This window comes from Mastigoproctus giganteus, chromosome 1, assembly GCF_048544385.1.
Source record: "Mastigoproctus giganteus isolate SK-2022 chromosome 1, ASM4854438v1, whole genome shotgun sequence".
Taxonomy (NCBI): domain Eukaryota; kingdom Metazoa; phylum Arthropoda; class Arachnida; order Uropygi; family Thelyphonidae; genus Mastigoproctus; species Mastigoproctus giganteus.
In genome coordinates, this window is record NC_143575.1 from 260,684,661 (window position 1) to 260,756,749 (window position 72,089).

The 72,089-nt window shown below is 39.6% G+C and overlaps 1 protein-coding gene across 1 annotated transcript; it reads left to right on the plus strand.

The window, feature by feature from the left end:
- The first annotated feature begins 9,608 nt into the window (after nucleotides 1-9,608).
- LOC150091842 (procathepsin L-like) lies at nucleotides 9,609-28,697 on the plus strand. The gene is made up of 7 exons (XM_090369960.1): nucleotides 9,609-9,833; nucleotides 10,035-10,181; nucleotides 10,336-10,459; nucleotides 10,642-10,739; nucleotides 14,008-14,177; nucleotides 17,026-17,136; nucleotides 28,571-28,697. Exons 1-7 carry the CDS (start codon nucleotides 9,609-9,611, stop codon nucleotides 28,695-28,697), a joined length of 1,002 nt encoding a protein of 333 aa, XP_090226086.1.
- The last annotated feature ends 43,392 nt before the right edge of the window (nucleotides 28,698-72,089 follow it).

Sequence of the window (72,089 nt, forward strand, 5' to 3'; positions counted from 1 at the left end):
AGTGCAATACCACTGGATGCCAGCGATATCTCGTACTGGAAGCCTAACCCAGGGTACCAGCATGAAATTCCACTCCTAGAAAAACTAAAGGCCATCAACGTCTTGATAATTAAAAAAATATATGATTCTGGTGATGGTAACAATAATTATAATATGTACTTTTATATATTTAGCCTTCCAAGGGTGTCTCCAAACTGCATGGATATCTAATGAAGGCAAATGGACAAAAAGGAAAAGGAGCATCGAAAATAAAGGTAAGCTCTGAGACGGTTTCTTCTGTTATGAATCCACCAAAATTAATTTATTATTTTGATGGTCTTACATTATACATAATAAAATGTATAAATACTTTAAAGTGAATCTTTTTTTTTCTTTTATAATTCTTTCTCAAGGGACTCTGTAAATCGTGTCCAGTATATGCTCAAGCTAGACATACGGAAGTTCGAAAGAATGAAATGAAAAATACCAGTTCTGGAGGTAAAAGCGTACCATTCCTTTTTGAAGTTTGGTTTCACTCTAAGATTCAACCTTATTAAAATTTAAATACCGATTTTCCTCTTCATTCTTTGAGAGCAATACAAAAGATTTGCAGAGTAGATTTAATTGGAGAGAAGCATGGCATGGTGCATCAACGACTTGGATTAGACTGCATTGTATAGGATGTCTGTAAATTGCTTGTGTCCTGTGGTTTATTTGCTTTTTTTAGAAGGAAAACACGCGTTTCCGGGATAAAAGACCACACTACTCTGATCTGAGACCAAACTGAGCCGCGTTGTGTAAAAGACCCATAAAAATTCCTTGCATCATTACTGGATTCGAACTCAGGTCTTTTACATTCGGTGTGGGGGTAAGAAGGTAAGCATACCAACTGTGTTATCCAATAAGGTCAAAAAATGATGGAAGATGGTTAAACATGGTTTTTCTACTGATGCAAGGTATATTTCTGAAATGGGATCGTGAATTTAAAATGCCATGGGATGATGTAAATCTGTTCTATTGCCCTCAAATCTTAAATAAAAATTTCTAGAAATGTGAATATTACCAACTACATAAGTTTGTTACAATTTGATTTTTACAAATATATGCAAATTTGTTTTGGAATAATCTTAATTTGAAAACGAAGTACACTTTGGAAGAAAGAAATCTTATTTTATTTGTTTATTTTTTCTTGTTCTTTTTTATATTTGTCGTGCAGCATTTAACGGAAACAAAATACATAAGATTTTTTCTGATGAAGAAGAGTTAAGAAGAGAAACCAAAAGTAGATACCCATCCACTTTAGAGGTAAGTTTAATGATCAAGAACATATTTTTATCAAACTTATATCTCTTTCATCGCTTGAACTAATCTATCCAGGACTGGATGAATCAATTTTATTTGCATGTATCATTTGAGTATTTATATACCCGTAAAAGACTATCTTTCCGACATAAGTTTCCCAATAGTACTTCAACGATTCCCACAGTCCAGTGAACATTTTTGAAGCTCAGGTCAAGGAAACTGGCGAGCTGTATGAAATAGCAAGGTAAATCATCCAGGCAAACAAGTTTTACAGATGGCTGTTCGTTCTAACTACCGGCTGGTTTGTTCCACCGAATCCTTAACAAAACTCAATGACTCCTAGGAAGGTACAATGTCTAGGAAATTATGATGGAGGAGCTTAGGCAAGGAAAAGTAGCAGGCACTAAAAAGAGGAATTTGATCGACTATTTTAAGAGTAATGGACAGAGGTAGTTCAGAGGAAATGGAATGGCAGCCTGGCTCCTGAGAGGGTGAGTACATTAACACAAATTCGTGCGTCTAATGATGCAATGAGGAAGGGCAGAAGGTTGAGTGCCTCGGTAGCCTGGTGGAGTGCAGAATTAGCACGCATTCAGAACAGTGTCCTGAAGATCAGGCGCCGATTTCAAAGGGCAAGGAGGAATAATTTAAGTGAGCAGATAGATGAATATAAAAGAGAATATATGGAGATGAAGAGAAAATATGTGAATAAGATAAAGAATGGTAAAGAATTAAATGGTAAAAAAATTACTATGGAAAAATTAAAGGTAGAAAATGCATTAAGTACTATATGGTACAATGATCAGGCGACGCTTGGCTGGAAGGACACCATGCAAAAGATTTTAAGAGCATGTTCCGAGATGAAAATATTGATGAGGAAATCGAGGCACAAGCTGATATTAAAAGGAGGAATGAGGAATACATTAATGATGTAAATATGAGTGTTTTCATGGTGCAGGAACTAGTGACTGCTGTTGAGAATTATAAGAATAAGAAGGCAACCGGCAAGGATAAGATTGTCGTGGAAGTTGTGAAACATATGATGAAGAAAAGACCAGAACTCTTTCTTGAAATGTACAATGGGTGCTGATGTGAGTATCTTTTTAAATGGTGTTGGAAAGAGGCTGAAATCAGGTTGTTATTAAAGAATGTGGATAAAGATCCAGGGGATCCGCTTTCGTATAGACCATTGGCGTTCGCTCTTGTCTGTTCTGGGCAAGGCTGGGCAAGGTGTATGAACAGTTACTAGTTTTTAGACTAAATAGCGTATACATAGAAGTGGTTTTCCGTCTGGAAGTTTGAGTTCAAAAAGGGCAAATCGGCCAAAGACGCGATTTATGAAGTCGTGGTGAAAACCAGGCTTTCTTTAGAGGTGTTTCTGGATTTCCAGGGAGTTTTCGATGGTCTTTGGTGGATAAAGATCAAAGGGATCTTTATCCACCAAAGACCATCGAAATGGCTTAGACAAACAAAATGTCCTAACAACTTGTATCGCATAATTAGAGATTATCTACGATATCGCGAGGTCATAGTGAGAAAAAAATTCTACAGAAAAAAGCAGTGTTACTAGTGGAGCTCCACAGGCTCTATAATGGGGCCTTATAGAGCCTGCAGAGAGGCCTTTATAGACGTGGGACAGTATTAGATACCCCAGCTGAGGTTGCAGATGAACTCAGCGGTTGCTTTGCATCGATATTTACAGAAGAAAAGCCCTTTGTGTCAATGAGAAATTATGGGAGTGAAGTTGAAAAAAATGTAATTAATGATGTTGAAATTTCACACGTTTATTTAATGAAAAAACTTTCGAGCCTACAGGCCACTAAGGCTACTGGGGTTGATGGCATATACCCCATAATCTTAAGGGAGGCGGCACTTGGGTGCATTGAACCATTGAAGCTAATAATAATTATTATTATCCTTTATTAACCAAAAGAACCTGTGGGTCACCCCGGGACGGCACGGTGCCAGGAGGGTGTGAGATTTACATTCTGAGGTGTGAGGAACCACATGTACAAGAGTACATGCGTGCGCGACCCGAGATGTTTACAGAATTGAGCTTACATAGGTGATCGTCACAGGTTCAATAGTTGGTAACAGTTCTTGAGGCATTCCTTTCTGTAGAACCTGTCCTCACAGAACTTATCAGGGTTGATTCCCAGTTTATTGTAGATTTGGAGGCAGTTGGCCGGAAACATGCCCCCTAAGGGAATCAATGTTTCAAGTGTAAACCACAGAGGGTGGCAGGAGTCGGGGCGTTCACCTCTTGTCTTTTTTGGGCCAGAGATTAACGGGGATACAGATGGATCATCTATTCGGCCTGTGATAAGCCAAGCTAGCATGAGTGCATTTCTTTTCGGGATGAGAAGTCTCCAGGGGGTAGTCCCTAGATTAGCTTGGAGGATGGATCTGGAGATAGTAAAAGGGTGGCCCACCACCCTGTTCATCCATCTGAGCAACCAATATTCCAGATTGAGATACTTTTTTAGGTGGGAGGTAGAAGCAGATGACCAAATTTCAGGTGCCAAGAGAGAGAGGGACAAAGGTAATTCACCTCAGGACGTATCGACAAAGCAGCGCTGGCTGATGCACACTGCCCAAAGTGCTGCGTTCGTCTTCTGTCTCATCCTGACACAGTGAGACTGGAAGGTGAGTCCAACATTCCAGGTGGGGGCCTAGGTTTGTGTGGAAAGTTACCCTTTGCGCCATTTTCCTGCCAACGAAGATTTGAACATAATTTTTAACTTTTTTTTTTTTGGTTATCGGTGGTTGAGCAGATTTGAAAGGGTTCAGATGCAACCCAATTATGGCTAGATAGTTTCCAATTTCATTATCTGTGTAGAGGCCTGTTGATTAATATCATGGATCTGATCAGGATGGTTTGAACTCATGTAGAACTTCAGATCATCGGCATAAGAGACAAAGTTAGAATTTCATGCTAGGAAAGGTTCCAAAACTTCTGCGAAGAGGATTGTTGAAAGCACACTCCCTTGCGGGATGCCTTTTGTGACGTCGAAAGTTACCTGGAAGTCGTTGACAATGACAGACAGAAGTCTGAGAAGTAGGATGGACTTCAAGATTTGTTGCAAGGTATCTGCCAGACCGAAGTAGTGCTTCAGAATAGTAAAGAGAGCTGGAAGGTATATTCTATCGTATGCCAATTTAATGTCCAGGAAGAGGATGTCAATCTGGGATTTTTTATTGATGGCCTGTTGGATTCTGAAGAGGGTATCTAGAAGATTGGTAGTTGTTGATCTCTTGTGCAGAACGGTATGAAGGCACTCGGGCCTGTGACCAAAGCAGTGCTGGGCAATTGCTGGCTGAATCGCTTTTTCAAAGATTTTAAGTAAATAGCAACTGATGGAAATTGGTAGCAGATCTTTCGGAGATTTAGGTTTCCTAATCTTTGGAATAAGCTTCACATGGTAAGATCTCCAAATTGATAGAACGATTCCAGATTGTAAGATTCGTCTGAAAATGTGGAGTAGAAGGTCAAAAATGTATGTGCTGCATATTTTCACTATGAATAATGGGAAACCGTCTGGTTCTACAATAGTTTTGTTAGGTAATTTGTTGATGACATCAATCAGGGTCTTTAAATATTTCTATGTCGTTCATCTGTGCTCTTGATAACCAGTCTTCCTGTGAGGGAGAGGAATCTGGATCTGGAAAATCTGCCTGCAGGAGGTTGCACTGTACCCATTGCTGGACAAACTTTTGATCAATAATATAATGGTTTGTCTGGTGTGATAGAATCCTTCTGCCCCTCTTCAACCTATCAAGAACAGCTTGGTTGAGGACTTGTCTTTTCTTTTTTAGGAAGTAAGATCTTTCTTTCTTAAATATAGCGAGGTCTGAGGAAGGTTGAGATTTCTGCCATTTCCGGTAGGCCTTCTGCTCCCTGATGAAGGCCAATTTGGTTTCCTTATTAAAACATCGATTCGACTTGCTACAAATTCTAACTTTCTGGGATGCAACACAGAGTGCAATTAACTTCAATTGTTTGGACAAGGCCATAGTGGCATCCTCTATCGACTCAGAATAGAGGCATCCCCCAGTCAAATCCGCTCAAGCACTGTAAAATGATATCCATCTTGAGACATTTAGTAGAGAAGGCAACCCTAGGCAGTTCAGCAGCATATTCATCAGGTAACCCAGGGGAATTGCCATGCATGAATAACTGGCATGCAATTTGGCAGATGATCCGATTGAGATTGGAAATTGCTAGGCAGGAGCTTGATGTCTGGTAGGTTATGAAATATTTGGTCAAGAGCTTGGCCTCCTCTAGTAGCCGGCGCTAAGAACCATGTAAGGTCAAAGGTCCAAAGAGTGACCTCAAGGCCCACAAGAGCATCTTGTGGCTTACTTAGGGATCGGCAAGTTGAAATCACCCACAACTACAGTTGAAATTCTAGGTACTAAATTTGTTGCCAACCAGGTGAGCAGCTTAGATCTAGAGTCTTCATTGTGATCTGGGGGGGGGGGATGTAAACTAGGCAGCTCTGAATTTGAATAAGACGACTCCTTAGCGTTGTACAGATTACATCAAAGTTGTTCGACTGGCTTACTCTTGTCCTTATTGGCTGAAAACGACCGTTAAAAAAGAATTGTACCCCACCACCCCATCTGGTGTTTCTTGAATTCCCAATGTGTTTGTAGGGAGTATTAAGAGACACAAGATTAAGCTGCCTATCCGCCAATGGCCATGTTTCAGTAAAGTCACTTAGTCTTCTCGACTAAGTGACCTCTCCAACCGGTTTTGGTCACTTAGTCTTCTCGACTAAATGACCAAAACCGGTTGGAGAGGGGCAGAAACTTTTGTCTCTGTATTGGTAACCTGTTCCCTTGGGGTTCCACTGCCAAAATGACTTTGGTGGAAATAGCTATTTGGGGGTTACGGATGTAAGATTGTGCTTGAGAGTTCGATTGATGAAGATGACTTGAGGCAACCACATGAGCCAAGGTCTGTGCATCCCTGTTTTGGCGTGGGGGTCTCTCATCTCCATCGTATTACCCTGGTTGGGATGATTCGAAACCAGGCAACCATGCTTCTTTTGTTGTAATCTGTAAGGTTGATACGAGTTAGGTTCACCCAGATTCCAACATTGATCCTGGATACGTTGACCATCAGCAACCATGGGCAGGTCAAGCTCAAAGGGGTGAGAATGCGAGGAATGCATATCCATTGGGTTCAGCTCAACGGCAGGAGTGACGATCTGTTGAGTCAACCTGTCTGCAGCTAGAGGTGAACTCTGTGAATTTTTTGGATCAGTTGTCCCTTGCTGGGATCGAACAGTTTGGGCTGAGGATCGCGGAAGGGCCTCATCCACTTCACGTAAACGATCCTGAGGTTCCCGATCGTCCATTACTGACGTCTGACTAGAAGGAAGACAGCATTCACTCACAAAGATTTTCAGATCTTTGAGTTGATCGTTCAGCAAGAGAACTTGATCCAGGATTTCTGTATTTTGGGCTCTGAACTTTCGATTCTCAGCATTAAGGCAAGCAAGAGAATCCATTATTGGAGACAGGACCTCCCCTAAGCTGATCTTGAAACCCTCAGGGAGGTCATTGAGTGTAGCAGTGTTGTCACTTAAAATGTTTCTTAATTTCCAAAATTTCTAAGGGGATGTTCACTGGAGAGTCCATCGCGGAGACGGCAAGAGCGAAATCGTATTCCCTTTCCAAAAAGACATCATCTGTCCCAACGCGTAAGCTTGCATCACGAGACGTTCTCGATGCAGGCGATGATGTAGAGCTTTCGACATTCGAACAGAGCACCTGAAACAGCCCCGAGGACGCGGAAGGAGTTAACATCCGGGCCTTGAGACAAGCAAAGGCGACAAATATGAATACAGTACAGGCAAGAAACAAATCACATAAAAACAATAATTGCCTAACGTTTCGTGGTATTCATCTTCACCAAGGATGCAGAGGATAACTCAGGAAGTCACCATATGAAAATATTACTGAAACTCGCTAAAAAAAACACTGAAAACTTGAGGAGCTCAAGATTAAGCAGCCGTCACAACCAACGCGCACGCGCATTCCTGATTACGAGAGCATCACTGGACTCGGGAGTGATTCCGTTGGATTGGAAAAGTGTCAATGTATCTCCAATACATAAGTGCGGTTCTAAGAGTGAAGTGGGAAATTATTGGCCGGTTAGTCTAACTTCAGTAGTGGGGAAAATCATGGAGACAATGATCAAAGTTGGAATTCAGGTTCATTTAGATAGAAATGGAATTCTGAAGGATTCTCAGCATGGTTTTGTAAAGGGAAAATCTTGTTTAACTAATCTGGTTAGCTATTTTGACAGGGTCACTCAAGGGAATAATTTCGATATTGTTCATTTGGATTTCAGCAAAGCATTTGACTCAGTTCCACACGAGCGGTTACTTTATAAGCTGACCAGGTTGGAGTCTCAGGGAAAATCCTTAGATGGATGGCTTCAGGGCAGGAGGCAGAGGGTTGTGATAAATGGTTATTCTTCAGATTGGGTTATATGTAAGAAGTGAGGTGCCCCATGGATCAGTAATGGAACTGTTGTTTTTGATTTTCATAAATGACATCGATGAAGGGATAGAAGGCGTGATGTCTAAATTTGCAGATGTTGTAAAGATTGGTAGAGTAGTTAAGGATCACCGCCAAGCATGACCTTCTTCAGAATGACCTAGATAGACTTCAGAGATGATCAGAAAAATGGCAGATATACTTTAATCCAGCAAAGTGTAAGGTATTACACCTGGAACACAGTAACCTCAAAATAACTTATATATTTGGGGGAGTTCAACTAAAGCAGTAGTGGAGGAAAGGGACTTGGATATTACGATACGGTCAGACATGAAATCCTCGGAGCATTGTAGACTGGTTGCAAGTAGGCCCATGGTGTCCTATCGATGATTTATCGAACAATCGCTAGTAGAGATAAGGACATCATAATCCCATTATGTAAGGCTATTGTTAGACCACACTTGGAATACTGTGTTCAAGTATGGAGAACGCAACCAAAGAAAGACATTGTTCTTCTTGAAAGGGTTCAAAGACGAGTAACTCGCCTGGTGAGATCGGCAAAAGGGCGTCCATATGAGGAAAGACTTCAAATATGTGGGTTGCAGAGCTTGGAAACTAGGCTCCTTATAGGAGACTTTATTGAGGTGTTTAAGACTCTGAGAGGCATCAGTAAAATGAATGAGGACGAAGTTTTCAAGATTATAAATGATGCTAGAACTAGGGGACATAAATTCAAGTTACGGGGGGGAGATGTTTAGATTGGACTGCAGGAAGTTTTATTTTAGCCAGCGAGTTATAAATTATTGGAGTAAGTTGCCTACATGGGTGGTAGAGGCTGACAGTTTGGGGAAATTCAAAGGTCAGCAGGACAATTACCTTAGGGAGGAGGGAAACGCTTAGGTTGTCCCTTTCCTTTTCTTTTATTTATTAATTATTATTATATATTTTTTTAATTTTCTTCTTATTATTATTATTATTTTATTCTTATCATTTTATTTTATTTATTTTTTGTTATTTATTATTATTTAAAAAAAAATTTTTTTTTTGGCCTATAAGCCATAGGATCCTTGCCCCATGAGGCCATTGCTAATGCTAATACTAATATGTTGGAATTATGTATTGGATGGATTGCTCCAGGAGAACTGGGAAAACTGTGACCTCGAGGTATATGCTGATGATGTAGTTGTTCTTGCGTATGCGAACTCAAGACTTGTTTTAGAACAAAAGGCCAGATGAGTACTGAATAACGAAATTGAATGGACGAATATCCATAAACCGATAATCTCTCCTACAAAGACAAAGCCCTGATGATGAAGGTTATATCTGATGGAAGCAGATGCCCTGTGATCAAGTTGGAAGAGAAGTGGTTTGGCTTCATTTCAGAGATGAGATATCTCGGCGTCGTATTTGGTGAAAGGAAGTTTTGTTCCACACGTTGAGTTTTAACGAAATAATGTAAAAGTACTGTATGATAAGATGAAGCGAATAGTAAGAGTAAAATGGAGACTTCCAGGAAGAACGCTGGACGTCCTCTGTAAATATGTTTTCATCCCCATTACACCTGATGTGATCATGTGGCTCAGCGGTACAGAACTCACGTGTAAATGAAAGCTGATATTGGCCAAGAGATTTCCTCTACTAGCCCTGTCAAGGGCTAGTAGAACTGTATCCAATGATGCATTGCAGGTGATTACGGGTCGAGAACCTGTAGATTTGGTTATAGCTATGAGAAGTCTACAATATACCCAGGAAGGGACCATTCAAGGATGATCCTGAGAATAAAGTCATGTCCTCTAATTTCGAAGGAATATACAAAGATGGACATTAATGAAGAAAGGAAGAGGTTTTATAAAGGGATTACCAAGATCTGGCAAGATCGTTGGGATGGATCAGACCTTGGTACAATTACTCATAGATTTATTCCAAAGGTGGATACCATGAAAGGTATAAAAAAATGGCCAGATTTGGGTCTAGAGCAGTCGAAGATCGTCACTGGGCATGGTATGAGATTGCGTCTGATTGAACAAGTTTTAGAAGAGGAGGCGAGGCAGGGGCGAATTTCCAAATCGGCAGAAGTGGACCAATTGCTTAGCCCTCATCCGATTTATTCCTATAGGCTTTTTCTTCTATGGGATACTCTTCAACACCTCGCTGTTTAAACGATCTTAAAATTAAATATTATATTAATTGTATTAATTGTAAAGGATTTTAAAGCAATATCAGTATATTTTTATAAATTGCAGAAACAAAGTGAATTCTCTAAAAGCAGTGGACTTTCATCTGTTAAAAGAAACACTGAAGACAATTCAAATGCTAAAAAAAGAACTGATGGCTGTCCAAATCAGATTGATTGGAGAACTCAAGGAATGGTCACTCCTGTAAAAGATCAGGTAAGTTATCAGATAGTTTCTTTTGTTATAGACTAATCAAATCATTTCATTGGATAATAATTCCACTGAACTTTGATTAACAAATAAAAATAAGTAAAATATATTGTTTAGTAACGTCTTAACTGCTTTCTTTCTTTTGTAATTAATGATAAAGGGTGAATGTGGGTCGTGTTGGGCATTTGCTGCCATTGGTGCTCTGGAAGGGCAATTTATGAAGAAGGCTGGCTATCTGGAATCCTTTAGCATACAGAAGTTGGTGGACTGTTCAAGATGTCAAGGTAATAGCGAATATTTCATTTTGAACGTGATTGTAGGGATTGGTAGATTAAATTTTGATTTTCCGAAATAGAATTATGTAAATTCCTTTGGAAGATACTTAAATTAATAACCAAGGATACTTTGGGAGGAAAAAAAGTCCCCGTGTTTTAATATTTTTATATTCTTTTTTACTGTTCTCCAGGTAACATGGGATGTGATGGAGGTAGAGTAGATTGGGCCTTTATTTATTCAGAGAAGTCAGGTCTAATTAGAGAAGAGGATTATCATTATACAGGACAGGTGAGGTTTGCGCTACGAACATGGTTCATCGGTCTTATATTTTTTACATTTGAGCAAAGGAAGTGGGTGAATATGTTCAGCATACATTAGTCTTTTTAACCTATAAACACAGGGTCATCGGAAAAGGTGTTCGTGATTTCATGATAAAATAACAACGCCAATACTTACATCAATCAATTGATTTATTTGTTAATATCTACAGGAGTATCTCAAGTTTTACTTCATTCCTTAATATGTTTCAATATGAGCACCATAAGTTGATCGGCAAACATCCAAGCGGTAGTCGATCTCTGTCCATGTGAGCTCAATCATTAACGGTTGCAGCTGTGATCTCGCTCTTAAATGATGCAGATCACCAATGCTTTCTGCTTAGACGATGTTCTTTAGGTAGCCCCACAAGAAGGAGTGTAATGGTGTCAGGTTAGAACTTCTTGGTGGCCAAGGCTGACACTGACCGAGTGACTTCTTGGTGGCCATGTTACTGACACTGTCTTTGGTGGTCAGCGTAGGAGTCATTCTGCGCACACTGGGGCGCAGCCAAGGTCATTGTTGAGGTGTCAAATAAAACTTAGTGAGTTACCACACTGTTTGCTGCTACGATCACAGCAATCGATCAAATATTTCCGAAGATAATTAAAAGGGAAATCACCGATACCTTTTTCGATGACCATGTATGATAGAACTTATTTGTAGTAACCCACCTCAACGCAAGTGCAAGCACTGGCGTTAAGGTGGGGACCCGAGAGCTTCATAGGCATCCTTCTAGGGCATCGGGCCTTTTCTTCAAGCTCTCATAAAGGCACATAACAGCCCTGAGTTGACCTAATATCCTTACACTATTTACATCGAAAACATACAAAGACATCCCCTTTAGCAACAGCATGTCCCGTTACAGAGGCCCCACGTACAACAAACAAGCAAAACATTTCATAAGGCCAAGTTTCAAAGAAAAAAGACCAACCTCAGTTCTCCCCCGAATAACAGAACTCCTAATTCTTTAGCACTATCATTAACACTAGTAACGGAAAATGATGCAAGATAGCAAGCTAAAGGAAACACATCTCCCATTTCACCAACTGACAAAATCCAGTGAGCTATCCTGGTAATCTGTCTGCATTGTTACCCCAGGTCTTTTTCATTTTCCATTATCCTGAGTGCAGTATCACAATTGGCACTTTACTCTGAGATTACTAATACAAATGCAGTAATTTCCATTTGTCATTAACACTAGCAGAACCCACTCGCGCTTAAGTAGATGTACCTAATAAGACGATCACTCAGCGTATAGCTGTGCCAAAAAAGTGACTGATCGGTAGAGGGACAGTTAGTTGGTTAGAGTGTGAAAAGGGCTCCTGCTCTTGAGATAATTTTATGTGTTTCTAAGCCATACCCTGTCATAAAAATGTGAGTTTCTTGAACATGAAGTGTTGGTGAGTTGTTGGGTAAACTTTCTGGTGTTGGGACTGTTTTTTTGCTGAAATCATTGAGTGATCAGTTTTTCAGTTGCATTATTTGAATACAATGGTATTATCTATCCATTTCTCAGCCCATCTACCTAACTATTCTAGATCCTGTTGCAGTAGCAGCCGTCATTCCTGTCATTCACTACCCTGCCAACCTTTGAATCATCTGCAAACTTAAGTCTGATATGCTTTCATTAATATAATTGATGAAATCAGTGATCATAAATATGATTGGTATTAGTGGAGTTCCCCACCAAACCCTCCGACACTCCACTAATAACATTAGTCCACGATGAGCAGTGTCCATTGATTACCACTTTGTCTTCTCCCCTTCAACCACCCCTTTATCCATAGCAGCAATTTGCCTCCAATGCCACACTGCTCCAATTTGTGCAACAGTCTTCCATGTGCAACAGTATCAAAAGTCTTTCTAAGATCCAAGTATATAATATCAAAGTTATTCCCTGCATCCAGTTCTTTTGTGACCACATCGTATATCCAATCAAATTGGTTAGACAAGGCTTCCGCTTAACAAACCCATGCTGTCCGAACTATAACTGAAGTCTTGTCCAGAAGATCCTGCAGTGTTTCTTTAACTAGTGCCTCCAGTAAGTTCCCTGGAGCTGAAGTTAAACTAACAAGTCTGTAATTACTTGTGTAACTCTTTGATCCTCCTTAGTGGATTGGGGTCACATTTGCACTTCTCCAGTCTATGGGGACCTCCCCTGAGTCCAAGAAACCCTCTAGGTGCCCTTCTTATGTTTAACTTCAACAATTTCTGCTCCACTTTGCTCTCAGTTATAAAAAAATCAATTAGCTCTCTGCCAGAGTTTGATAAACTTCATTAGTTTTTTCTTTGAAAAAAGTGGCTTCCGAATAGGCAGACTGCCAATGCCCAATTTCTTCAATGGTACGGTTGAAATGTCAGTTCAGATGTTATTTAGTATACTCTGGATGCCCTTCTTTTCATAGAAGCCTTCTTAGAGTACTGCAGCTGCGCTCTTCAAGTGTTCTTTTTCTGCCACAATGATTTTGAGATGTTGAAGAACCGCATGCTTTCCGGTCATTAAAAACCTTCTAGATGGATGCTTTTCAGAAACCAGATGTGTTTTTAGTTTCTTGAATTGTTGCTTCTGCTAAACGTGCACCCACGATAAGACTTTTTTCAAGGTCTGATAGATCAGGCGTTTTCTCCATTCCTGCAGTCGAACAGCTTGTGCAATGTTTATTCTCAACGAGGCAACACGTCATCACCGCACGTCTAAATTTTATTTAATCTCTTTGCATTTATTTTCAATGTACGTATAGCCTAGGAGAAGGAGTGGATGGATGGAATGTGTGCTCCCAATTACTAAGTGGCCAGATGAACAACAAAGAACATGCCAACACGCAACTCGCGGTACCCAACACAACTCACACTCTCTGGCTTTGCAGTCTTGCATCCTCACAGTGCTACTAAGTGCGGTTTTGTGGGATGTGGAAGAACCACGGGAACCGCGTTACAAACACATTATTTCCGATATGTCCACTATGTCTTAACTTGAAATCTGGATATTTAAATCTTTATTAATGCCCTTTGATGAAAAAGAACTTTCTGGCCCTTTTCTGGGCCTAAAAACCCTCTTGAGTTTTCTCGCTTACCAAAACAGGCAAACCGACCAGAAACAAACCCAATTTATTGACATTATACACGTGGATAGATGAGATCGTTATCGGGTGGCCTTAATATCACAGGATTTTTTTAGCTCACTCTAAATTGTTTCTTAAATTTTTAGCAGTATAATTTGTTTTCTTTTCTCATGAAGGATGGAATTTGCTCAGTGTCGGGAAAGGATATATTAGCCATATGCACGGGTCATAGACACATCGGAATTGGCGAAGCTGGAGACGAAGAAGATCTGAAGGAAGCAGTAACAACTGTGGGGCCCATTGCAGTGGGAATAAACTCCACACACCCAAAGTTTCTCCAATACTGGTGAGCAAAATATTTTTGTTATACGTTACCCAATAAGAAGATTGTCTATTGATTACCAATAAGAAGATTGTCTATTGACAATGTAGGTTTAGGATCGATTACATTTATATGGTAATATTAGAAGAAATTTTATTTAAAGTAGAACAATACATATAATTGAAAACTTTACGTACGCTAATATCAAACCTACACCCACCCAAAAATTTAGAAGCTGTTTGCAATTGATGTCAACAGATAATTAAACGTAAAATGTGAAAATACGCTTTTCTTGGCTTGTCAATCGATGTGGTCATGGGGACGACAAGCAATCTTTGAATTGTCAGAAAGGTGTAGTTGAAGAACTTTTAGGTGGAATCACAATTGAGAAAACAGGACCATAAGAAGTTTCAAAGGAAGTCTTCTCATTCTCAGTCCTCTTAACCACGTCGAATTCAGGCCGTTCCAAGAGATAAAGTAGAACCCACTCGCGCTTAGGTAGGTGTACCTAATAAGACGACCACTCAGTGTATACCGGTGCCAAAAAGTGACTGATCGGTAGAGGGACAGTTAGTTGGTTAGAGTGTGGAAAGTGCTCCTGCTCTTGAGATAATTTTATGTGTTTGTAAGCCATCCCCTGTCATAAAAATGTGTGGTTCTTGAAGATGAAGTGTTGGATAAAGTCTTGGGTGTTGGGACTGTGTTTTTGTGCTGAAATCATTGAGTGAACAATGACGTCAGCATTAATTGAATACAATGGTATTACCTATGTATACTGCATCGAATTCTGTACGATGTGGTTCAGAATTCGTCCTTTACTGAGGATTTGGACCTTGTAGGGTCCCTTAAGTCTTCTGCTGAGTACGCACCAGTCGCCAAAATTAGAAAGGCTTTGAGAGAGTTTATGTCAACTGATTCGAACTAAGTTACAAAGTTGGCCTCAAATTGCATCCATAGTTTGTGGGGCAGATTTGGAAGCAGTCACAATTCATTGATAATGAGCGATTAAAAATTTGATCAGCGGTACTTGAAAATCGAGCAAACCATTTTGATGAACTAATGAAGAAGCAGACAGCACCTCACAGTTCATTTGCTAATGCAGTTAAACAGAATTACGTTTCTGAGGATTCTGTTGTGATACTGTTGTTCGGGAGGCTGCTGTGCGATGGGCCCAGAGAGTTTTAGCTACAGATACGGTTTGCCTGTGTCCTCGGGTGCTTCTCGGGGTATTCGGATCCTAAAAACATTGTTATACTTAGACCAATAGAGGATTCTGCTTTAGGTTCGAGTTAAGACGTCAGTACAGATGCAATTAAGAAGGATTATAAGAATATGAAGGTTAAAAATATTCGTCTCCTGAGAAATAAAGGGGTTTTTTTTATTAGAAACCACAAACTCAGAAGATGTAACTAGGATAGAGAATGCTTCAGATTTAAAGGAGGTTGGTCTAACAATCGAGAAGCCTAAGACGTCAGATCCAACAGTGCTTGTATATGAAGTGCCCAAGGAGTTAATTAAGGACGAAATCCTGGATGGTTTGTACTATAAAAATTTTAAAGATTATGAATTTACCTAGGAAGAGGTAAAACATGAAGTAACATTCAAATTTAATTCTGGATCAGGAAATAAAGTGACTAATTGGGTTATTGGTTTCGGTCGTCGATTATGTAAATATTTGTTTCACAATGAACGAATTTCGCGTTGGTTTTGGTTCTCATTAGGTTGAGGAAATTCACGGTAGTGAACAAGTGTTTTAGATGTCTAGGTTTTGGACATTCTGCGCAGTCATGTGCTCACAAGACTGTTTCCTGTGGTCACTGCGCTAATGGAGGTCATGTTTTTGCTGAGTGCGCTCATAAGGAGGACCCTCCACAATGTGTTAAGTGTAAGAGAAGAAACAGACATTGTAATCACTCTGTAAGGGACAGTAAGTGTCCTGAGTACATGAGAGCAGTGGAATTAACAAACATGTGTATCAATCAGAGATAATAGATCCTTCTTTGATTTTACCTGTGGAGTATTGCAAACACATAGGGACTTAAAAATTTTGCGAATAAATGGTCAGCGCTGTCGGGCAGTTGCTGATGAAATAAGGGTGATTGCTGTGGAACAAATTGATATTGTTTGTATCCAGGAGCCATTTTATTCCTCACAGGGCAGCCCGTAAGTTTATGGGTTTGCCATCTTCTACTAGAATAGTAGCAGGTGCGAATGTTCCTCCCAAGTCTGCTATAGTAATTTTTTAATCAAGACCTTGTGGCCACTTCAATCTCGAGTTTGTGCTCGTGGTGTATGACCAGCATTCTTGTGTCTTCTCAAGTTTCTTAATTTTACCTAGTATCACTGCTTTGCCCACCAACTGAAGATATTCAGCTTTAGGTTCGAGTTAAGACGTCAGTACAGATGCAATTAAGAAGGATTATAAGAATATGAAGGTCATAAATTGGAAAATATTTGTTTGAGACATGCATCCCATAACCTAATTGAGACTGCTGATTTTAACGCAAAATAACATTTTTGGCCTCGTGCTTTCACTGATGCAAGAGGAAGACAGTTTGAAGAGCTCCTATTGTCTCAATCTTGTTGTTCAAAACCTTCCAAATAAACCATTCACTATTTTTCCATTCGCTTTTGTCCTGTGAATGGAGAGCCTAATATTGATGTTACTGGGACATCTTTTCGTATGTGCGTTTCTATTTTGAATTGGGAAGTCAATGCTGGCTTACTAAATAGGGGTCACTGTGCAATTTCTTTTGTTCTATGTTTGGACCAAAAGAAATTGTACGATGATCGCTAATGTACTCTATTAGCTGTAATTTATGGTTTCCCTGAAGAAAATCTTAATGAAAACCATTTCTGTTTCTACCTGCAGCAGTGGTATTTTCGATGAACCAGACTGTGACAATGAAAATATCGATCATGCGGTCCTGGTAGTGGGGTATGGCAGGGAAAATGGGAAAGAATACTGGCTCATAAAAAACAGGCAAGTATCTTAAATAAAAATTGAATTTTAATTTAAAAGTGTCGTATATTTTTAAGGTAGGGTGAAAGTCAGTGTGGTTAATAAATGAAAAATGAAATGAAAGTGAATTAAGACCTTTGACAATATTCAATGAGCAGCAGTATCGATGTTTCTCCATCAGGGGTTGGGTCCTCCATGAGTGGGAGGAAAATGTCTTGCAGGAAAGTACAGTACGAACCAAATGGACTGTAACGGTTAAAACAAACGTAAAAATTATATAGAGAGGATAGTGTATTAATTACTATACACTAGTTGGCTTTGCATTAACAACATCCACCTATACCTCATGGGACCAATTTTGGCGCGTAATACAGCTCTCACAAGTCTCGACATGGACTCCACAAGGGATTTCAGCATGTCCCGTGGTAATGCCACCCATGCATCGTACAATGTGTCCAGTAATGTCCGCACATTGTGTGGTGGAGCTCGTACTATCGAATAAGCTTGTCCAGTAGGTCTTAAACATGCTCAATTGGGTTTAGATCGACATTAGAACGACAGGTCGTTCATTGTCATGTTCATGAAACCAGTTAGCAACCTACTGGATCTTCTGGCATGGAGCGTCTTCTTGTTTTTATAGAAGCTGGAGATGTCTCGATGCACTGTCATAATGAAGGGGTACTTTCAAAAGAAAGTACAACAGAAAGGTAGGCTTCTACCATCGAGCCGTTGATTAACGGTGATCAGAATAGCCAGAGCAGGTCAAAAGCTCCCAAATCATGGAGCCTCCCCCAATCATAGCGGCAGTTGGTTGTCCCTAACATTGGTGAAGTAGATCGCACCAGTGAAACGTGATCCATACGCACCAGGGATCCTAATTCTTTCCAGCAAAACGTGACCCATTTTAAGCCATGGACTCGTATTGCTAGTGCCACACACGTAGGCCGTCGGCGTGTTGCACCAGATATTTGGACTCGTCCAACCAGCGCACTCTTTCCAGTCCTGCAATATCCAACCAGTGTGTTGTTGACACCACAGTGCCCTCCACTACTTTGATAATTGAAAACGAAAAGCTTAAGGTCAGAGTGGAAGAACTCGACAAGAGAGTTAAGTATCATGAAAGCACATCTAAGGATCTTTCTCATACTTCCAAGCTGACATATGCTCATGCTTTAAGAAAAGGCAAGAAAATGTGCAACTTCCATCCTGCCTCTGACCCATCGGACAAACTCACTTGGACATGAATGTCATTCTAACTCTCTCCAGAATCCATAACATCAACAGTTCCTTAGACAGCTCCAAAGCAAAACCTATTAATCCTGCGTGCAACTGAGGGGTGTGAGCTTGAATCCAGTCAGGAGCTTAAAGTCTCAGTTTTCAACACATCAAAACAGGAATTTAAAAGGTGAAAATCAAATCAATCCCTACAATTAAAAACAAAGGCATTGTACTGGACACAGCCAATTTTATTTATCTATACAAAATTGCCTCTTCTGACATCTTCTCCAAGCAGGGTCTTCATACCAGGAAACCCCAAATGAATGACCCAAACATCTTAATACAAGGGGAAACAGCCCTTGTAAAACTAATAAAGAAGCCGAACAAACCACCATCAGATCCAAAAGCTTTTCGACCCTTCTATATAACCTGAGAAAACATTCTGAAAGATTGCTAAAATTCAGAATTACAGATCTCTTTCCTTCAACATGAATCGTTGAGGAGGCTTCCATCCGCAGTGGGTTGATAATGGCTGCAGATTTTTTCCAAAATCAGAGTTTAGTTTAGTTTCAGTTAAGCAAGGGTAAGTCATGTTAGGATGCTATTTGAACTCTCAGAAAACATGCCCAAGCCTCAAAAGTTAAATATTAACTGGCTGTTTTTATAGACTTCGAGAGCGCTTTTGACTTCCTGTGGTGAGAGAGCGTACTTGATAGTCTCTGCTCTGCCCACTGCTCATCCCAACTATACAAACTAGTTTGTGAATATTTCAGACACAGAATATATGCAGGTCCAAATTAAGAAACACAGCATCCCCAGATCCATCTCTAGAGAGTTCCCCCAAGTCTCTGTCCTGGGACAACTCTTCTGGAAAATTGTACTGAACACCTAACTACAAAACCTTGACTATACGAAGCCAATACCATATGCGGTTGGTTTGGCCCTCCTATTTCCCGGGAATTCAAGATCCCAGCTGGAATTAAGAGCTTCTTCAATACTAGCATTAGCATTAGCACTAGCATTAGTAGAGGTATACGATGCAAGAAAGCAAGCTTATGTAGCATCAGCCAAAAAAACCTCCCATTTCACCCCTCCATTCGTTCCAAATGCCTGTCCAGCTCAGCCTTAAATTTATTTAGGCTATTAGCTTCCACAACAAAAGAGGGAAGTCTGTTCCACCAATCAACTACCCGGTGGCTAAAGGCAAATTTTCGCACATTTATTCTACACTGTCTTTCCTCAATTTGAATCTTTGCCCGCTCAGATTTTAGATAAGAGCAAGAGGAATAATCTCATCAGAATTCAGCTTGCTCAATCCATTCAAGGCCTTATACACCTCAATCAGATAACCTTCGCAGGTGCCTATTCTCCAGGCGCTGCAATTTGCAGAACAAAGGTGTGCTCTTGCCTTTCTTGGCAAGAGCACACCTTTGTTCCACTCACCAATCTTGTTGCCCTTCTTTGTACTAATTCTAGCAACTCTACATCCTTCTTAAAATGAGGCCTCCAGTCCTATACACAGTACTCTAGGTGTGGCCTGATTTGTCTTGTATAACGGGATAATCACCTCCTTATCCCTGCTAGCAAAATTTCCTATATATCATTGACAAGACTACATGACCTGTCCTAGATGATCATGCACTGCTGCTTTAACCAGTGATTCCATTATTTTCCCCTGAACACAAGTTAAACGAACAGGTCTATAGTTACTTGTTTCACCTTTTGAAACCCCTTTGTGAATTTGTGATACATTTGAACACCTCCAGTCCATGGGGGCCACCCTTGAGTCCAAGGAAGCTCTCATAATTATGGCTAAGGGTTTGCTTACTTCCTTTGCTGCCTCCTTTAATATAACTGGATAAATTCCATCCACCCCGAGTGCCTTTCTTATGTTTAACTTCAAGAATTTCTGGTCCACTTTGCTCTCGATTATTATAAAACAACTTAGCTCCATGTTAGAGTTTGATAAACTTCTGGCACTCCCCTCGTTGAATGACTTCATGTGTGAATGTAGATGCAAAATACTTTCAGTTTTTCAGCTACCTGAGCTTGATCATCAATAGTCAACCCGTCTATGTTAAGTGGTCCAATCTGATTCATTCCTTTCCTTCTAGAGTGTACATAAGTAAAGAACTCTTTGCTCTTTTACTTTGCATCCTTTGCTAAGGATTTCTTGTAATCTGCCTTCGCCTGCCTAACCTCCTCTGTGACTTGATTACAGACTAGTTTATATCTGCCATAGGCTTGTCTGTCATCATACATTTTTCTTCTCTGCCACGAGCCTCATTAATTCATCTGATATCCATTAAGGTCTAAACCTTGAACAGTATTTCTTAGTTGGAATGAAAAGCCTAGTAGTCTCCAAAATTAAGTCCCTGAATGCTTCCCATTTTGAATTTGCTGTTGGTAACATCATCAGTTGGTTCCACCGTATAGAATTTAAATACTGTCTCACACCATCGTAGTCGCCTTTACGAAAGCAAAAACCCTTCCCTTTACCCTTGATGGTAGTTACCCCTTGTTATAAATCCCACTTCAGAACACTGTGATCACTGCCACCTACTGGTTCCTTTATCTGCAGATTCTTAATGCATGAAGAATCATTACTAATAATCAGATCAAGAGTTTTACTCCCTCTAGTTGCCTCCCGAACATGTTGCTGTAGAAAACAATCATCCAAAAAATCCACAAAAGTGTTGCTAGTGTGCGAGTGACCAACCATCAAGCTCCAGCAATAGCTGGAAAGTTAAAATCTCCATTATAAGGCATTTTGATTTACTGGCACATTTCTCTGCACAATTGTTCATTATACTCATTAGATTCATTAGGCCTAAAACATACGCTTACTATCATTTTTCCTTTCCCAGACCAATGCTAGGAGTATAGTTAATACTCCTCGGATAGATGTACATACAAGTATACATGCACCTGTTTTTTTCTTAGCTACCCTAACGTAGCCCATGTATTTATTTGTCCCACTATGACTCCCAGCAGTCTTGGAGTCCATTGCCTTGCTTTCCAGGCTGCTGTCATTCCAATAGAAGCAGTGCAAGAATCATCTTCACCTCTGCTACTTTTAACCTTTTAGTCTCTGAATCCCTAGTCTCTCAGACCAGGCTGAAAAAAATTCTACCCCTTGAGCCTTGCACAATCTCTCCGGGGCCGAATTTATCAACAAGGTTCTCATCATATACTCCCTCCTATCGTGGCTGGGCAGAATTGCAGACACTTTCAGATTCAACCCTGATTCACGGCTTTTTTTCAACATTGACCTGTACTTGTTGAGTAAATCTGCAGATCTCTTAATGTTAATGTCATTAGTTCGAACGTGTACGACAACATCAATTTTTGTGCCCTTAAAAGATATCTGCTCTACAACGTCATCAACTTTTGCCCCTGGCAGATATACAATGGTCTCGTTCTGTTTCACCTATCCTTATTGCATAGTGTATTCCCCATTTCCCTGACAATAGAGTCACCAACAATAACTAATTCCTTTAGGACCAGCCCATTCTGCCTTGGAGATTGCCTCTGTGTTGCCTGATGCACAGGAGTCATCTCTGTCGTTGAGCTTGATGTGCCGCTCATATTAATTTCTTCGAGGGCATTTACCCTACACCTCAAGCTCTCATAGACGCCCATCAGAACGCTGAGTTGGCGCCTAATTTCTTGGCACTGCAGACACTTAGCACACACAAAGGCATCATCCTCCTTGGCTAGATCATGTCCTGTTTTAGAAAGGTCCGCAAACATTTCACATTTCGCACATTTTTTGAGACTGTGATGCGTTGGTGAATTGCTCCCTGCGTTTCTCCTCCGAGCCACATCACTCTCGCTAGTCTGTGATCTTTTCTTCGCAGCTCTAGTCTGGGTCACGATTTCCGTTTAAATACAATTTAATTAACAATGAAATTTAATAAGATTAATAATATTTTTGATTAATTGATAATACTATAATAAGCTAACAGATTCCTAATTAGTGCTTCGTATTTACGCTATCTAGTTTAACTTTATACTTTACGCTATCAGTTCGAGATATATATATATATATATATATATATATATATATATATATGAATATGAGTTAAGTTGATAGTAGTAAGAGTTTTTAAAGGTAAAATATGATATACTAGCTTATCATATAAACCATAAACCATGGCGGGTACCCAACGTGACCTTGAAAAAATCAATCTATGCCATGACATAAGTAATAAATTATAAACATATATAAAAATACTATTAATATGTTAATTATGGCAATAAGATACATTGAAAAGGAATCCGAAAATATCAATATATTAAAATATAAAACACTGTATCCTTATGGTCTTAATAATAAATTTAATGGAAATTGCTACACTAGCAATGCTTTAAACGATACTTGTATATACAGCCTGTTTCAAATAGTGAAAAGACCCAAATCTAACAGAATAGCCAAAACATATAATAGTAAAAAAGCCCGCACACCAAATATAACTGACGATTTTAATGACATGTTAATGAATTGGGACAAACCAATTATACATGTCAAACAGATTCATGATTTTATATTCGGGTTGAAACATAGTAAAATACGAGCTCTTGACACTATCAACTCTAACTATAGGCATAATAACTTACACCTTAACCTCCTGATTAAAGACATAATTAAATTTATTTTTAGTAATAAAAAAACTAAGGTTACATATGAATATATCAACATTAGATTCAGCCACGCATTATTCGATTATGTCTGCCTAGATAAAATCATTAATGTATATATAAGTGATTTGCCTATTACCAATGCACAGATACGCACCAGATTCAGCTATAATAAACCGTTTGGACTTACAGTCTGTAATTATAAAAAGCAGCTACTAACCTCGTCAATAGCGATATTGAGGCGGTTTGCTTTTGCCATTTACCGCAATATCAGACATTTGTGGACGCACACCATAAACACATTATCACAGGAGATTTGAGCATTATAGACTATCCAGAGCTACGTGAGATTCTATCATTCGGATTTAAATTTCGACCTAATACCGATATTAATACCAACGCCATCATTAAACAACTACACTCAGATATAATGAAGTTCAGCCTAAAGTTATCCTACAAACATAACATATCCTTGGAAGCCTTCCACAAGTGGCTTACGCTCACCTTTCAGGCCATCAAGAAACAGATAAAGTCTATATGCAAGAAACTACCACCTACTAAGGTTTTTAATATAGATGCAATTAAGCAGAAGCTTAAACTGATACAAAATAAGTTTATAATTACTACTATTGATAAAGCCTCTAATAACTATAGCATTATATGTAAAAAATTTTACACTACAGCATTACTAAATGAACTTAACAACAGTAGCACTTACAAAATAGTAACGGATAAACGAAACGCCATTACTAAGAAAATACGTGCTTGGCATAAAAAATTAAAGCTTACTAACCATACAACTATATACCCATACATATACTGTATACCTAAGTTTCATAAAAATCCGACTGGTTTTAGATTTATAACTTCGTGTAGGGATAGCTACGCTAAGATTCCGCATCGCAAACTCGTTAATTTACTTCAAATTATTTTTGATAGCATAGGTCATTCTAATATTATTCTCAATAATAGACCGGTTTTAAATTACATCAATAGCAACACAGGCATCAATACGATAGAACATATCGATACATTCGACTTTAATAACTTGTTTACTAGCATCCCGCATAACAGCCTAAAAACTGTGTTCTGCGATTATTATGATAAATACAAAAATATCTTACCCTGTGAGAAACATTACTGGGATGACCTTTTTAACCTTTGCATCTTCAATAACTACATATTTAATGGCAGTAATCTTTATAGGCAACATACTGGTATACCGATGGGTGCATGTAGCTCTTGTATAGTGGCAAATTTATACCTACACCACTTTGAATATAATTTTAAACACAATATGGTTCTATACAGATATATTGACGATTTGATAGTTTTTAATATGCCTGACTTCCTGACAGAAGCAATCAAATATTATCCGTCTGAATTAACATTAGAACGCACCAACACTAATAATTCCAAATCTGCTACCTTCCTGGACTTGGATATAAGGATAAATAACAATACAGTACACACCAAACTATATGATAAACGCAAAAAGTTTCATTTTTATACTATTGACCTCACTAACTGGAACTCGAATATCTCAAAAAGGATACATCGCAATACCCTAATCGCGCAAAGCATCAGAAGAATACACATATGTAACCAGACTGATTATATTATAGATACACTCATTGAATTCAGATCCAAGCTTTTAGAAAATCACTTCTCACACCACATAATTACAAGATATCTGTATAAAGCTATATTGATAGCAAACAACAAGGGGAATTATAACCTTAACGCACAGAGTATTATAGATAAAGTCCTAAACAGGCGCTAATATAACATAGCCTTTTTAAAATTTTCGTAGGTGTTTCTTTGGCTTAGATAAATTTCGTTGGACATGTAATTATGTAAATAGTAGGCACTGCTCATGGAGTAAGGTACATATAGCTTACACGTATTAAAAACGTGTACCTATATTTGCTCCATGGGTAGGAACTTATTCTGTAAACCTCTACTATGGCTTCTAGAGAGATATTTATTTGACGGCTTTTCTATGTGTAATATTATACAGGATTTTTAAAAAACAGCAGAGGGCTCTGCATGTAATTATACTTATTTTATCACTTAACTTTGTTATTACATTTCCTAGGGGGGGGGGCTACGATCGGTAGTTATATATGCTACACGTGCCAATACACGTGGTTTTCTAGTACCTTGGCTATACGGTGGTAAGCATTCTTATTTTAATCTTAAAGCATTCTAACCAGGATCATCATCATCATCATCAGCCATTTTCAATCCACTGCAGGAAGAAGGCCTCTCCAGCAACTTTCCAGTTCCTTCTGTTTTGAGCACTGGACATCCATTTACTACCCACAAACTCATGAATTTCATCTATCCATCTCCGCCTTTGTCTTCCAGGTTTTCTTCTAGCTCCTCTTGGATACCATTCTGTTATTTTCTTAGTCCATCTGTCATCATGTCTTCGAGCTACGTGTCCTGCCCAAGACCATTTTAGTTCTTTAGTTTTGATAAGAATGTCCTTTACTTGAGTTTGTTGCCTAATCCATGTGTTTCTCTAACCAGGATACCTTACTATAAGGTTACATCCTATGTTAATTATTCTACTTTTTCTTTGCTGTTTAACTTTCACTTTCTTATCCCTATTTTTTCATACCTCATGAACTATTAGAGTATTCGAGGGGGATTGAGGTACTATATCTATTCTTATACCTTTTTCCGTTCGCCTTGGTTAGCAATAGCTCACACTGTTATTTTTGCTTAGACTACCGTGACTGCATTTACTATCAACTACGCACATATGCCTAACAATAATTATAGCTCTTTCTATAATTTTAATTTAAATTTTGGCTATCCGTCCGGCTAACAGTCATCTTGCCAGCTTACTGCTAAATTTGGAATAATTAATTAATTAACAAATTTACCACTACCATTTGGCCCTAACTTACTACAAAAATTTTTTTCTCTTCACTACCTTTTGGCTCTAACCTACTACTATTTTACATATATTTGGACATAGTTATGCTGGACGATGACTACAGAAACGGATAGCTCGTTAATTATGATTGATACATTAAAAGGGTTAGCCCTCGAAAAAGTCCCTTTCAATGTATCTTTATTGCCATAATTAACATTTTAATAGTATTTTTATATATGTTTATAATTTATTACTTATGTCATGGCATAGATTGATTTTTTCCAGGTCACATTGGGTACCCGCCATGGTTTATGGTTTATCTGATAAGCTAGTATATCATATTTTACCTTTAAAAACTCTTACCACTATCAACTTAACTCATATTCATATTTATACAGACCGATGTAATGTTTAATCGTCCTAGATGGCATTAATTGGTTATGTGACTACTTAATATTTATTATAACATTTAATATTTGCTTTTTCATGCTTGGATATATATATATATATGTTACAGAATGGGCAACCAACAATAAGTTAAAAATATCAACTGCCAAAATCCCAATGATGACTTTTTAGGGAAAACTCAATCTACAGCGCCCCCACTGGTGGAAATGTACGGAAGATAGATTCCCTATATCAGGAGTACTAAACACCTGGGCCTCTGATAGTAGACGACAAGATGAACTTCACGCTCCACATAATCCACCTAACAGAGCAAATCAAAAAGTTCACCATGGCCATCATTAGATTCACAAAAATCGACTGGGGACTATGGCGCAAAACTCTTATGCTGTACTACAAGGTAATCTTTATTTCTACAGCAACCCATGATTCCTCAGTATGGTACTGCAGAACCAAAAGTAGTAAAATTAAATCTAAATTCCTCTCGCTTCAACGAATGATGATCCTAACTATGCTTACATCCTGCAGGACCGTCTCAACTCACGCTCCTAGACCTCCATCTAGTGTTCCGTGCATTTTGCTCTTCTATCCATGCCATTCATAACAGTTAATATCCTTGGATATTAGATCTAAGAAGATTCGCTTCTGGACAGAACTGATGAAACAATGGCAAACACAATGGAACACATCAACTAAAGGCAGAATGACTTTCAACTTCATCCCAGAAGTTTCTTTCGCAGCAAACCAAAGGAATTTCTCCTGGTTCACTCCTAACATCTACACATAATTTCTCCTCACTGGCCATGGATGGATCAACTCAAAGCTGTATCATTTCGATTAGTTAACACTGACTCCTACATATGTCAACAAAAAGAAGATTGGATCCACATCCTGTACCAGTGGCCGCTCTACATGGACTTGAGAAACATCCTGAAGGCAAAAATTCTCAGCCTTTCTCCTCGAAACAAGACACTGTTAGTAGGATCCATCGCTTACTTCAAACCAGTTCTCAACTGAGCTATTTTCTAGAAGGAAACGACTTTTTAAAAACGAACCAGCCACAAATTGAAATCAAGAGGCCTGGAATAACAAAGTCATTACCACTGTTTACTATGAGGAAGCTAAATTATGGAACTTTATGATTTTTTTTTTCATTTTAATTTATTATTATTTTTTTATTTTTAAATTTAATTATACTTCTTTATTAATTTTTAATTTCATTTTTTTCATTAATATTTATTGTGTTTATTTTTTTATTTATTTTCTGGCACCTTTAGCATGGGCAGCTTCGGATACTGGAATTTGCTGGCACCCACTGGTATTGCATTACTTCCAGTGGGTGCAAAACTTCGCCATTCCTAGGGTAGACAAAGATAACGGTCTTCTACCTTCATGGGACCAGGAACATACATGGCTGTGGTCTACCTCCTCGTGGCGTAGAGAGGCACCGGGTTGGCTTTCCAGGTAATCCTGGTCTTCCCGGTGGCAAAGTGTCCAGAAACAACTAAAGGACTTAACAACACCACACACACATTTCTGGCAGTTCTACAGAGTTCTGTATAATTACAAAGCACAAGGATGGAGTTGAACTAATGTTCCAGAATTGCTGTACAGAAGATACTATACATATACGTGTACCTGCCTGCAGTGCTCTCGTGGATTGCACAGTTGGTAGGATCGCCGTCCTCCCTACACCGGGTGGAAAAGTCCTCAGTTTGAGTCCCGTCGATGATGGGAAGACATTTTATGGGCTTTATTCACAACGTGGTCCACTTAGTCGGTCTCAAGCGAAGGCAGCATGGTTTGTTTTTCTCAGAAACCAGGTTTTTCATCCAGCAAATCGAAAATCCAGCAATTTACAGACAAAATATACGGGGAAATATGGCCTTAGTCGCTGAGGCTCTCAAAACCCTACAAGAACAACTTCTATGGTTCGAGTGGAAATTATATATACACTGTCAATCTCGAAAAAATTCATTCTAATTTCAGCGCCTAACAGAAGAATTTATTTGGAAATTGAAACACTTGGATTAATTATTCTGTTGTGAACCGACGCCTTTGACGTTAGATATTACAATGGAGTTTGTTTTTTGGACTGTAATATTTTTTGATTTCAAATGTACATAACCCTACAAAAAGTATTAGTATTAGCAGCATGATGGAAGTAAGCTTTGCTTACTTCCATCATGTTGCTAATGCTAATAATTCTCAGCTTTTATTTTAATTCTTTTGTTTTATTTAGAAATGTAACAGAATTTTCTTTGATTTGTGTCATACCAATCTTTCTTTTTTCTATGTTTACAGCTGGGGTGAAGATTGGGGTATGAAAGGATATATAAAGTTGGTACGAAATAAGAATCAATGTGGGATCGCCAGAGAAAAAGCAGTTTATCCTATCGTAGAGCTGGTAGATCCCAACCTTTCTTCATGAAGACTGATTCAATAAAGTTATGTTACGTCAGGGGTAGGGAATCGTCTTTTTCATTGGAAGGATGAATGTTAATTCAGTGAGTCCCCGTGACACTTCGGAATACATACTGTCTTCCATGAGCTCAATCAATGCCACCGGCAACTCTTCTGTTTCACATCAAACCTTTATTTAAAACAAAACCCTCATTTTTCCCGCCTCCCCTCTCTTTCCCTTACTTTGTCCACCACTCGCTGCTTTGTGTGAAGAGTTGCAGCTAATGGGTTTTACAGTATCTGAAGGTACTCTGTAAACTTGAAGAAGTTTTAAAATGGTCGGGACATCAACTGAGTGTCTATAAAAACTGGTTTTTCACATTGAACAATCATTGCGTCTCTTGTTTCTCCATACACTCACACACTACGCAGCTTTCAATATCTTTAATATCCTTTTTAGGATTAGAGTCCCACAAGCTGGCTAGGAATCCACCACAGGAATTCGAAGCCAACTGTGAGGAATTCCTTCCTAAACCTACCGGCAACATCGACGTTGGGTAGACGAAGGTTGTCCTATACAGAAAAAGGAGTTGAAGAAAATAGAACTAAAATTATGCAAACTAAATATGTAAACAAAAATACAGTAACTTTTATTTATTGCGGGACTAAAATAATTATTTTATTATTATTATTATTATTATTAACAGCCATATGGTGCAAGGAAGCCTGAGGCTTATGCTGCACCAGGAAAAAAAAAATTCCCGAGTTACCCTGAGAGAGAGAGAGAGAGAGAGTGAAAAGTAGAAGGGAATCACCAAGAAATAGAAAAATGATGATACCTAGCTCAGGACCCTGGGTGTGCCAAGCCCGTACTCACCAGATGGAAGCCCCCGGGGTTATTTATAGGATAAATCCAATAAATTTAAAAGTTCAAGTTACAAAAATGCATGTTTTTCGCGATCTCTAATTTTTGGTGGGGGCTGCCGCCCCCTAACCCCCGCTGTTTTTTTTCCTACAAAATTGAAACCGAAAAAGAAAAAGTAATTTAAGGGTAAATGAACGAACGTAAAGGAACGGCAACTCAACATTTGAAAAAAACATAAATGCACGTTTCTATGAAAAACATAAAAACAAATGCACGTTTTTCTATGCTATTTTACGAGCAATAACAATGAGAAAGGCTGAAAAGAAGAAAACGAAAAGGTAATTTTAGGGGAACTTTTACAAAACAGAAACAAAAATGCACAGTTTTTCTATGCTATTTCTATGAAAAACAATCAGACTGAACTGAGACAAAGAAAAACCACTCACCTCATCGGTCGGGTGTCCTCGTTCAATCCTCTGTTTCAGCTGTATACACTAAGCTCACAGCTTTTAAAAATTCCATAATTCAGATTTAACTCAGATTCATTCATTCAGACAGCATGGGTTTGTTAAGGGGAAGTCTTATCTGACAAATTTCATTGTATACTGTGATGTGATCACAAAGGAACTGGATGCAAAAAATAATTTTATATCATATATTTGGATTTCAGGAAAGCTTTTGGTACTGTTGCACATGGAAGATTGCTGTACAAATTGGAGTAGTATTGTATTAAGGGCAAGTTGCTACTATTGATAAAAGGATGATTCTGAGTGGGAGAAGACAGAGTGTTACTCAATGGATGCTGCTCTTTGAGGACTAATATTATTAGTGGAGTTCCCCCAGGGGTCTGTGTTGTGCCCACTGTTGTTTTTTATATTTATCAATGATATTCATGAAGGTATATCAGGCTTAATGTGCAAGTATACAGATGATACAAAGGTTGGCAAGGTTGTTAATGACAGTAATGGCAGTGTGCTACTGCAACAGGATCTAGAAAAGTTAAACAGACGGGCTGAGAAGTGACAACTGAAGTATGACATTAAAAAATGCAAAGTACTGCATTTGGGGTAGTAGTAACCCCAGAGAAACATACCAGCTATGTGGTACTACACTTAGGGTGGTTGAAACTGAAAAAGACCTGGGAGTCTTTGTGCAGTCAGACATGAAGTCTTCAGAGCAGTGCAGACAGGCTGCCAGGACAGGTCATGGAGTATTGTCAATGATATTCAGGAATTTTGCTAACATGGATAAGGAGGTGATTTTCTCCTTGTATAAGGCAATAGCCAGACCACACCTTGAGCACTGCATACAGGTCTGGAGGCCTCATTTCAGGAAAGATGTAGAGCTGCTTGAGCAAGTACAGAGAAGGGCAACAAGATTGGTGAGGGGAACGAAATGGTGCTCTTACCAAGGAGGGCTCAAGTTCTGCAAATTGCAGCATCTGGAGACCAGACATCTGCAAAGTGATCTGATTGAGGTGTGTAATGGGTTGAACAGACCCAAAACCCATATGACTCCCTGCTTTTTTGTTGTTGTTGTTGTTTTAGTGGGCTATCCCTGTCTGTAGCCTTGGCTACCTCAGGGTTCGCCCAACCAGTGCTTCGCCCTCCCTCCCTACAGCCTGTCACGCCTCCTAGTGGCGCCGGATGGTAAACTAGAGGTTTCTGTGTGAAAACACAGGCCCCTAGACTAAGAGTCCGGATGAACAACACAACCAACATAACCCACACTAACACTACATGAACAATCACTAACCTACATTAGTCCGGCCTTTCCAGAGTTTGTATTCTTCACATTGCTAGACATGGAGTTGGGGGAAACTCTCAGTGCCGCATTACAATTAACATTATACACCATACACTATGTTTGGCCATTATGTTTTTGCTCTTAAAGTGGTCAGATATCTTCTTGGTTATGCAGCTGGTCATGATCTTGTACATTGTTGGGAGACAGGTGGTAGGCCAGTCTAGATTGTGCATATAAGTCTTTAGTCTTCCTTTTAATTTTATGACTTGAATCAACATGCTTTTTTATATATTACAGGACAGTTCATTTGATAGTGTTATTATTTCAATTTACAGAAGACTATTTTAGTCCCTAAAAAGGATATTAAGGATATTGAAAGCTGCGTAGGGAATTATAGAAGCCAATTCAGAAGAACAGTGCCCGTGGAAGTATCTGTAGAAAAGGTATACAGCAGAAACAGTACGTCTATGAGGCAGCGAGTGGAGAGACTCTGTTAGAGATGAATCATTAATTAACCTAACTGCCCTCTTCTGAATGGAATCAAGAAGTGAGAGAGGTTTTGGGAGCACCGCTCCAGATGTGAGGACAACATTCCATGGCAGGGCGGATTTGAGATTTGTACAGAGTGAGCAGCTATTTGGAAGAAAAGTAACGCCGAGAGCGAAAGAGAAAACCAAGTTTTTTAGGTGCAGAGGAAGCAACGTTTGTAATGTGCTTGTGCCAAGAGAGATTAGAAGTCAGGGTAATCCCCAAAAGAGATATATCATTTTGCCTAGAAATCGGAGTGTCACCAAAGATAAGCATAGGAGCAGAAGAATCCTTTTTGCGAGATATAAGACAAGACTGAGCTTTAAAAGGATTGAAATCAACTAAGTTGTCTTTGCCCCACTGGAGAATTACCTGAAGATCGGCATTTAAGGAATTGGTAGCAGATATTCGAGAAGTTGAAGCTGATTGAGCAGGAAAAGGTTTCCCAAAATGGAAAGTGGAATGCAATGTGCTATCATCGGCAAAACTATGGATAGGATTTCCAGTCAATGGAAGAACGTCATTAATATACAAGAGGAAAAGAGTGGGGAAATGTTATAAGACAGACAGTTATCTACCATCACCCTCAATGCGCGATCAGAGAGCAAACTGGATAACCTATAACAAAAAACAGTTGGCAGACCATAAGATGCAAGCTTGTTCAGAAGACCTTTATGCCAAACACGATCAAAAGCCTTTGAGATGTCAAGAGCAACTACTTGTGTTTCACCGAACCTTTCCATTGAATTAGTCCCTAAATGGGTAACATAAGCCAGAATATCACCAGTGGATCGACAGTAACAGAATCCATACTGGCGATCATTGATCAGACGGAAGGTTTCTAGGTAGTTTAAGAGTTGGCGGTTAATTGATTTCTCCATCACATTAGAAAGAGTAGAAGTAATTGCAATGGGACGATAATTGGATGGGAGGGATTTGTCACCCTTTTTAGGAATTGGCTGGATATGAGCAAATTTCGAAATTAGAAAGAAAAACACCTTTGGAATAAGAAAGTGAATAAAGGCGGCAAAGAAAAGGAGTAAGTTCAGGAGCACAGGTTTTGAGAACAAGTGGAGAAATACCATCAGGACCTGGAGCTTTCTAATATCAAGGTTCTTCAAAATCCATTTGATGGAAGACCACAGGAGGCATTGAATGGAGCGTGTTGGGAATGGTGGGAGGTGTTTCACCAAGATCATTAATACATGAGTTGGATGAAAAATGGGACATTAGGAGGTCAGCTTTATCCTTGGCTGAAGTGACAACAGAACCATCTGGTTTGGACAGAGGTGGGAGCAGAGATGGGCAAAAGGTGCGACCAATAGCTTTGGCAAGAGACCAGAATGCTCGGCTACCATTAGGGCAAGAAGCAAGTTTTCTGCTCTTAGCCCGCTCCAACTCTAGTTTGGACTGATTAATAACTGCTTTACAATTGTTGCGAGCTTTGGTATAGGCAGAAAATGAAACTGAAGAATTGGAAACAAGCCAATTACGATATGCAACATTCTTCTCTTGAACAGTCTTAGCACATTTCTTGGAAAACCAAGGTTTAGATAAAAGACGAGATTTTAAAGTGGAGTGTGGAATTAAGGATTCCATTCCTAGAAAAATATTTGTATCCTAACTGTAGACCAAAAAATTCCCGGCACCTGACAGCTGCCTACTTTCTTTTTAATTTTGGAAAACGTTTCGGGTTAGTTTCTAATGGTCCTTGAACATCCCCAATATTTCATCTGTTCTTAAAGACACAGGAGTTATACTTCGAATAGACTTACATTTTTCAGACCGACATATAGTAGAGATGATTTATCTCACTTCCCACACTCTTAGGACCCAGTCTTCATTGAAAACTCGTGTAGCTTTGTTCGACTCTCCTTTCCCGGACTGAAAGAAGAGGGAAAGTGTGTTGTACCTATCATCTAAAATCCTAAAACACTCTGGGAAGGAAACAAAAAGTCATGAAGGTTTTCTATCTTCCGATTAATCAGTATTCAGCAAAACAAGCAGTCTGCTGTTGTGGTAAGGTTTAAGGAGAATCAGCAACTAAGACCATATTTCTCCGTGTACACTGTATAAATTGCGCGTGTTCTGTCGTCGATTTTCTGTATGTTGGATAAAAAACCCATTTTCCATGGAGGAAACTATGCTATCCTCGCCCGAGACCGCGTTATGAAAAAGAATCATAAAAATTCCTTACATCCTCGACGGGACTCGAATTCAAGTCTTTTCCACCCGAATGTGTTTTCTTAACATTCTTGAAAACATATTGGCCTTGAGGTGATTTATATTTCTAAGGAATCAATGAAGACTATCTTATCAAACGTTTATCTTATCTTACGTTTAGATTAGATATCCTAATGCTCTATGAGGATAATCCCCACACTGGATGGTAAAAGACCTGTGTTTGAATCGAACACACCACATACAAATGGCCTTTTTTAGCGTCAGCCTTTGAATCACCACAACAACACATGAATTTTCCTGTTTATTCCCTATGTTTGAATCGAGTTAATGACGTGAGGAACTTTTATAGGCCTTTTTCACAACGTGGCCGAATCAGTGGCCTCAAGAGAAGATACCAGGCCTTTTTCTCTCGGAAACTCGGATTTTTCATCCAGAAAACTGACCACAGAACACAGCAGTGTTCAGACATAATATATTGGCGAAATGTGGTCTAAGTCTCTTATGCCCCGAAAACTCTACAGCAACTTTAAATCGAAGAATCTTCGAGGACCACAAAGTTTCATAAATAAAACGATCACCAAAAATTCTCTGGGTAAATAAATCACCTTTTTCCAGGTCGAAGAAAAGAGGTACAATTACTGAGCGAAGTGAAACGGCACACCAGTCTCCAATCATTTGTTGGTGTCTGGGAGTGTCAGGAAAAAACACGAGGCTTTCCAATAACTTGCTATTTACTTTCCAATAACTTGCTTTGACCGCTGAAGAAAGGATGGGACAAAATGGTAATATCGTGAGAATCAACAAAGGAGGAGGACAACTACAGTAACTCAATATTTTTTTATTTTTTCAAAGTTCTTTTAAGTTCGTGAATTACGTGAATACAATGGCAATGAAAGCTGGAATTTTTAATAACCACACCAGAGAACACGCAATTTATGGACATAGTACTCATGAGAAAATGGATTAGTTCTCGGGTGGCCCTAATATGACTGGTACAGATATAAAAGAAACTTAATCAAAGAACTGTAAGAAATGCAGATGTGGGAAATAAAGTCACAATGAACTATGGATACAAAAAATTTAATATAACTGAAGTTTCTATTAAATGAAACCACTCTTGCACAAAATGTCCAATGGAAGTTCCTTCTTCTGCCATTACATGTAACAGACATGTGAATAGAGAATTATGAGAGATAGAAAATCGATGATATAAGGATCTTCAAGAGGAGTTAATAAACAATGAAAACAGCACTGAATCCTTGGGGGCTTTTCTATTAATATTATTCATAGAAGAGCAGTGCCAGTTTCTTTAACAAGAAGGGGTCATCAGTGTAATCAATTTGATGTGTGTTTATTACCAGAAGAAACCGGACCAGCGGCTAACAGGTGAGCAGAGACAGTAATATTTGATCAAGAGGAATCCTCGGGTACAAGACCAAAAATAAGTTTGAAGGCAAATACACAGACGTTGGAGCTGCTGTTGTTGTAAGTATTTAGGCGCATGAACGACTTAGACCAAATTGAGCCGTATTATTGCTATTTGATGGATAAAAAACAGGAGTTCCCGGGGAAAATAGAACCATGCACTCTCACTTGAGACTAACCAACTCAGCCACTTTTGAAAGAAGGCCTCTAAAAATTCTTCGCTTCATAGTGGGGTTTCAACTGAGGTCTTTTCAAAGTGGTGAGGGAAGGATGGTAATTCAATACGGCTGTATCACTCATCCGAAAAATTGATTTAATGTTGGACAATATCCTCCAACAATTATTCGATGTTAGTATCAGTAGATAGTAAACACCCTCATAGCGGTCGTGTAGGTTGTCTGTACAAACAAATCCGACGAGGGCTCGGATGGTTGTGTCCACAAACAAATATCCGATGATGAGGACCCGTAGTCTAGCTTTAATGACATCTCTTCATTTCTTATCAAGGTTACAGCTCAGTACCACGAGAGACATCAGTAAATCATAAATATTTCACACGAGTTAGGTCACAGAACTGCAGACACACAATGTCTGTGTTGTCTGCAATTCTGTCCCGGCACGATAGAAGAAATTATATGCTGAAAGCCTTGTGGATTAATTCAAGACTTGAACGACTCTGCAAGGCTTTTGAGGATAAATTTCTATCAGCTTGGTCCGCACTTGTAGGTAGAAGGAATTTGTTTTGTAGCAACGGGGTACATTTAAACAAAGGTGGTGCAAATGTTTTTGCCAGTATTATTGAGGATACCTTAAAGGTTCAGGAAAACTGCTAGTTTGGGGGAGGGAACAAAGGTAATATAAAAACGCGTTTATCTGATAATATTGGTCAAATAACGCTTGCACATATCTCAAGAGTTCTTGTTTGCCGTCCTCTTGGAGCATTGACTTTCTGTTGCATATCTTCCTTTTAGCGCTGCATTCTCCTTTCATTTCCACTCGTATTAGCAAGATATTCTGAGGACAGAAACGTTTGAAGTGAGCGGGCAGCTAATACTATGGAATAGAGCCACAGAAAAGGTTCGACAGGCAAAGGCAGTTTATGTGAAATCACAAGCAAACAGAGCAAGGAGGGGGGGGGATAAGGAATTCTTCATATATATAAATGCCAAGAAGAGCAGGAAAAACCAGATCGGACCCTTTTGTAATGGACATGGGACAGTGTTAGATACCCTCAGCTGAATTCAACATTTACTTTGCATTGATATTTACAGAACAAAAACCGTTTATGCCAATGGAAATTATGGAAAAATTGTGAAAAAAATGTAATTAATGATGTTGAAATTTCACACGTTTATTTAATGAAAATGCCTTCGAGCCTACAGGCGAGTAAGGCTCCTGGGGTTGTTGGCATATATCCTATAATCTTAAGGGAGTGCATTGAACCATTGAGGGTAATTATGAAAGCAGCACTGGGCTCGGAAGTGATTCCGTTGGATTGGAAAAGTGCCAACATACCTCCCATACGTAAGGGCGGTTCTAAGAGTGAAGTGGGAAATTATTGGCCGGTCAGTCTATTTTCAGTAGTAGGGAAAATCATGGAGACTATGATCAATGGTGGAATTCAGGATCACTTAGATAGAAATGGAATTCTGAAGGATACTAAGCATGGTTTTGTAAAGGGAAAATCATGTTTAACTAATCTGGTTAGCTATTTTGACAGGGTCACTCAAGACATTGTTTATTTGGATTTCAGCAAAGCTTTTGACTCAGTCTCACAGGAGCGATTACTTTATAAGCTGGAACAGGTTGGAATCTCAGGGAAAATCCTTAGATGAATAGCTGGATGGCTTCAGAGCAGGAGGCAAAAGGTTAGGATAAATGGTTATTCCTCAGATTGGGTTGATGTAAGAAGTGGGGTTCCCCAAGGATCACTATTAGCGTCACTTTTGTTTTTGATTTTCATAAATGACACCGATGAAGGGACAGAGGGCGTGATGTCTAAAGTTGCAGATGATGTAAAGATTGGTAGATTTGTTAATGATCTCCACCAAACGGGGAAGAGGATTCCAGAAGTTTCTCAAACTCGAACAGGGGACTAAATGACATTATGGCAACTGCGAGAAAGTGGAGAAGAAATTGTTCAAGCTAAACGTAAAAAAAAAGAAAAGCAGCATAATTATGAGAGCATCGCTGTGTTCAGGGAAGTTTCTGTGGACTGGCAATGCGCGGGTGAATCCCAAGTTCACAAAGGTGGGATCAAAGGATGGCATGAATAGTAACGGACCTATTAGCTTAACTTCTGTCGCACGAGGAACTACTTGTGGATAGCAGAGTTGGTGTAATCACTGTCTTCACCACACCAGGTGGAGAAGATCAGGGTTCAAGTGCCGTCAATGATGCAAAGAATTTTTTTATTCTTTTTCATGATAAGGGTTTTTCGTAAAACAAAACAGCAAATCGACCACAAAACACACGCGATTTACAGACAATATTTATACAGTAAACATGGAACTGTAAGAACTATTCTTACATATATTTTTTAGGAATTTATAAATTACCAATTTTGAAAAATATCTAAGTTAATAGACAAGCTCTCAGCAGATTTGCTTGCCCTGTGTACTTTTCTATAGTGCGGATTAGCGAAGCAGCAGGGGGGGGGGCTGTTCGAAATGAGGCTACAATAGGAGAACCGGTTGGAAGCGGTGCTTGTTTACCGTAAACAAAGGGGAGGAGCGGTCAATTTATAATAGGCGAGACTAAAGGAGTAAGTGGTTCTGGATGGTCCGATGGAAAGCTCGAGAAACTTCTAAGCATCCGGATGCTCCGTCGAAAGATCGGGAAATTTCTGGAAGACGGAAGTCCTTGCTGCACTGGAAGGGGGCTCGGTCTACCTGTCGTGGGTCGAGACAAAGGGATGTGAATGAGCGAATGAGAATGTAGTCGAAAAAGGGGAAATAGCAATTGATTGGACGAAAAATAAGGGAGAGTTGGAAACAAAAAGGTGATGCAGAGAAAGAAAAGGGAGAGAAAGAAAGAGTTAGTTCGGAGAGTATCTCGGGAGAGGGACGTGCGGAGAATCTTTTTTTTGGGAGTGACGCGGGCTTGCCGACGGAGTCTCGGGTAATGAAAGTTAGTGGGAAGTAATAACAGAGAAAGTGAGGAGTAAGTTCTGGAAGGAGTGGGAGATCGAGATTCTCACAGATGGCCAGAGAAGCAACCACCGGAGAAGGATCCCCATGCCCGGAAAGAACAGCCAGAGAGAACCGCATAAAGGAGTGCTACTAGTGGGCCGCAGAAACCAAGCCCAGAAGGACGACGCTGAAAAGGGCCGGAACAAAAAAAAGCGTATAAGAAGAAGAAAAGAAAAGTGAGCAAGTAAGTGAGCCTAGAAAATTTGCTAACGAAATCGGTGTAGTAATACTTATAAAGAGAAAGTAATGAACAGAACAGTCAGAGGGGAGTGGTCACTACAAGAATACCATATTGTTAAAGATAGAACCGATGATAGCGAGATAGCAGAGAGAGAGTGAGAGACAGTTACTTATCTGTAATTAGAAGTGTCGGTAAACATAAGAGATGTATCAGGTGAGAAATTTGTTGCCAATAACTGTTTAACTGATGTTAATAGAATAAATTGTACTTGTGAGTTTATCCTGCAGAATATGTAATATGAGAAAGAAAGATTAATAGAATTATCCCAATTATGTCACGGATATTCATATAAACGTATATTACAATATAAGGTTGTATAGGTTAGTTTAATTGGTATCTCGCATATAAAAGAAATTGTTAGAGGTGATGATATATGTGAGGAAGAAAGATAAGAAGGTGGATATTCTAATATGTAAAGTAATTGCAAAATGTTGTAAAAGGGGAAGCAGATACCTTGAGCATATTAATGTGTGTAAAAATTTTGTATAATACTGTGAATAAATCTTGTTCTGTTATTAAATTATGTTTCATCTTTGAGAAATAGCTCCATGGCTTCATAACTAGTAACAGAATTGTCCAGGCAGAAGGGAAGCTAACCAAAGGGAAAACATACCTCAGTACTTGGATCTTCTGATTAAAAAAAATTATATATATATAAAAAAAAAAAAAAATGAAATTTATTTACTAAGCAACAGATAGCTTGTGGACCTTGAAAGGGAGGTGAGGACCCCTGTAAATAAATTAAATAAAAACAACAGCCTTTGTGGTTCCAAGGTAAATGGGGAAAGAAATAGGTAAGGGATAGATTAAAAATAGAACTATATATAAATAAGGATAAATAAATAACAGAGAAAATAATTAAATTTCTCCTCCCCTCCCCTCCCCACAGAACAATGACCTAGGTTGCTGATGTGCTCAGAACCCTTACTTCGGCCACAAATGTTTAAAATCTGGCACACTTGGGGATTGAGAAGTTTTGGATTTTAAAATTTTCCTTATAATAGAGAAGTACCTGAAGTGGCTGAACAGTCTTGAGAGATTAACTGAGCGACCAATTACAATAATCGAAACATGATAAGGATTCTGATAAAGTAATCCTCTCCCCACGATTCAGCTCTTTTCAACCAAACTGAAAGCTTCTTCACGTACATCTCTGAGGTAATTAATTAATTTAACGTTTTTGTAATTTATAAATATTATTAAGATTAAGAGAATTGTTCATAATGTGACTGAATCTTTGAAGAATTTCCTACCAAAGTACTAAAACGTATTTCTTTTTTCTTTTTCTTTCATAAACGAAACTCAAAGTTTGGTTTCGAAACGCCTTCATCAAAATAGAGCGAGCGTATCAAGGAGGTAAGTACATGGACAATTCATTCGTTTATTAGCGTATTAAAATGTAATTTAATTATAATCGATACCCAGTGCATTTTCATTTCAAAAATCTAAATTTATGTGGAGTTACGTGTTCACTACGTAAATAAACAGATTTGTATAAAAAAATCACTGAAAATTTGTGATCGTACCATGTGACAATTGCCATTTGCATAACTTTATTATTAACTCAATTTATTACATATGCTTCACCACTGAACAGTCTTCAGCCTTCGCGGGACAGAGGCTCTCCCGCGTCCTTTGCAATGACGAGTAGGTTCCCCTAAAAATCTTCTAAGCATGGTTAAATTCTGTAATGAGCCTCCTAGGGGACTCCACGAGTCATTGCAAAGGACACCGGACAGCCCAGGGCTCGCAACAAGGTTGTAGACATTTAGGACGTCAAGACGATCGATGAGGAGTTCACAAGGGTCGTGTAGATTTCCTGCCATGAGCAATTGATTCCATGGGGTGCACACAAAGTTTACATACATTATCGATCTCAAGATGGTGAAAGGATGGCCATTAACACGGTTCTACCACCTTAAAATCCAGTACTCGATATCCATGGATTTTTTGATATTATTGAGGGAAGCAGAGGACCAGATCGTCGAGGCATGTGAATCGGAACAAGACACGTTTGTGTATACTAAGTGGCAAGTTTGCGATTGTTTACTCCAGTAATATTCTGTCTTACCATTGGAGGGTTAGGGCTTCATTCCACATAAACACTAGATCAGTATGATGCGAGACCTTCTGGATCCTAACACCGTTGATGTAGATGTCTGTTCTTCTTCTTTTTCAAGTTGGTGAAGGATATTTGAACTGACTTGGTCGGTAACAAATCCGGAGCCAGTTGAATTTTACTTAAACTTACTTTTAATTATCTGTTAATGCTAATTGCAACAAATTTCAAATTTTTGGCCAATGAGTGCTGTTCAAATGATCAAAACAGGATTCTAAAAATTCGGCCCCCCATAACATTTATATTTTTTTAAATTATACCGAATGTTTTTAAATAGGAAGAAATGGTCTAGTTGTAATAAAAATATCTGAAGATAAAGTTATATCTCTCCATATTCACAAATTGCAAAAATTGCAGATAATTTTAATCTGCCACAGACAGATTAAAATTATCTGCAGAATAAATTTGTGCAAATCATAACGACCATAACATATTCATGTTCATCCGGTCTGGTTTATTTTAAGTGTCTTTTGTTCTTTGCTGATAAGACATGCGAAAACACTTGGATTTTATTTAAATTGATAAAACAATCTGCATGTTATCACTCTTTTGTACTGATAATCCAATGAAAAAAACAATTTTATCTCGTAAGAAATATATGTGACATGTGTACACTGGTGTTCAAAGAAAGTGGATCACCCCTTAAAATTGTAATTGTCGTCCGAATAACGTAAATATTTCTTACAGATTGCATCAGATAAGATTGACACGCGTAGATGATGACGTAATATTGCATCAGCTGTTACTTTCAGCTATGTAATCACGCTCTGCAAGAGTTGAAGTCATTCCTTGTTTGTGTCAGGATGGCGTGTAACATGCAGTTGATGCCACGAAGAAAGAGTGCTATTGTTGCTTTACGTGAGGAAGGATGTTCTTCTGTCATCAGTCGACAGTGAGTAGATTTCTTTCTAAACTCAAAAATACTGGTTCTGCTGATAAGAAAAAAAAGAACCGGACGCAAACGAATCTGTACGCCAAAACAGGACCGCGTATTGAAGCGCTTATGCCTTAAAAACCGTAGAGCTTCTTCGTCTGAGCTGAAAAGAGAATGGGAAGAACATACAGGAGTGGTAACAAGTGCAGTAACAGTCAGAAGACGCCTCTTCAAAAATGGACTTGTAGCCCGTCGTTCTAAGAAGCCCTCCTCACACAAAAATTGGAAAAGGCCCGATTAATTTGGTGTAAAGAGCATGTCAAATAAACCCCCGAGCAGTGGAAGTCAGTTATTTTCCCGGATTTGAAGAAATTCAACCTGCATGGATATGATGGGAGACAAACGATTCGCTGGAGACGTGGTGAAGAATACCATCCAGACTGTATGGTGTCTACAGTGAAATTCCCTACAAGCTAAATGATATGGGGATGCATTTCGTATCACCTGCAGTTTATAAAAGGTTCCGTAAATGCCGAAAAGGATACCTGGCTATATTGGAAGGTAAATTGCTGCCAACCACTAGAGACCATTTCAACCTGCCAAGTAACTGCATCTTTCAGGACAACTCTGGTAACTGCATCTTTCGGGCGAAAAGTCTAAGTAGGCATTTCTGTAGTACCTTTAGCTTCATTTCTGCATTGGAAGCATGGTCCATTACAATTCTTAGCTGTCCAGGAAACAGCCCGACCGGAACTGAATCCTATAGAGAACTGTTGGCATCGTGTGGAATCTGCAGTTGCCAGAAAGAAACCAAAGGCCATTCGTGAACTTCAGGAATCCATAATTCGTGTTTGGAATCACGAACTATCAGTTGATTATCTTCAGGAATTGATCTTATCAATGACTCGACCGTGTGCTGCTGTCTTCAGGGCCAGAAGCGGTTTAATTAAATATTAGTCTGCACCTGGTGAACTTTTCATTTTGTTTTCTATTTAAAATGATAAACTGAAGCAAACTTTTAATTTTGTTTTTTTATCAAAATGATAAACTGAAGGAAATTGAGGGCTTCTGATAACATTTCGGCCATAATTGTCGTGTTTAGCAAAACTGTTGTATAAAGGTTGTACATGCTCATTTTGGAATATTTTGAGAGCACCTGTCAAATATTACTTAGCTTTGCCTTAACTATTAATAAATATCTTTTGTTTATATAACTATTTGTGTTGCTAGTCATTAATGTAACATACCATCGCTTTGTTACATTCCTTGATGCACTTTCTTTGAACACCAGTGTATATGTAAAGGGCGGCACTTGGAACGTTTATTCAACTCGTGTAACTGTGAAGAACAGAATCAATGTAAAAGGGCCAGAAATGTGGTTGGTGTAGGTTTGTGTGAGAGTTGGGCCTGTTCTGTTGTTGTGTTGTGGCCAGTTGGCTAGAACTGAAGAGACGATTCTGGGCACTCATCCACGCCACGGGAAGGTGGGCCAGAATTCATTGGGATGCCCATTCCAGAGGGTGAAAAAACATCCAATTGCAGGTTATGAAAGAAAAAAAAAAAAACTAGTGGTGCTGAGAAAACTAAATAATTAAAAAGAAATTCAATAAGGACATACTTTTTCCCGGGTTCCAAAAAAAGAATTAAGCAAAAAAAATCTGCCAAATGTATATTAGTTCATTGTAGTACCTGAGTCTTACGGTTTGGGGTCGGTGGTAAGGTCCAGTTCAATGTCAAGAATTTTAGCTGGAATCGTCTTCTCGATCCTGAAATTTGGGCCTCGATAGATGAAGTATAAATCCAGTGGTAATATTCCTGCGATCACTTGAATGCGAACTATATGTTTGTCCACTGAAAGAATTTGACACTATCCGTCGAATTCTGTGAGTGGACAAAAGGATGTTTCCCCTGGACTCTCATTTTGACTTGCAATGGGCAAAAAGACCGCTGTGTGATATAAGCAGAACGTTTTATTTGAGATCCCCCAGTCATATCTGGAAACTCTAATGATGGCCGCTGAGAATCTTTTCGTCTTGGTCCCTAAGTACATAAGATGCTGCTGGAAGCGCAGCTTATGATCAATAATTACCCCCAGGACTTTCGTCTGTTTTACGATCCGGAGTTGCTTTCCTCAGATCTTGATTTGCGGGGGGGGGGCATCTGGGATATAGCTTGGATTTGAATAGCATCATCTTTGTTTTATACGGATTGATTCGTAGTTTGTTGAGCTCCGTCCAAGAGATGAGATCGGACAGGATGCGGTTTGCTTTTCACTCAAGGTCGAAGCGGAATTTTCTAGAAATAACGATCGTGAGATCATCTGCGAAAGCCATTTTTTTACAATCATCGAAGCGTCTCGTGAGCCAGCTGTGGAGGACCATGTTCCAGACAAGGTGGCCCTAACAGAACCTTGTGGGCGCCCTCGAGAGGTATGTCTGGTCACCTGTGGGAAGGTGGATTTTACTACAATCTCGCGCTCTGTGAAATAATTCCGAAAGAGCTGATATAGCTGGAGGGAACACTGAGTCTGGCGGAGGTGTGTCAATGCACAGTCCTACCAGACTGTGTTAACGGTGCCCTCGAAATCAACAAAGATAGCCAGTTCAAATAGAGCCTCCTTAGAAGAGTGCCTGGCGTAAGGCTGGACTGTGCCGGAGGGCAGAGGGGGTTTCATCCGGGAGTTTATCAGATTTCTGATGAGTCGAAGGAGAGCTACTTTCCAAATTTTGGGGAAGACTCTTTTGCAGGCATTTGTTGTGGAGTTACTGAGATACGGATGTCTGAGCTTGAAGAAGGGAACAATAAAAACATATTCTATTAGGTCCATCCCAGGGCAATTTTTGGGATTGATCCTATTCATCACTACTAAAAGTTCATCAGTGGTTAAGGAGTTAGTAGTTGCCAAAGTATCGTAGGTTTTGTTGGCCATTCGTATAGCTGAATGCTGGTAGATCTCCTGAGGGATAATCCTCGGGAAACAATTTGTCTAGTATTCGATTGTGTCAGTCCAGTTCGAGGTCTCTGCGGTTTCAGCTGTAATTATATCAAATGTATCAGGCATGTGTGTTTTCTCCCTCGCTATCTCATAAAGTAGGCCCCTTGGATTGGAATTCATAGAGTCATTAACAAATATAGTCCAGGCTGCTCTCTTCCTGGCGGCAATGATTTTTGCATATTCATTCTTTTTGTCAATGTAGCTACTATGTAATTTTGACACCTCAGATGGCGACCAGTTGCAATGGCGCTTGTAAAACTGTCGAGCTCGATGGGCCTCCTTACGCAGCGTTGCTAGCTCACTACACCACCATGAGCAAACGGTAGGACCGATAGACTTTTTCCTTGCCGACTTATACGAGGCCTTCATCAGTGCTTCCTGAAGTATGTCGACCAACTTATTAGCAGCAGAAGAGTTAAGGTAGTTAGGATCGCACTGGGGAAATTCCCTGGCAATCGAGTCATCAAACGTGTGCCAATCGGCATCCTTGGTTTAAAATCTCACAACGGCAGATTGTCTAGGGGATCTGGAGGGAGCGGCTGAGTGCATCTCCATGTAGAAGGTAATCACTCTATGGTCACTGAGCGTCCAGTCTGAGATTGTCTTCCAGTCAGAGATCCGAGTCCTGAGGTCACTGGTCGTTATGGTGACAATGAGAACAGTTCTTCTGTCCAGAAAGTTGAGAACATACTCCAGATATTTCAGTGAATGATTGAATTGGCTGAGGGTGGGCAGTAGAGGAACATCAAATAAAATGATAATGCAGTGGTTATGAATGTTGCAGAGCTCGTGCACTACCAGTACGTCAAGTTCACGATTGAGTACAACAAGGCAAGACTTGGAATCTTCGGGGACTGGTTGTATTACCCTAGCAGTAACAGCATACCGCATTATTTCAGTTGAAGAAACAGCTTGCACCTTTTCACAAAAGGGCTCCTGGACGGCAACAATATTGATAGAGTGTTCTTCTGTTGAAAGACGGATCTCATCAGAAACAGCTCGTGACCTTTGTCCGTTAATTTGCGTTATGTGCAATTTTGTTCCAGGTGTGATTACCTTGGAAGAGTTGTGGTCAGGGCTGTGATTGATCAATGCAGCATTGCGACTATGGCGACTTCGATCTGTAACTGTATTTGGATTATTCATCGGAAGTTCTCAGCAGTACCAGTTGAAGTGCTCGTTGATACCTGGGCAAGATACATCACGGACTGAGTGGGAGTGGTCCCACTTCCTTGTCTTATAGTTTACGCAGCTGAGCTGTTCATCACGGTGGGGGCACTCTGCATGAACGTATCTACTACGGACACAATGGCCGCAGGTGGGAGAGCTGTGGGAGCAGTATTGAGACGTATGCCTGTTTGCCAGGCACAAGAAGCATTTTGTGACCACTGTGAAGAGATGAAAGCTATGGGCCCTACAGCCCAAAAAGATACAAGAAACTCCTCTCCAAACAGTGGAGAGGAGGCTCTTCTATAGGCAAGGGGAGAAGCTAATGATTCAGTGTGCTGCAGAGGTGGATTTAGTTTTGGTTTGAAATCTGAATGTGACCTCCCTCTTGACTACCCTCATGGTGTATCCAAACTCACCCAGGTTCTTATAGAAGAGGTTCTGAAGAATCTCATCATTGGTCCAGCCAAGTTGGGTGTCATACATAAGAATTTATGGGTTCGACTTCTTATGTGGGGCAACCAGAACGCCAGCAGTGGAGAGAGAACAGCTGGAGGAGATGTGATTAAGATCATTCAATGTGGTTGTCTCCAGAACAACTTCACGGTTCCTGATGGGTCTGAGGGATTTTACTTTGATGTTCCTGAAATTCGTCTTGAGTGTGTTGGCTACTAGGTCCTTCACCTCGCCGCTAGTCTTGAGTTCAGAATTCTCACTGGCTCAGAGCAGAAGGACATGCTGCGATTTATTATCAGAAGTGAAAGGCAATGATGTCTTCAGCTCAACATCCTCCATAGAACCTGCAGCCTGGATTTGACTGTTCCCGCATATGCGAGGAACGAAGTCGCAACTGGAGCCGGAGCAAAGCTCTCTGGACGCGGGTCAAGATCTTGGGTCGGTGAGAGCTTGGAAAAGGTATCAATAGCTTTCTTAAGAACGTTTTGGTCTTTAATTCATCATTAATTGCCGGAGTTTTTCACTTTCAATTACTAATTCTGTAGTTATTGATTCCAGCTTTGTCCAGAGTTCTTGGACATAGTGCCCTGCAGTTTTAGTAAATCGATTAACATCAGAGTTCAAGAAGAAGACCAAGTTGCAGTGCTGCTTCGAAACATTAATTAATATAATGGCATAGGCCCCAAAGGACTCTAGCAATCATTAGGCCTCATAGAAGATGGGATTCCAAGTCGATCTGCGTATTTTAAGCACGCACCAATGGTCTAGTCTAAGACCGATGGAGGTAGCAATGGAGTAGCAGATTGGTGTCCTCAAATGAGATCGAAGAGGAGGCAGGCTGGGGTGGGATCGGCTGTTCTAGCAGTGTCGACAGGCCCAGGTTCAGTGGTGTCTGAGCCCCCGATGGCCTCAGCTTACTACTGAAAGCCACCCCACCGCACTGTTTAGCATGTTTCGATTCTTTCCTCTCTCTCTCTTGATCGCTGTCTGCTCTTCTTTTTAACTGTTGATAAGGTAGTCTGTAAAAGGGATTTGTGTAGCATGGGGCTGTGAGTAACCTCGGATTCTCCGCCGCTGGCATTACTGCTACTCACCGCACTCATCTTGTAAAACTGTGATTTTAATTTCCGGGATGAAAAGCTATGTGTGTAGAAGATTTCACTAAATTTTTTGCTTCCCAGCTTACTCACAAGGGGGCACTAGGTCACCCTAGAACGTGCAATATCTTAGATATATTGAAACTAGTTGAGGGCTGTCAACTATTATTTCTGCTGGTCGAGCATTCATTATCAAAATAATTTTTTTCATACCTCAGCAATAAAATATGTGATTCTGGAGGAAATAAATGCGCTGATTTCGAAAAATCACCATGAAAAGTCTATCACATCAACATCAAAAGATGCATCAACGATTAATGGATATATACGTACAATTGAAGTTTGTAATACAAGTGTAAAAAACATTATATGTTCTCTATAACTCATTTAACTTCGGAAAAATTATCATAAATCACAGCGAAATACTTATATTTCAATAATGTATAATCAGCATAACTGTAATTGTCCTTAAAAATGTTTGCTACTAAGGGTTTCTCTCTTGTATTCTGCTCACTCTCCTTCACAATGAACCAGCAGTAATCCCCCATCATTACACGACCCCAGCGACCTTAGTACCGCTTTTTCATCGTGCAAATTTCTTGATGAAACCGCTCCCCTTGTTCATTACTCACATCTTCCAGAATTTCGGGGAAAAATTCGAAATGGCAATGAAGAAAATGAATTTTCAACGACATTCGACATGTTTTTGTAGCACTCAACTAAATTAGACACCAACATTTCAGAATTTTCTTCTCTCCTATTTCCAAAAAAACCATGTACTGTACTATCGCCTCAAATGATTGCCAAGCTGCCAATTCAACCTCCTTTAACTGGGTTTCAAACACATCGTCTTTCAGGAGGTTCCTAATTTGGGTCCGACGAAAATTCCTTCCTTACGTTTGGGCATATGCTAAATTAGGAAACACTTCTCAAGTATCCAAATCCGTCAACTTCTTTTTCTAGTTCCTTCACGAAATTTTTCATCAATCCAAGTTTGATGTGCAGGGATGAAAGAATGAACTCGTTCCGCTTGTCCCAATTTTGCACAACATAACGTTCTTCTGTCGCACGGCTGTCCCACAAACACGAAAAACAACAATATTTTGCGAACCCCAAGATCACTGCATATGTTCCAACCATAATCCTGGTATTTTATAGCATGTACAACCATAGACACGGTTTCATGACTTTCTTTAAGTCCAACTGAATGAAGCACAGGAACTGATGGAAATTCGTTGCATTATGAAGCAAAACTGCTTTTAAACTTATATTTCGAGGATAGATTAACATTAATACTTGGAAAACCTTGGCACAGCCTACAACGATCCTCACCAAAAACGCTAAATGTGCTCTCTTGAATTTGTAAATTGTTGTATCGGAATTTGAACCTAAGAACCATAGGTAGAAGTCTGACTACGTTTATTACAAGAAAACCGAGGCCTGAATCGATTGCTAAAATTAAGAGAATTTGCTTATATCTGTTAAAATCAATCAGTATGTCATACATTACTGCCTAGATTATTGGCATATTTTGGTGTGACGTAACTCCATCTATATTGAATAACTGTGACGTGGTGTAAAACTATCATGGTGATTTTCGAAATCTACTCATAAAAATTGGTTAAAAACATCATTTAAGTTCTTGTAGGTAAAAATCGTGTTGGCTAGTGTAATCAATGAAATACAGATCCTTACCCGTAGTGCATTGCAAGTTAAGTTCTTGCGTCATCCACAGGACTTAAACTGAGATCTCACCCGTTGTGGGGAATTTTTGGGAATTTTTATGAGAGCTAGCTTATAACACGCGTTATAAGCTAGCTCTTATAACGCGTGTAATCTGCTCTTCGATACCATCATTATATTGAGGAAGCACCACACTTCTAGATACACTTAGACAAACTCTGTTGTATTCTCTCATTAAAGCAGCAATGCAATAAAATTTATCTTTTATTCTCTTTCTCTTCAGGTATAAAATATGCGGAGGAGTAACATGGGTTCCAGCCAAAGCTCCTCATTACGAAAACTGCATGAAGATAAAGAAACGGATGAAAATTGGAAAAAATACAAGGTAAAAATAACATGAGAAGAAATTATAAGATAAATATTTAGCGAGTTCGGTACTCTCAGAAAGTGTTCTCCAGTACTCCAGTAGGCCACTTTGCCAATTAACATGTTTTTCTTTACCGCTTAAAATTCTAAATTTTACTTCCAAATTTCTGTATGTCATTGACATTCTGTCAATGACATACAGAATTTTTTTCTATAAGGGATGAGGAAGTGATTATTCCATTGTACATAAATGCTATGGTCATACCACATCTTGAGTGCTGCATTCAGGTGTGGAGGTTTCATTTTAAGAAGGATGTAGAACTGCTGGAACGAGTATAGAGAAGGGCAACGAGATTGGTGAGGGTAACAAAGTGGTGCACTTGCCAAGAAACGCTTGTTCTGCAAATTCCAGCGTCTGGAGACTAGGCACCTGCGAGGCGATTGTATTAAGGTGTTTAAAGCTTTAAAGGGATTGAGGAAGCTGAATGCTGGTGGGATTCTTCTTCGTGCTCAGACTACACACATGGTGGGGCACAAATTCAAGTTGAGGAAGGCTGGTTTCAGATTATATGTGCGGAAGTTTGCTTTTAGCCGCGGGTGGTTGATAGTTGGAAGAAACTTCCTTCTGATGTTGTAGAAGTGGATAGTTTGAAAATTCAAGTCAGAATTGGACAGGCGGGGATGGATAGGACAAACAGGATTTTTTTTGGCTGATGTTGTTTAAGCTTGCTTTCTTGAAAGATTTGCCACTATTAAAACTAAGACAACATTATCAGTTCTGTCTTTCCTAACCCAATTTCCTCTTCTCTAGTTCCCAAGGGCTTGTAATATGGCCCTACATTGTAATATGGCCTCTTTGCTACCAGGAAATAGCGATCACCAAGAAGGCTGGTTCTCAGTACTTTTTCATGCTAAGAAGACACGGTCCACATCTATGCACTTGCACGGTTACATCCAAGATAGATGAGACAGAATCTGGTATCTGCGGGAGGCAGTGCAACGCCAGGGAAATACAGCATAATTCACGCCACCTGGAATCCAAGCCAGCGACGAAAAACGCAAGGAAAGAAGATCTACAGTTTAAAAGTTAGGTTCTTGATTTTTTGGTGATATGCTTCTATTGGTCATGTGACACGGTACTTCTACTGCAAGTAACTGGTGGCTAAGTAGCCGCTGCAATATCTTTACCCAAGAGACAACATTATACTTCCATGCTACAATATCCACTTCGGTAAGGATTTAGAGACTTTATCAGTAAATTAACCATGGATTTAGACCTTTTGCCATCTAGTACCGTAAGGATGTACGAGGGGGGTTCAAAAATTCGTTCCGCAGGCTAGTTTTCAGAAATCCTGCGAATGCCCTTCAAACCATGAGTCGTCAGCAAAAATTACCTCATCTACACCAGCAAAATGTTTTCCACGAAGAAAGGACTTCAGGGTAGGAAAGAGGAAGTAATCCAAGGGTGCATGGCCAGGGGATTAAGCAGGATGCGGCAATATTTCAAACCCACATTCGCGCACACCTCACTGCAGCATCCGAGGAATGCGCGTGGGCATTATCGTGGAGCAGGCGCACATTTTTTCTCAGTTTCTTCGTCTTTTTTTCTTTTATAGCAGCATGTAACTTTATGAGGAGGTTGGAATAATATTTTGCAGTCATAGCACAGCCCTTTTGAAAGTAGTATTACGCCTGCTGATCCAAAAAAAACTGACAACGTCACCTTGCTAGCACTGATTACACCTTTACCTCTTTGGGGAGGATTATGCATGCCTCCGTTGATTAGTTTGGGGATCATAGTGATGTTTTCAAGTTTCATCTACGCTGAAGAGCTTTGAAGGAACTCCTCTTGCTTTTCCTGGCACATCGATAACATTTTACGTACACATTGTGCCCTTTCGTTCTTCTGGTAAGCGGTTTGAGAACCCATCTAGCAGACACTTTACTCCTAAGCACTCGTTGCTGGATGATGCTTTCCACAGACCCTACGCTAATTTGGAGCTCTGCAGCTAGTTCTTTGACGCTAATCTTCCATGATATATCATGGAAGATGAGGCATTATAATGCCTCAATTTTTACAACACTCTTCTGTTACAGCCGTTGCAGGGCATCCTAGGATTTCTTCACCATATACTGAGTTTCTTCCACTTTCGAATTGTTTTCAATATTTGTTTTCAATTGTTTTCAATATTTGTTTTCAATTGTTTTCAATAATTGTTTTCGAATTGTTTTCAATACTTATTAATGATACTGATGACGATATATCAGACAATGTCAAAGTTAGCAGATGACACAAAGGTTGGCAGTGTGGTTAACAACAGCTATCAAGGTGAGTTACTGCAACAAGATCTAGTGACCATTTCTTCGTACGGTAAATTTTGAGCTTTCCTTTACAGAAAGAGAACCAAATCACTGATCTGTATTCCACTTTATCCATTGTGACACTTCATTCAGCAGAGCCGACTCCGGTAGCCATGTTAGCAAGAGCGCAAGGCTGTTCTAAGTGGAATGTGCGGGGATCGAGACCAGTTGCCAGTAATCGTGGATTTCCTCTTCAGTATCTTGAGTTAGTCAGTCTCAAGGCCGGGTGCCATTAGCAATTCAAATTCAAGGATCGTGACTAGAAATGCATTCGAAATAAATAAATTCAGCACAGCATCGGATAAAAAGAAAATTAACTGTCAGATCGAAACCAAAATTTGTGTGGGTACGGTAGAGATTTCAAGGTATCAAACAAAAACCTTCAGTCGGTTTTGGTTGCCAATGAATGGATGTTCACTGGTTGAGTCATGAAAAGTGAGGGAATTACAACTGCCAATTCAGAAGAACTGTACCTAGGAACAATTATAGAAAAGGCTTACAACAGAAACTGTCTTAAGAGAGAGGTCATTAATTAAACTGACTGTCCCCTTTTGAATGCAGTCCCGGGGTTTAAAGAGGGTTTTCGGGGAACAATCCCACGTATGGGAGCTGTATTTCATGGTATGGGGTATTTGATAATTGTACAGAGTGATCAGCTGTTTCAGAAGAAAAGTAACATCAAGAGCGGAAAAGAAAATAAACATGCTTCTCAACCTTTTTTTAATTATCGCCCCCTAAAGGGCTTTTTTATATAATTTTTGTTCCTAATCGCCCCCCCATGAAATTTTAAACAAGAAAATACTTTATACTTACTCTTTTTATTCAATGGGATCCCTGAGCCTGATGCTTCTTAGCATCAGGCTCATTTAGTAATATCATACTGAACATTGGATATCCAATGTTCAGTATGATATTACTAAATTTAAATCTAATGTCTCCTCTTGAACATATCAATTCTGTTTCTTTCCTTTGTTAATATTTTATTTACTGAACTAAATTTAACAGATTGATAAAGAAGAGACTGAGAGATTGATAAGTGTATTCCAAGAATTTCGGGACATACTTCTTCCTTCTTGCACACCAAGGATTGTGGAGACATTACCTCTGAAAGCACTTGGGCATTTAATGCTTATGAAAAGCAAAGGTTGTTGTTGAATTAAATCATACCCATTTTCTTACTTTTATCAAAATTTCTCACTCACTCCTAATATAATATACCTATATGTTAAAAATCAGTTGTCTCGGGGGAAAATAAAACCCAATGAAAGAAATGAAATATTAAGGAATAAGATGACGTTGGGTAGAGTTGAACTTTGGAGGGCCCAAACCATTGTAGTACCCATGCTTTTTTTCACCCCCCCCCTAAAAACCAATTTTCGTCCCCTTGGGGGCGATATCGACCCCGTTGAGAATCCCTATCCTAGATCAAGTTATTTTCAACATAATGATTCCAAGTCAGCAGACTTTATTTTGATATTGAGATTGTTTAGGTTTGGTCTTTGCACCCAACATGCCACTTGAATCCATGACACCGCCATGGCTAACTCATTTTGCGTGGTTTCTTTATATTTTCGGCTTCAGCTGACATTTTACCTTCAACTCACTATATAGACAATGCTATGAACGCTCTCGGTCAAAACATCAAGTCATAATATTCATGGACGCGAATGCCAAGCCATCTTTTTGGCACAGCGCTATAAATTGTGCTGAAGTAATCAACTTGAAGATTTAATTTTTGCTCAACAGTTACGTGTGCTTAATCTACTTAACTAACCCATTAATTTTCAATGCTCAATAAGCCCACTAGATATAACTTTGGTTTTTGAAAACTTGGTTTCATATACTTACAATTGGAAATTACATACAGCCTTACCACTTCAAATAATGGAGTTCTATCTTTCGTCTTAGATACTTAAACTTGCTGTAATTAATCTAGAGATTTGATATGCTTCTACTTCTGCAATGTGCTTTGCAAAGACATAATATAAATGAGGAAAACACGATCTAGTGATAAGGAGGTGAATATCCCATTGTACAAGAATGTTTACGCCACATCTAGAGTATTGCATACAGGTCACAAAATTTCATTTTAAAAAGGATGTGGATCTGTTGTCACGGGTACAGAGAAGAGTCACCAGATTGATGAGATGTGCAAAAGGTGGACTTACCAGAAAAGGCTTCATTCCTGGAAATTGTAGCGTTGGAGACTATGCATCTGCGAAGTGATCTGATTGAGATGTTTATGTCTTTTAATAGATGGAGTAAGTTCAATGCTGATGGAATCTTTTCGTATGCTCAGACCACATATATGAGGTGGCAGAAATTCAAATTGAAGAAGGTTGATTGTAGAATAGATGTACAGAGTTTTCCCTTCAGCAATTGGTGGTCGATTGTTGAAAGAAACTTCCATCTGCTGTTGTGTCAGCGGGTAATTTAAATAATTCAAAGAAGAACTCAAAATAAACTCAAATCATGGCTTTTTGTCAAAGATTCGGACAATGCACCGATGTCTTATTATTACAAAACCCCTCTGCAGATTTTCTCATCACGCGTATAACATACACAGAAGGCTTTCTTAACTAAAGCTGGTAAGTTGTCGTAGATTTTAGGCGCATTAGCAACTTTAGTTTGTATTTTGTGTATTATACGTGCAAATTTTCTGCAATCGATTTGCTGTTTGCTGGATGAAAAAGCACAGAGACCCGGATAAGAATAAAAAATTATCTGTTTATACTCCGGGACGACCAAACAGTCAGAGGAGTTCACAAGATAGACAGAATATAAGAAACAGCACCGTATTCAGCAGTCACGGCCTTGAATCCCGGTCACTCAGGGCACGTGCACTTTTGCACCCGCGCGCCTCACCACTAGACTACGGTGGCCTGTTGAATCTTGCCACCGTTTTTGACCGATTAACTGTGCCACGTTGTGAAAAGACCTCACGTCATTGACAGGATTCGGACTCAGGTATTTTCCACCCGGTCTGGAGATGACCGTTATTTTACCAGCTGTGTCATCCACGAGGTTTCTCTTTGTATCCGTAGGAATATTATTGTTATATTTTGTAATAAAAGTGCTTATGTCTCTACAACTGAATGATATTGGTTTTTGTTGTTTCTTTTTAACAGATTCGCTTCCAAAAGGAATACGATAGCGAAGAACAAGAAGCCGAAGGACGCCGTAATTGGAAGCACAACCTTACCTTAATAGGAAGCCATAAGGGCTCCTACACTATAGAAATCAATAAATTCTCTGATGAGGTAAGTTCATATACAGAACTTACTTTTCAGTTTTGTTTGTGTGTATCTTCGATTGTAAATAAAGTTTCCTAAACAAAGCAACAAATTCATTAAATACTTTCACAAATCCTAAGGAAAAATTATCATGGTGGTGAATTATCAATGAATTATGGGGACAGAACATTGACCCATGCACCAAAGTTTGAAAAACAGCAATTGATCTGCTTCTATGGAGACATTTCATGTTGCTGTAATTGAAACAGTTTTCTGGGATGCTGATGAAGCTAAGCCATTTTTTCTTTTTGAAAGAGAGAGTCTACCAATAGAAGAAAACTATTGGTAGTTTAATTTTCCAAACGTTCGAATCAGGTGATATTTTGTAGGCAGGTTTTCTTTCCAAAATCTTGAGCACTGGCAAACTAAAATACACTGTAGAGTCAAAATATTTTGACCACTTACTAATAACGGGTATGTCCTCCTGTTGCCTCCTGTACCTCTGTCGTATGACAGACCTTATAAGACCTATTTTATTTATTGTATTAGGCAGTCCCTGTCAAAGCTTGTCAACATCGCGTGTTAAGACCTGTGAACATTGCAGGAGGCATGTCGTAGCATGTTGACAGGACTGCGTCTCGTAGATCTGCAATAGTCTCTAATGGAGGATCCAAACGCCGGATCTGTAGACCACCTAAACCCTGAAATGTTCTAAGGAGTTCATATTCGGTGAGTTCCACTGCAAAGTTAGCACCTGGAAATCACTTTTCCGTTTGGCGAACCACTCTCGAACGATACCAGCAAAGTGGAAGGGTACATTATGCTGTTGGAATACAGCATTGCCATTCGGGAAGAGAGTCACTGAAGGGGTGTACCGGAGATCGCCGCCAGGTGGTTGGTAGTACGAATTGATAGTAAAGTGTGCTCCCTAAAGTGATTTAAATTTAGTGATTAATCTAGTTTGTTACCTGATCTCATGGATATCATCGTGTAGTGGACGCCAAAAGCTTTTCAACCATACGGGTTATGGAGGTATCGGACTTATAGCAGATAAGTAACTTTTAATTTTAATTTGTATACAACGATCTTGTTAAAGCCGAAGCAAACTGCTGCCATTGGCTGACTGGATGAAGGTCACTGCTGGGAAACAACGGGTTGACATATATGTAGAGCTAATTGCAACTGTCATGGTGCTTTTACTGCTTGCAGCCACCAAATCTTCGAAATTAAAACTAAAGAAGAGGTGTAGAAGAAAATCCGCGACAGACTCGCAACCAGCAAAGGAAAATCCAGACGATGGAGAAAACGAATCGACAAGTGATTCTGACCACGAGGATACGATCAGTCCCCCACTATCAGGAACCCCTGTGGACCAAGTCATTACTATCAGAGGGACACTTGATGAATATTTGGGCAAGAAATCCAACAGAGTCACTGCTGCTATCCGCACTGACATTCTCACCACATTCAGCAAAATGGAGACGGTAATCCTAAATCTCCGTATTGAACGTGAAAGACTACAAGCCAAACTGGAAGTTCTTTCACAGGATGGGGGGAATAAAATGCAGCAACGCCCCCCAAACCTTTGCAGAGGCGTTGAGGAATGGCGCGCCTGTTGCCCCTAATAAACCTGACATTTCCCAGACCAAGAGGACAACACGAAAGCGAGAATCGCACATCGTTTTGATTAAACCGGCAGTCGATGCGCAGCTTGACACTAGTGAAGCCGTCAAAGAGACCCTGATAACTAATCTAAAAAGCAAATGAAGACTGTGAAGATTAAGAGTATCCGGAAGACAAGGCACCCAGGTGTGGGGATATAAACAGACACCGGGGAGGAGGCAAAACTATACTTAACAATGCCAATATGACCAAGTTTGGACTAAGGGCAGAAGCTCCCAAAAATGGCCTTCAATCGAAGTGCTTGATGTAGACGAGGGCGTCACCCCTGAAGAACTTGCTGAAGAAATTTACAGTAAAAACCTCAGCTTGCACCTACATGAAAATGCAGATGAAGACGACGTCACTCCAAAATTCAAGACTAAATCGAAAATTCACACTAACGTAAATTGGGTAATCCATCTCTCTAGAAGAGCGTGGCAAATCCTAGGAACGCAGAGCCGTATTTTCATTGGCTGGGGAAGCCACAGATTTAAAGAAAATATTCCTGTCCCCAAATGCTATAAATGTCTCCGCTTTGGGCACAGTTCGCAAACGTGCAACCAGCGAGAGTCGATGTATGGCCACTGTGCCCAAAAAGAGCATAGATACAAGTACTGCCCAGCAAAAGATCAATCATCAACCTGTGCCAACTGTAAGGCGGCCAAGGCACCCCACTAGCACTCGATCAATGATGGAAACTGTCCAGTATACCTAAAAGCTAAAAGTTTGTACCAAATGAGAATCAACTATGGATAGAGCCCCTTTAACTAATAAGTACAAGGAAATAAGAATTGTCCGACAAAATGAGAAGAGAGCTAGGGGGGTAGCCGACCAGCTAAAAGTAAAATTAGAGGAAAATCAAATAGATCTGGTCCTACCTCAAGAACCCTATATCCGCTCTGGAGTGGTTACAGGGTATCCTGCATCGTACAAAACAGTTTATTGCACAACAGAGAACCCTTGGGCTGCAATAATAGTCAGAAATCCGAATATATCACTACCACGAAGATAACACCACTATGTTCTGCAAACAGTGCCTGCGAACAAATTATAACTCCACTGGGCTCGATCTTCTTGTTCTTCTTATATACCCATCCTGGAGAAGATATTTCCCCAGCAATCTCAACTGTCCAGACAGCTCTCCAACTTCTTTCAGGGGGCCGGTTGCTTGCTAGCAAATGGACGCAAACTGCCGATCTGTACTTTGACACAGTCGCACACCTGACAGGTCTGCCCAAAGGAATGGTGCAAGACCCGAAGATTTATTCCACACAACAGGACTTCAAGTTATAAATCGCCCTGACCATCTCCACATCTACAGCTGATGGTAGAGCAACATTGACGTTACAGAGGCGGCTCCAGATATTGCTGGCAAGCTCGCAAGATGGACTTTTCAAAAATCCTGGACTACGTCGGACCACAGAGCAATATCATTCTCCCTGGTTAGCTCTGTGGAACGTACTCCTCCCGTCCCTAGAGATGTAATATGTTATAATATCAAGAAGGCTGACTGGCAGCGCTTTCGGACTGAAAGGGAGTCTCAACGAGACTCCCTGGAGATATTCCACTCCCTGACACACTAACTAACTGGGTGAAAAGCATTACCGCTACTATCAGAAGCGCCTGCGACCTTTCCATCCCACGCAGAAAACCCTACAGGTATGCTGTGCCTTGGTGGAACCACCAGCTACCAGACCTAAGAAGAAGGGTCCACCACGCTAGAAAATGTTCCAGCGAGCAAGGGCGACGATGCCCCCCAAGAGATTACGGCAGCCAGGGAAGCTTACCGCACAGCAGGATGAATATACAGTAACAGTTTGAAGTCTTACCTAACCAACAGAAAAGTAAGAGTTAGTAACAAATATCAGACAGTTACCAGATTCATCCACGGGGGGGCTGTCTGCATGGCTCTGTGCTTGGCCCGTTCCTCTGGTCTATTTTCCTGGACGAGTTCCTGGGCTTGTACCTTGGGGGGGGGCTGAGCCCTTGGCCTTATCGGACGACCTTGTTCTGCTGGTGCGTGCGGACACTAGGGCGTCCTTGGAAACTATTGAAACGGAGCGCGTGTGAAGCTCCAGAACTGGGCAGCCTTGCACAACTTTATCATCTCGGGAGAAAAATCAAAATCCATTCTCCTCAAAGGCAGACTACAAATTAGAAGACCACCTACAATGAAATTAAACTTCACTCCCACTGTACACAGAGGTTAAATACTTAGGTATTTACATTGACTCGGGTCTTACATTCCATAACCACCTAAAATATCTAGCCACCAAAATTAGGAAGTATGCCGCCATGATCAGGAGGGTGAGCAGAGTCGACTGGGGCCTCAAGCACAAAGCTCTGACACTCATATACAAAGCAGTCTATGTCCCGATAGTTTGCTGCAGTGCCTCCACCTGGTATAGACAAGCTACACTAGCATGAAACAAACGGAAGCTGGATGCAATTCAAAGGTTCATGCTGCTATCAATTAGCAGGGCATGCCGCACTGTTAGCACCCGTGCCTTGCAAGTTTTAACAGGATGTCAGCCACTATACCTAGAAGTGGTCAGGCGAGGCCTATTCTACCACCTTAGGAAAGGGAACACCAGCCGAAATCTCCAGTTGGATCTTGCAAATGACCCCAAGATAGAGAAGAGGAGAATCACCCAACACCTACAAGCGATATGGCAACAGAGCTGGGAAACCACACAGAAAGGTGACATCACGAAGCGATTCTTCCAAACTATAAACCAAACTTACCCACAGCGCCCTCCCTGGTTCTCGCCTGGTCTGCACTTGATGTTTATTATCACTGGACACGGCCCCTTCCGTCAGAAACTTACAGCTATGGGGATTGAAAGAGACCCGCTGTGCCATTGTGGAGAAGAAGAGTCCTGGGGGCATCCCATGTAATGAGTGCCCTGCCTACGACAACAGTAAACTCAAATATGTTACCGCAATTCAATGGAATCCACGTAATCAGGAGTCCTCGCTGCTTCTTGATGGAAACACGTACAAGGCACTAACCGTGTACGCGCAGGAAATCTTCACACTGAGGTCAGCCAAGATTGCTGAAATGAGAACAACGTTGGAGCATGCTGCCCAGAGCTTGAATCAGACAGGCGTGGGTTAGCTCCTTCTCTGCTAGAGGACACTGCCTTGACACAACTTGCAAATCCTTTAAGGATAGGAACACCACTGGCACTTCTGGTGCGGGATTGCTGGTACTCTGGAGAACTCCTGAGTGGGGATTTAGACTCCAACCCACAAGGGTTGGATACTGCTGGCACGTTACTAGTGCGGAATTGCTGACACTGTACAACTGCGGGACTACTGACACTCTCTGAGTGTGGCACACAGAGTCCACTGGCCTCTGGTGATCATGCAGGGGCACCTTTCCCCTGCAACTTTAACTCACAAACCCAGACCCCTATTTTCACCTCACAAAGAGCGGACTCCTCCTCAAGTTTCAGTCGGCCTTCCTTTCTCCTCTTTCTCTCCTTTCTAACCTGTACCCCCGTTCTACGTTTCTTTTTTTTTTAACTTGGCCTCTGTCAGGAAACTCAGGCAACCCTGGCAAAGGCCATCCAGAGTATGATGAGCAGCCTGGTTCATCTCCCAGTGGTGGTGGCAGGCAACGTGGGCTCCCACTAGGGGCTCTGCGGCCAAGTAACCAGAGACACAACAACAAAACATAAGATTACTTTGTCAGAAACCAGTCTTTACACTTTTTTCTGGCTTTTACAGAGATTCTGTACTTCTTCACAAAGTACCATGGCGCAGATGTGGGAAACCACCGGCGGCGCCTTTCACAAAACACTGCCACTATGAAGGGGTGTACCCGATCAGCTATAACAGACAGGTAGTTTCTAGCATTCAGAGTGTGGTTTGAAGTATGAGGGCTCCAAGAGATTCCCAGGAAATAATAAATGCCACATTAGGGTCACCAGGAACATTAGATCAACTATCAAAGTGAATTATGTTCGTGAATTGCGTGTGTTGTCTGGTCGATTTGCCTGTTTTGCTGGACGAAAAACCCGAATCTCCGAGGTGGAAACCTTTGCAGTCATGCCTGAGACCGATTAACTCAGCCACCGAGTGAAAAAAGTTCCTCGCTTCATTGACGGGATTCGAACCTGGCCCTTTTCCTTTTCTTTCGCCTATTCAGGGGTATCTACGATCGTTTAAGCACATATATTATCGTATGTAGGGTGGCTAAAGAACGTTTGGTAACCTTCGCTGTTGTACCGTGTGATCATACAGAACTCTGTAAACAGCCAGAAATGTATACAATATTATGTTTGTGCAGCGTACGTGTTGTTTAGATGTTTCCGGCCTCTCAGCCAGTACGAAGACGATCATATTGAAAGTTTGCCCAGTACCCATGAACACCAAGGAGGTGGGCAAGTATTATTCATTTTAGTGGCGATAAACCATAGGAATCCTGCATCTACTGGAGGCAGTGCAATACCAGTGGATGCCAACAATATCCCGTACTACTGGGAGCCCAAAACCAAGGTATCAGCATGAGATCCTGCCCCTAGAAAAACAAAAGACCACCCACATCTTGATAAATAAAATTAAATGATGCTGATGATGGTAACAACAATAACAATATGTACTTTTATAAATTTAGCCTTCCAAAGGTTTCTTCAAACTCAATGGATATCTAATGAAGGCTATGGACAAAAAGGAAAAAGAGCATCGAAAATAAAGGTAAGCTCTTAGACGATTTCTTCTGTTATGAATCCACCAAAATTAATTTATTGCTTTGATTCTTTTACATCAAACATAATGCAGTGTTAAATGCCTTAAAATGAACCTTCTTTCATTTATAATTCTTTCTCAAGGGTCTCTGTGAATCGTGCCCAGCCAACTTCCTTCCTTGCACTTTCCTGAATATTAAATGGAACTCCACATCCTTATTTATTTATTACTTTCTTCCGTGAGGCCTCCTTCACAATGTAGATCTCCTTTTGCCATAATATGCATTTCTTACATCTCAAAAATGCTTTCTCCGTATTAAAGACTTACCGTACCAAGTAATAATATATTCCTAATCTCGAAAATCTTCCCATAAATTCTAACTTCCCTGTATTTGTAAGATTTATATCTTGCAATATACAATGCAATATGATACAAATCGTTGATTCACCAATATGTGTCCTCATTGTTAGCACAGCTGGTAGACTTGTTGTCCACTCCACACCGGGTGGAAAAGACTTAACTTCGACTCCCATCGATGAGGTGAGGTATTTTTATGGACCTTTTTCACAACGTGGCCGAGTCAGTCGGTCTCAGATGAAAATAGCATGTTTTTTTCTCCCAGAAATGGTTTTTTCGTCCAGAAAAACAGGAAGTCGATGGATTGCCATTCCACAGATCTCTGTTAGGTTTCTTTTATAATAACCTTCGATTGATTCTGATAGAATTTTAATTAAACTCAATAAATGGTTTCAATTAAATTCTATGCAAAACTCACAAATTCAAGCTCTTAACATTAATCTATCGGCAAGAAGGTTAAATTACGGTTATATAACTTGCCATGCTTCTCACCACTTAAATCTACTCCGTAAATCTTTTGTATTGCTCTCAAATAGTAAACAGGGAAATTAATGTTTAAATTATACTGTATATAATGCCACAATTAACTTGTATGGGATTTTGTATTGCATTCAATATTTTAATAAGGTTGACCCTTAGAGGGATATCAGACTTTCAAAGGAAAAGTACGCATTTACCTTTACGACTGTTATCCAAAAACTCGAACCTTCGAATTCCCGTATGTCTTGCTTGAGCATATAATAGACACCAATCACAGAGAACCTTGAGAAAGAATTTTTCAATGAAACAAAAGGTTCATTTTAAGGTAATTAACATTGCATTATGTATAATGTAAGAGCATCAAACTAATAAATTAATTTTGGTGGATTCATAACAGAAGAAACCGTCTAAGAGCTTACCTTTATTTTCGATGCTCCTTTTCCTTCTTGTTCATCTGCCCCCATTAGATATCTATTCCATTTGAAGGGTGGCTAAATTTATAAAAGTACGTGTTATTATTATTGTTACCATCAGCATCATTTATTTTTTTAATTATCAAAATATCGGTGGCCATTAGTTTTTCTAGAAGCGGGATCTTATGCTGGTAACCTGAGTAGTGTTCCCAGTGGAACGGGACGTTGCTGGCATCCACTGGTATTGCACTACCTCCAGCAGATGCGGGATTCCTGTGGTTTTTCTCAACTAATATGAATAGTACTTCTCCACCTCCTTGCTGTTTATTGGTACAGGACAGGCTTTCTATGTGATTCAATTCTTAATTGTAAAGTGGCCAGAAAGAACAACACGTACACTGTACAAACATCATATTTCATACATTTCTGACTGTTTACAGAGTTCTGAATAATTAACCAATGCAACAGCGAAGTTAAACACATGTCCTTGAGCAAATGATCGTAGATACTCCTGAATAAGCGTAAGTAAAAGGAAAGGCCCAGGTTCGAATGACGCGAGGAAAATTTTATGGCTTTTTTTCACTCAGTAACTGAGTTAGTCGGTCTCAGGCATAGAATGCAAGGTTCTCCCCCTTGGGAATTTCGGATTTTTTGCCCAGAAAAACAGACAAAGAGAAAACACACAATTCACGAACATAAGACATTCGGGTAGTTGAATTAATGTTCCGGGTGACCGTAGTGTGACGTTTATAATTTCCTGGGAATCTCTTGGAGCCCTCTTACTTCAAGACCACAATCTAAATGTTAGAAAATATCTGTCCATTCTAGCTGATCGGGTACACCAATTTCCTCTTCATGGTGACTACCTTCCCGGTTGGCACCTGCTTTCCAGCAGGATTATTGTACTAGAAACCTTAGAAGATTCAAGTGCATTAAATGTTGCTGGAAGAGGACTACCATGAGAGAATATCTTTCTGTCAACGAGTTTATCTTAACTAGAAGAATGAGAAGAGGAAGACGCTTTATTTTATCGTGTAGGAAATGACATTAAGATGCATTGCGTGTTACAATATCCCACAGAGTTTTAAATTTACATTTAAAAGACACTCTCTTGAAATAAAATGTTTGGTGATGAAGAAATTTCACATCAGTGGCAAGGTTGATTGTTGAGGACAGAGAAATCACAAGAAATCTTGAAACATGAAAAGGATTTCTCTAAAGTCAATATCTGGTGTGTCTTGGAAAACACGCATAACTGGTCCTTTCTTTTTTTATAGAACAGTGGTTAATAGGGACAGTTATCTTGCAATGCCACAAGAGGTTTTATTTCTGAAATGAAATGATTAAGAAGTCAAGCCAGTAGGGTTTTTTCAGCAAAGATGGAGCACCTTGCCACTTCGCTTGGAAGGTTCAACAATTTTTCAATTGCTAAAAGATTTCAAATTGGGACAATTTGGAAAATTGGCAGAGGTGGACCTTTTCTTCTATGGGACATATTAAAATCGTGCTGTTTACTTCTCGAAACCTCGCTCTTTAAACGATCTTCGAATTAAATACAATTAATGATGTAACTAAAATACAAAAAACTGAAGAACGTGCTTAGAGTATTGAACTTTGTATCAGTAAATGGAATTTTGGTGAATCTTAACAGCCTGTGATTACTTACCTTAAAAACTACAATAAATAACCTTCTTTCCAATTCATTTTAAAGATTTTTATATCTCTCATGGAACTCAACTATTGCAATTTTAAAGTGCACAAGCTTTATGGACACCCCTCTATTTAAATTACACAAATTTTAAAGTCAAGTGACAGTGAAAAGGCAGAAAAGTGTTCAAGAGCTTTTATATTAAAGTCTAATCATTATATTGAACTCATCACGAACTTTACACAACTTTTTCAATATTTTTAAAAGATATCAGCGAAAAAGGCCATATTGCTCCGTGTATATTGTCTGTAAATTGCGTGTGTTCTGTGGTCCATTTTCTGTTTTCCGGATGAAAAACAGTTTCTGGGAGAAAAAACCACGCTATCCTCATTGACACCAACTAACTCAGCCACGTTTTGAAAAAGATCGATAAAAATTCCTGACGTCATTGACGGGACTCGAACTGGAATCTGTTTCACCTGGTCTGGGGAGGACAGCAATTCTACCAACTGTGCTACCCACGAGGGCCCTGCTGATTTAAGAAATCAGTAGATTCCCAAATTTCTCATGAATTACTTGAAACGAGAAGAACATATTCCCCTAAAGTAGAAGCCAAGTCACATTGGAATTTATTCTCAATACGTGAAAATTTGGGACTACTCTCACGGTTAGAATACCCCAATTACAAAGATTATTGTAAACGATATTAAAGCAATGTTAACATTTTTATAAATTGCAGACACAAAGAGAATTTGCTGGAAGCAGTGTACGTTCATCTGTTAAAAGAAAATATGATGATACAAATGCTAAAAAGAGAACTATTGGCTATCCAGATAATATTGATTGGAGAACTCAACGAATGGTTACTCCTGTAAAAGATCAGGTAAGTTACCAGATAGTTTCTTTTGTTATAAACAAATAAAATCGTTTTGTTGAATAATACTTTCACTGAACTTTGATTAACAAATAAAGATAATTAAAATACATTTTGTATTAACGTCTTAACTTCTTTCTTTCTTTTGTAATTGATGATAAAGGGTGGATGTGGCTCGTGTTGGGGATTTGCTGCCGTTGGTGCTCTGGAAGGTCAATTTATGAAGAAAGCTGGCTATCTGGAATCTTTTAGCGTACAGCAGTTGGTGGACTGTTCGAGAAGTCAAGGTAAAAGACAATCTCGCATTTTGAACTTGCTTATTGTAGTAGTAGTATTAGTAGTGGCATGTGACGCAAGAAAGCAATTGTATGAGCTTATGCAGCATCAGCCAAAAAAAAAAAAAATGACACCATTCCCTCCAAATGCCTGTCCAGTTCCTCCTTAAATTTATTCAACCTATCAACTTCCACAAAGACAGATGGAAGTTTGTTCCAGCAATTAACCACCCGCTGGCTAAAGGCAAATTTCCGCACATCTATTCTACATCTGTCTTTTCTTAATTTGAATTTATGCCCCCTTAGGTTCGTAATCTGAACAAGTGGAAGGATCCCATCAGAATTCAGCGTGCTGAACCCATTCAAGGCCTTATATACCTCAATCAGATCACCGCGCAGGTGCCTAGTCTCCAGCCACTGCAATTTGCAGAACTTAAGCCTCTCTTGGTAAGAGGATCCCTTCATTCCCCTCACCAATCGTGTTGCCCTTCTCTGTACACGCTCAAGCAAATCTACATCCTTCCTAAAATGAGGTCTCCAGACCTGCACACAGTACTCAAGGCGTGGCTTGACCATTGTCTTATACAGAGGGACAATCACCTCCTTTTCCCTGCTAGCAAAATTCCTATATATCATTGACAAAATCCCATGACCTGCCCTGGCAGCCTGTCTGCATTGCTCAGAAAACTTCATATCTGACTGCACAATCAGGTCTTTTTCATTTCCTACCACCTTAAGTGTAGTACCACACAGTTGGTACGTTCCTCTGGGGTTACTTCTACCCATATGCTGTACTTTGCATTTGTCAGGGTTAAACTTCAGTTGTCACTTCTTAGCCCATCTGCCCAAAGTATCTAAATCCTGTTGCAGTAGCACACTGCCATCACTGTCATTAACAACGCTGCCAACCTTTGTATCATCTGCAAACTTCGACAATAAACCTGATATACCTTCATCAATATCATTGATAAATATACAAAACAACAGTGGACCTAACACCGAACCCTGTGGGACTCCACTGATAACATTAGTGCAAGAAGAGCAGCACCCGTTCATTACCACCCTCTGTCTTCTCCCACTTAACCATCCTTTTATCCATTGTAGCAACTTGCCCTTAATACCATTCTGCTCCAATTTGTACAATAGTCTTTCATGTGCAACAGTGTCAAAAGCTTTCCTGAAATCCAAATATATGATATCAAAATTATTTTCTGCATCCAGTTCCTTTGTAACCACATCATAATATCCTATCAAATTTGTCAGACAAGACTTTCCCTTAACAAACCCATGCTATGTCTGAATTATTGGTGCAGTCTTGTCTAGATGATCCTGCAATGCATCTTTAACCAGTGACTCCATTATTTTACCCGGAACAGAAGTTAAACTAACTGGTCTGTAATTACTCGTGTCACCCTTCGATCCCCCTTTGTGAATTGGGGATACATTTGCACATCTCCAGTCCGTGGGGACCTCCCCTGAGTTCAAGGATGCTCTCATAATTATGGCTAAGGGTTTGCTTAGTTGCTTTGCCGCCTCCTTTAATATAACTGGATAGATCCCATCCTCCCCAGGTGCCTTTCTTATATTTAACTTCAACAATTTCTCCTCCACTTTGCTCTCAGTTATTACAAAATCATTAAGCACACTGCTACAATTTGATAACCTTCTTCCATTTTCAAACTGTAATAATTCCTCACGTGTGAATGTAGATGCAAAATACTCATTCAGTTTGTTTGCTATCTGAGCAGGATCATCAACAGTCGAACCATCAACCATCGATGTCAAGTGGACCAATCAGATTCAGCCCCTTCCTTTTAGAATTTATATAAGTAAAGAAATCCTTGCTGTTTTTCTTAGCATCTTTTGCCAAGGATTTCTCGTAATCTGCCTTCGCCTGCCGAACCTGCTTTGTGACCTGATTACAGATTAACTTATATCTGCCGCCATAGGCTTCTGAGTCGCTTGATAATTTATATGCATCCCATGCATTTTTCTTCTCTGTTACGAGTGTCATTAGTTCATTTGACAACCATTTAGGCCTAAACCTTGAACAATATTTCTTAATAGGAATGAAACTTTTAGTAGCTTCCACGATTAATTCCTTGAATGCTTCCCACTTAGAATTTACTGTTGGTAACATCGTCAGTTGATCTCACTGTACAGAATTTAAAAAAAACTATCTGAGACCACTGTACTCACCTTTATCGAAGCAAAAACCCTTTCCTTTACCCCTGATGGTAGTTGCATCTTTAAGTAAATCCCACATCAGTACTCTGATCACTGCCACCTAGTGGTTCCTCTATCTGCAGATTCTTAATGCTGAAGAATCACTATTGATAATGAGATCAAGAGTATTACTTTCTCTGGTTGCCTCTCGAACATGCTGCTGCAGAAAACAATCATCCAATAAATCCACCAAAGTCCTACTAGTGTGCGAGTGACCAACCCACAAGTTCCAGTCAATATCTGGGAAGTTAAAATACCCCATTATAAGACGTTCCGATTTACTAGCCCATTCTATTTCTCTGTACAATTGTTCATTGTACTCATTCGAGTCATTAGGCCTATAACACACTCCTACTCTTATCTTTGCTTTTGCAGTGCTTATGTCACACCAAACTGACTCAACAGTGCACTGTTCATCTATATCAACTGGATGCACCTCTTTTGATTTTATGTTTTTCTTAATTAACAGAGATTGGTAGATTAAATTTTGATTTTTGTAAATAGACTGATGTAAATTCTTTTGGAAGACACTAAAATTAATAACCAAGCATACTTTGGGAGGGAAAAAAATCCCTGTGTTTTAATATTTTTATATTATTTTTTACTGTTCTTCAGGTAACATGGGATGTCTTGGAGGTAGAGTAGATTGGGCTTTTATTCATTTATTGAAGTCAGGTCTATTTAGAGAAAGGACTATCCTTATACAGGAGAGGTGAGGTTTGTGATATGAACTTGTTTTAATCACTTTATATTTTTTGACATTTAAGTAAATTTTTAAGTAATGTAAAGCTTGCATTAGTCTTTTTAACTTATAAATATAATAGAACTCATTTGTAGTAACCATTCATCAGATTGAAATTACTTTAAGTGCCATAATAGAGAAATTTAAGCAGTAAAATCCTCCAAAATTTTCTCACATTGCAAAAGCACTTGAAATTCATATACACTTGAGATTCATATTCATATACACGAAATACACACACACACACACACACACACAGTGTGTGTGTGTGTATATTTCGGCCTAACTGCCGAAACTTGTCAGCCTTGGAGGGATTACCACCTCTACCATCGCGGATGTGTCTCTTCTATCTGACTCAATACATTCTCAATACAAACATTTTAATTCTCAAGTGATCTTAAAACACATAATTTAAACTCTAAAAATCTTTACATATATTTACAACAGTCAAGTTACTTTAAAATCATATACGCTCTATACATCATTGGGTCTAAAATGCCAAATGGATACTTTATACATATTTACACATTCCTCCACCTAAAACCTTCAGCTACATAATGCAAAAAACCAACATAAGTCTCACGATCTTTGAGGAGATCATGCAACTCAATTACTCCAACTAATTTCTCCTTAAAGACAGCTCTAAGATTCTGCTTTCTTATACATTGGAATGTAACGTGCTCACTGGTTTCTAAATCTCCACATTCACAACTCGTACTTTCACTTAACCAAGTTGTTGCAATCTTAATCTCAAACCATGTCCAGTCACTACCATAGTCTGATACAAGCCCGTTGCGGGCCATGTCTTATTTTTAACCATAGTATCTACTCCTGGAATTATCTTATAAGTTATTAAACAGAAAATCCGCTTTCAGTGGTGTCAAGAACATTGTGATACATGCAAAAACACGAATTTGGTTATGAAAAAGAAAAATCTTTGGGTAAATGAAGATTCACCCCCTGATATAAGTCACACAGATCAGTTTGTCGGTCATTATTCGTTATCTATCAAAAGATGGCGAAGTACATGAATGTTTCTTGATGTTTGTTCCCACTGAAGAGCATGATGAAAAATATCTTTTTGACACGGTAGCATCTGTTCTTGGTAAACATGGAACAGATGTATCAAATTGCAGATCTCAGTCACATGACAACGCTGCTAATATGAGTGGGATGTATTCTGGAGTCCAAGTCAGATTCAAGGAAGCAGTATGGTTTCCATGTCTTAATTTAGTAAGAACCACATCCTCAGAAAGCTGTTTGGCTTCCGTTAATTTTTTCGGCATTTTACAGTCGCTCTCCACATTTTCTGCTGCCTCAACACAATGATGGTCAAAATTGAGTACGATGGAGAATACAACCTCGATCAAAAATCTATCAGACACAAGATGGTCATCACGTTATGATGATGCGAGATCATTGCAAAAAAATTATTGTAAAATTCGTGCAGAACTGATTGATATCTCAGAATGCGAAGAACAAAAACCGACAGTCGTTCATGAAGCAAAAGCTTGATAAATAAACTCAACAGGTTATAAATAGCATTAATGACTGTGATTTAGGAAGAACTTCTAAAAAAACATAGATAGAACGAATAAAGCAATTCAAGAACCTGGAACTGAGTTCTGCATAATTGTGAAATTATATGATGCTCTTCTGTATAATTTGATTGATGTTCATGACGAAGAAATATTTGATGATTTTGAAAAAAACGGCAAAAAGAATTCGTCCCAAATTCTGATTACAGACAATATGAAGACCGAAAACGGAAAAGGAAGAAACCGTTTGATGAAAACCAAGGAGAATTCGTACCAGCAGAAAAAAGTGCAAAAGATGCATTTCGAATTCAAGTTTCTTTATCGTATTGTGGACTTACTAGTCACAGAAATGACAAAACGACTTGCTGCCTACATTACATGATACCTTCAGTTTTCTTATAGATAAATCAAAATTAAAAGAAGAAATTCAATCCAAAACCACAGCATTAGTCAACATCTACTCTTCCGACTTAGAAGTCAACTTCGTTGATGAATTCCTATGGTTTTTGACACTATACAAGGACAAAACGTCTGTGACAGAATTAATAAAGGCACAAAAAAAAAAAAGATAAACTGATTACTATTTCCCAAACGTACACATTACTTTAAGAATTTATCTATCCATGACTGGATCGAATGCTGAAGGACAGCGCTCATTTTCGAAACTTAACCAGATCGAAAACTGTGTAACGCTCAACTTTTTTTTATGGAAATCCAAAACACGAGAGGTATTAGGACCTATAGTACTTATATACCTTGCATGGGTTGCAGGTTGAGAAGACGAAAGAAGATATTTGTTGACATTGGACTTGAATTTCTGTAGATTGTAATTTTCAGGAAATACCAATGAAGGAAGGTTGTTCTAGAAAATGGCAGTTGAATGAATAAATGAGGAAGAGGAAAAGTTGGTTCTGTGAGTTTGAAGTTGGACAGTAAATGGATGTTGGCTGGTGGCACCACGTGTTCGGACTGTTTTGAAAGAGAGAGCGGGAATTATAGAAGCCAATTCAGAAGAACAGTGCCCATGGAAATATCTTTTAAAGAAGCTTGTTGCAACTGGGTAGTCGAACTCTCCCCGAAGATATGGAAAATATTATCCCAACAACAACGAATATTTATTGGCTGGAGCTCTTGCCGGTTCAAGGAGCACATACCTACCATTAAGTGCTTTAAATGTCTCCGATTTGGACACACATCCCATGTCTGTGCCCGACAAGACTTCACCTGTGGCCACTGTGAAGTCTTGAACGCGGACACACCTACAACAATTGTCCAAACAAAAATCGAGCCCCTAACTGCGCCAACTACAAAGCAGCAAAAATGGATCCCAACCACTCCGTCCGGGATGTCAAATGTCCAATCTATTTAAGGGTATTAAGAACCATCCATAACAAAACCGACTATGGCTGTACACCACAATCGCCATTCCACCAACGTCCTCAAAATTCTCCAATTGAATGCCCAAAGAGCCAGAAATGTGGTCGAACAAATTAGAATGAAAATGGATGAAGAAGAAATCGATATCCTCTGCGCTCAAGAGCCCTACACCCACAAGGGACGGGTACAGGGCTACCCTCGCGCATATAGGATCATTGAGACAACCACAGATACTCCATGGGCAGCCATCATTATTAGGAATACTACAATTACAGTCACAAAATCGACTCCTTATGTACCCCCTTTGGTGTCTGTGCACACATTATCTGCCAACAAGGCTCTCTGCACGTAGTCTCGTTATACTGCCGACCACAAACTGATATCGCACCATATATTGAATTATCTCCAGTCAGTCATAACTCTCTTACCTTCCAGCAAAATCCTAGTAACGATGGATGCCAATTGTAGATCTCGCTTGTGGCATAGCCGTGTGGATGGCCATATAGTTTCCCAGAATGGACAGCGATTAGAAGATTTCCTTTCATCTTCTCCATTTGAGGTCCTTAACAAACCACATCACCTTTCTACCTTCAGCAATACCCTGT

What these genes read in the sequence shown, in the direction of transcription:
- LOC150091842 (XM_090369960.1), top strand. Translation starts at nt 9,609, where the DNA reads ATGGACATTAATGAAGAAAGGAAGAGGTTTTATAAAGGGATTACCAAG. An exon ending in AACAAGTTTTAGAAGAGGAG is followed by an intron (nt 9,834 to 10,034) that starts GCGAGGCAGGGG and finishes TATAAATTGCAG; the next exon opens with AAACAAAGTGAATTCTCTAA. An exon ending in ATTATCATTATACAGGACAG is followed by an intron (nt 10,740 to 14,007) that starts GTGAGGTTTGCG and finishes TTTCTCATGAAG; the next exon opens with GATGGAATTTGCTCAGTGTC.